General features: G+C 45.5%; 2 protein-coding genes across 2 annotated transcripts; both read left to right on the forward strand.

Moving 5' to 3' along the window:
• Window positions 1-19,926: 19,926 nt before the first annotated feature.
• LOC119400812 (uncharacterized) lies at window positions 19,927-32,538 on the forward strand. The gene is made up of 5 exons (XM_037667749.2): window positions 19,927-20,169; window positions 22,740-22,781; window positions 27,577-27,695; window positions 29,241-29,339; window positions 32,380-32,538. The coding sequence occupies exons 1-5, from the start codon at window positions 20,130-20,132 to the stop codon at window positions 32,515-32,517; spliced, it is 438 nt and encodes a 145-aa protein (XP_037523677.1). The 5' UTR covers window positions 19,927-20,129; the 3' UTR covers window positions 32,518-32,538.
• Window positions 32,539-42,458: 9,920 nt separating this feature from the next.
• Window positions 42,459-59,025, forward strand: LOC119400813 (uncharacterized). Its single transcript, XM_037667750.1, has 9 exons — window positions 42,459-42,589; window positions 43,418-43,467; window positions 46,261-46,299; window positions 49,702-49,737; window positions 51,591-51,684; window positions 54,087-54,256; window positions 55,915-55,962; window positions 57,621-57,656; window positions 58,137-59,025. Exons 1-9 carry the CDS (start codon window positions 42,508-42,510, stop codon window positions 58,311-58,313), a joined length of 732 nt encoding a protein of 243 aa, XP_037523678.1. The 5' UTR covers window positions 42,459-42,507; the 3' UTR covers window positions 58,314-59,025.
• Window positions 59,026-72,089: the final 13,064 nt, after the last annotated feature.

The raw sequence follows: 72,089 nt of genomic DNA on the forward strand, positions 1-72,089 counted from the left end.
TACTGCGAAGAAATAGAAACCATTGGATATTATTTTTGTCACGTCGCAGGTATACATTACCATGGAAAATGCTTCTCATTATTCCACTTTCAAAGAGATGCTTAAACTTAATTGCAGAAATGAAACTAAACTTCGGTGCTTCCATTTTGGATATTGCCACAGAGATGTCTCTCATGCAGCTTGAAACATAATTGAAGATACTAGGCGTATACTATTTTAATCTCTAACAAATATTCCTACAGTAATAAAAGGGTATGCTAAAATTTAACATATATATTCAAACATTTCTCGTCACGCCAGCACAGCTGTCTGCTCTGCTTGCAGATCGCACAGTAATTGCAGTATTTATTTGATATATCATCGATTATTTATCTTTTATTTTACTTTTTAATTATTATGCATCCTTCAAATTATGATCTAAATGTTAAGACACGAAATCTTGGCCAATCCTCCAGAGGGGGTATGTGCTACTGTTGAGAAATCAAACCTTACAATGACTACTAGGCTTCCTAATGCCGGGCGGACCCGGTGCCAGAGATCCCGTTCGGGGTAGTGCTCGCCCTGCGAGCCAGCAGTCTTTTGTCATAGTGGCCTAGCGCAGTCATTAGTGACTGGTACCAGGAGCTACGTGCCTGCCAACCACATGGACGATGTGTTCGAGAAGCCAGTGGCTGTGTAGCCAGTGGACTGTTTGCTGCATTGACCTGGTGTTCTGCCGACCTGCTGCGTCCTCCTGCTGCAACGTCACATTCGTGGGTGGCCTGGGTATGATGGCATAGTACGTGACCGTCGCTTGCAAACATCGCTAGCTGTGCTGAAGACCTCTGAGAACTGAATGATGCAGCCAAAACACAAAACCGCCACAGCCATCGTGATGTCGAGATATACGAGGGAGGAAAATAGTACAAGTGTGCTAGCTGCGTTATTTTTTAGATCGACATATATCACATAGGCCCACCCCCACCCCCAACGCTCCCCCTGGCTACGTCAGAGGTTAGACCACAGCTGCGTCCTGGCGTTTTGCTAAGTACTGTGCACTACGCATATCAATTTGCATCGGTCTACCGCCGGTACAGCAGACGGTCAAGAGCTCAACTCAACGTCCGTATGATTTAAAGTAGGGGCCACATTTCTCGGTGACAAAATGTACGTCCGCAGCGTAAACAATAAAGACAATCCACCAGGCTAATATATCGATTGAATAAAATCATTCTCTTTTACCAAATATATTCTACGAATATTCAGTTGCAACTGCTGTCAACATCCTTTTCTTTGGAAAAACATCATTCGCTTTCGTGTTTGTGATCTGGATGCTCAGCGGCCTCATATTTAGTATCCACAATGTATCCTGCTTGCTGTCCGAGGTGGCTCGAGGGGATTGCAGCAAATAGGTCGAGAAAAAGGCATGATATAATTCGTGATTTCTTGGCAATGCACATAAAACACTGAAGCAATAAGCATGAAACGAGCACAAGCGATTAATAATACCCTCCAAATGAAAGCATTCACATATGTTAGAACTATATTACACTTCACTGGTAGTTTCTGCTTAGCTTCAAGCGAATACTTACATTTCAGAAGCTAATATATTGTGGGCTTCTAAAATGATAGATTATAAGTGGGCATTTTTGCAGTGCAATATACGTTAGAATGCTACGGAGACTCTCGAATGCTGGACAGCCCGAATTGGAACAGGACAAAGAAGGAACACAAATGCCCAGGACAAGTGCTAGTAGCAGCTAAGCTTTATTCCGAAATTTTCCCTACATCCGCGTTAGCACACGCAGCTGCAGTGCACGTTGGAGTCACACAACGATCATCAAGACAAGAAGATCAAGACAAATACAGATCATATCCATCTTTCTAATAACTGTTCTTTTTTTTTTGGTGCGCCGCACATCAGACGTGTAACTGATACAGATCCTCTCATTCTTTCTAATAATTGCTCTTTCTTTCCTTGTGCTGCACAGCAAAGAAAGAAGGTTCTTACAAAGATGGTTATACAATAATTGATCTCTTTCTTTCATTGCTGTGCTGCTCAGAAAAGAACAACGGTTCATAGAAAGATGGCTATGATTCATAACCATCTTTTTAGGAAACGTTTTTCTTTACTGCGCAGCACAACAAGGAAAGAAATACAGCAATTATTATAAAGAAATAGAGCACCTGTATCAGTGACACGTCTGATGTGCTGCGCACTAAAGAAAAACAGTTCTTAGAAAGATGGTTATGATTTGTCGTTGTCTTAATCTTCCGATCTTGATGATGGTTTTGTGACTCTAATGTGAAGTGCCCCTACGCATGGTAACGCGGCCGTAGGGAAGCGTTTCGGAATAAGGCTTACCTGCGAGTAGCGCTTGTCCTGTGCGTCTGTGTTCCTTCTTTGTCCTGTTCGAATACGCGCTATCCAATATTCAATATTATGAACCAACTAGCCCAGCAACGAATTTTCTTAAGAAGATTCATTTTTAAAGCTAACATCAAAATTTCGCCAGATCCCACGCATTATGAAAATTGGTTTATGCGAAGCAGTCGGCGAGTAGCAAGCAGCCTTTGCAGGATTTCTCGCTTCGAGTAAAGCGTTACAAAGTGGATCGCCTTTTTTGTTTAAATTTAGTAGCTATGCGCATATGCTCGCCAGACGCGTCCACTACACTGGCGTGTAAGGGTAGCTGATGGTCCGACGTAACGTCAGCATCACGTTAAGATGAAGTTAGTATTATCACAACTAAATGAAATCAACGGTTCGATGATATGCATATCTTAAATATGGTCATCGGCTTATTCCAGCAACGCTTCACTACAGCTCTCGGAATCAATGTCGATCCACCTCGCATCGCTTCACTCAGAAACAGAAATCTTGCGCAGGCTGCTTCTCGCCGACTGCTTCGCATGAAATCGATTCCCACAATGTATGGGACCAAGAGGCGTTTTTATGTTACTCTTCTGAAGGAGTCTTAGCATCCTAACGCTTATAGGACCCTCCGCCGTGTTCTAGCCGTTATGGTGCTCGAGTGCGGACCACGAGGTCGTGTATCAAATCCCGGCAGCGGTGACCGCATTTCAGTGAAGGTGTACTTTGATTTAGCTGCACGGGAAAGAAGCCTAGGTGCCCAAAATTTCCGCAACCCTCCAATATGGCGTCCGTGATAATTATATCGTGGTTTTGGGGCGTAAAACCAATGTTTCGTACATTCTTTTACAGTGCTACAAGAACAAGAAAAAAGCAGAGGCGCACACACGGCGGGACACGGCGCTGACTGTCAACAGATCTTTTTATTCAAGAAACGCGTTAATAAAGCGAAGACCAAACTTGCTCGCCGGGGATCTTGTCTATATTAACACGTTTCTTGAATTAAAAAAACATCAGTTTATAGTGAGAGCTGTGCCCCGTCGTGTGTGTGCTTTAGCTTTTTCCTCGTTGTTGCAGCGTTGTCACACAACGCACAAGCACCAACTAGCCCATTTCACTGTACACCCAATGTTTAGTGCATTATGGTGAAAGCCGACGCTGCAACTGAATTGGCGTTGCCCCGACGTGGCGCTTCTAAATGGTCTTTTCACTGCGGATCAGTTTAAGAAAACGCCCTGTCGTGGTCTCATAGTTCACGTTGGCGTCACTCAGGTCCCACGTATGATGCACATAAGCCGAGCTGGCGGCACGTTTAGAACGCCAGCGTCGCCAAAGGGCTATTTCGTCTGTCCGAGCAAGCAGAGCGATAGCAAAATGCAAGCGTCGGGAGCTAGACACGGATCTATGGAAGAGAGAAGCGGAGAAAGAAACGCCAGCGCAGGGAGTTGGACGCACCCCGTTCGGATCAGCATACAGCATGAAACCGTAGAAAGGCGATCATACGACAAAAAATAGGTAATTGCAAAACAAGTAAGATAATCACAAGAAAAAAACATAAAAGGATAGAAAATATCACATAATCACACAAAAATAACAGACAAAAGCACAAACGTCCAAATAAACTTAAGATAAGAACACGAAATAGCAGATAAACACACGGGAAACACAGGCGTATCAATGTTTCTCAGTTCCTACACTGTAAACCTTTTCGCATCCATAAGGGTGTTTCAATCACTGAAACACCCATGGTACACCCTTATTTCTGACATTTTTTTTCAGAGGCTGCAAATACGACAAAAACGCCCTTTGCACACCCTTATTTGAAATAAGTGCGCATGAAGGGCATATGTTCAAACCTAACACCCTAATAACTGGTAGGGTGTGGGGACGTTTCTTGGAATTTTACACCTATCCATTTTTGTGACGAAGTTTCGCTACGTTACCCTGTCGAATGTTTTAAGCTGTTAAGCCTCAGTTACATTTACAGCTGCGAGCAGCTACATTTCGGTTTTTTTCTCTCGATTCTGCTCGTTGTGCGCACACATCCACTGCTACAACATTTTACGATATAGCATGCACGCACGAAATAAGCACAGTTGCATTTCGTATTTTACCAGAGTGGGTGGTGCACTCAAAAAAAAAGGGAGCAGAATGGAGCGACGGGTTGCGTTGCTCCTTCAGAGCAGCAGTTCTCTCCTTTGCGGACGCTTTAGCTGTCGCGCCCTCTTGCGGCAAGCGCCAGAGGAGAAACGTTTCTCCTTAACCACGTGGTATTGCGGGCACACGCATGCGCACGCCTAGTTACGTCGTGATTCAATGCCGCGGGGAGCTGCTGCCATCTGCGCTGCGGGTGTTAGGTATATACCGCATCCTTTCGTGATGCACCGCTTTATTTATACTTTTGAAAGCTACCCGCCACGTTAGCCTAGTAGTTATGGTGCTCGACTGCTGACCCGCAGGTCGCGGGATCGAATCCCGGCCGCGGGGGCCGCATTTTCGATGGAGGCTAAAATTCTTGAGGAACGTGTACTTAGGTTTATGTGCACGCTAAAGAACCCCAGGTGGTCGACATTTCTGGAGTCCTCCACTACGGGGTCTCTCATAATCATATCGTGGTTTTGGGACGTTAGACCCCAACAATTATTATGTATTTTTGAAAAGGTGTTAGGGCGTATGTTTGCGTAAACACCAAATTCCACTAATGCCATAAGGGTGTAGTTTTCATATTACACCCCTGAAAATTGATGCATAAAGGGTTTAAGTTTGTGAAGTGTGCCCACGAGAAGGGTGTAATCATGCTTGTCACACCTTTTCCGTGGGAAGTATGGGTGTGACTTACAGACGCCAAAAAACACCTATATGGGTGTAGTATGGTTTACAGTGTATGGTTGGTGAACAGCGGGCTTTCACTTTTTTCATAAACAGTATGAAGCACGGGCGCAGCTCATACAGAATGCCAGGGTTTGATCGCGGCTCGAGCCGTGATTTGTATTCTTGGCTTTCATCGAGATTTTTCACTCATCGGCAACGCCTTCGACGACCATGCCAGATTTTTTGCAACACGGACTCCTTAACATCGTATTACCAAAGTCTTTTCTTGCTTTCCATGGGTTCATATAGTGTCAATCGCCAGTGGCGCATACCCGCAAAACACGGGCCGTATTTGCGGGGATGTGCCTAATGTGACTCGTGTAAAGGGTCTCATGACGCACGTGACAGGCTAGTTAAGTTATTCATATTATTACCTGTGAATGATATTCGACGTACACTCATCCCCTCCTATGCCAAAATTGGCTTGCACGAAACTAAGGAGCTAACAACGAAAGCGTCCAGACGTAGCGGCGATATAGAGCGATGGATAGAAACGGTCAAAGTGCACTTCTTTCGCTAAGAAATGCTTCGCATTTAATACTAGATGGCGCTTTGTTTTCAATCAGCCGCACCATCAGCTTGGACTTATAGGGCGCCTCAACATTTTGTCTTGCTACGTCTTGTGATGCTGGAAAGCGAGAGAGGATGCCTTTATTTAGACCTCTAGTTGTGTAGGGCCATTGTGCAGTGCCCTAGTAGATCACCATCAGGTAAAGCCTACTGGCGACCACATAGGCGAGGATTCGGTCTTGCATTTCCACGTCCGATTGGCGCCGCAGGGTCTTCTAAGCGGCTGGAGGAAGTATTTCTCTTAATTCTAGAGGTAATGGTCTTTCTTCCAACCGCGAAGTATATCGTTGCGGGTAGCTCCCTAAGAGCGTAGTATACATGCGGCAGAAAATTGCGAATGAAGCATATCAGAGAAAACTACATGATTATGGAAGGAGTGTGTTTGGAGCCTTGTTCAGGCTATTCCAACGCGATAGCGTTAAAGAGCTCGTTTCGCAGAAATTCCGGTGTTGGCGGCGTCGCAGTGGAGGATGTATGCGGGGTGGCGCAATGCGTTAAGCCGCTCGGCCACCCCACATACATCAATTCCTATAAAAACGGCGAGCTATTTATACACACCATTTAGCGTTGGTGGTACGCACCTCTCGAACGTTCTTCAGCGGCTTGACAGAAAACCCGCGAGATGGCGCAAAGGGCCCGCGGGTGCGCTTTCCATGTTCTGTCGCGCCCCATGCGTGAAGATGGGAGATTGCGCGCGTCCTCACTTTTGCTTTCCTTGCGGCACGGTTTAGGTGTCATCCGAAAAGCGAAGCCAGGCTAACGATTGAGAAGGAGATACGAACACGGTCCGATTACGCTGTTGCGTTCTACTCTTGAAAGCAAAGCTCAAGCGTCCTTCAAGGTTTTCTATCTTTATATTGAGATTCTTGTGTAGAGGCGGAAACCTTCTTCATCCAAAACGAAAGTGGTGGGTAAAATAACGACATGAAATCCGGCTATTTTGATAATTGGGATCTCTACAACGCTGCGGGGCTCACCGCCCACCCTACTAAACATGGGGTTTTCCGATGGGCCGTCTTGTTTCGAGGGTTGCAAAAATGGACGAGTGGCAAGTAATTTAATGTTTATCTAGAAAAGACTTTCTAATGTGTTTCTCTAATGTTTCTCTAGGAATTGAGCAACTCTACCCCGGGGAAAATTGTGTTTGGAAGTCACACACTATCTGACTGTGAATTTGTAATGGTGGAAGTGATGGCCGCCTCCTCACCTATTGCGGATATGACAGCGACGTGCGACCCTTAATCCCCACCACTGCGAATGCTCTGTTCGAGCCTGTATATTTTACCGCTTTGAGACACCCGCTTGCTGTTTAAATGCCCTCAGGAGAGTGAGAGCACTAGCCGTTCTCCTACCTTTGTAGTGTATGGGATGCTTATTTTTGGGAAAGGATTTATTGGTGACCCGTTTCCCGACTGTTTCGGGTAGATCTTGTGGTCCATGTTTCCATTGTTCTAGGTTTTCGTCTAGTATGGCCAGGATACTTCTGCGTGCTGTACTTTTAGTGAGTAGCGTCGACTGTCTTGTAAGAAAGGCACAGAACAGTCCTCTGAGTATTATGAATACCCATCTTATTAGATTCTTCGGCAGATGCGTAGTGAGGTATCCCCGCGGCCGTTTTCAATGTTTGTCTCATTAGGCACTCAAGCTTCATATTTTCTATGGCGTAAAAACGTTGGTAGGGGCGATGCTGCAAAACGTGCCACTCCAAGAACTCACTTACAAAACACCTGAGTGCTGTATGTGTTTAACAAAATTCGCATTCCATGCACTGACGCTTCCAAAAGTCAGAGTACAGTGCCATGTACTCACAATAAAGCAATCTAAGAAAAATGTATTCTTGGAATCAGTTGATGAAGTTTGTGAAGTTTCTGTGAAGTTGGATTTCACAGAATATCTGGCAGAAGAAAAATGCTTCTCGAAAGGATATCTCAATCAATCATGTCCCAGTGCAACAGAATTGTTTATTTGAAATGAAAGAACTGTCAGACTTGTCAATCAGTCAACACCTTCAGATTGTTATCTTCAAGATAATGACGTTCACAACTATTCTGCAACAGACTACATTATGATCGCATACATCTTCCAGAAAATTCAGCCTGTTTTTCAAGCAAAGAAACAAGCAAATTACATCATTATATTAGCAAAAATTTCATTTTCATTATGTGAAAAACAGTCACCGCAAATATTTGTCTAATCCGTGAAATAAAGTAAATAATTCCACTTTGTGGCTCAGCTATGTAGGCGAACGTTATAGACCAAAGCAAACACAATGCACAACCTTTTCAACGTGATCAAAAGAAATTGTAGAAGTATTTTTTTAATTGATGCACATCTCCCAACACCTACACAGGAGGATCTGGGAGGCAAGGCAGGCGCGTGGTCAGTGGCGTATCGCCTAGTTCTCGAGTGTACGGCACAGCTTCCCACTGGTATATATATATATATATATATATATATATATATATATATATATATATATATATATATATATATATATATATAGCACTACCGCGTGTTAGGCGACAGTCACGGGGCAATCTTTTAAACTCGCGCCCTGTAAATGAGGTCTGGAAAGGGTGAAATAGAGAAGTTATCTTAGCATACATGAAAAAAATAGCCGTGTTTTTGAACAAGCGCAACAACTTTTATATTGAATATTTTTCGCTAGCTTTACTACTTAAATGTTATTTCAGCAATATTTGTTAAGTACCCAACTTGACATAAGGAAATAAATACCTTGATGTGCTCCATATGGCACGGAACAATCGTGTGCCGATTCGACACGCGTATGGGCTATGTGTGTTTTTAATAGTGGGCGCAAGTTAACTTAAACACCTTATACAAGCACGCTTGGGGTAATAGTGTTCTTTCAGTAGTTAATTGAGGGAGTCATTTAATTCATTTCTCTATTGTGTTAAATTTGCTTTGCATTGTGTTTAGTAATGGGACGCTGACGAAAACTCTAGCATTTATTTTCAACAAATAATCAACATGCTTTTTTTTTTACTTGCCAGTGTTCAGCTTTTCATGAACAAACTATACTTTGTCTTGCTCACTTTTATTCCAGCTAGTATGTCTAGAACGTTAAAAATGTTAAGTTATTATTTACTAGCCCAAGCCTATATCTTCTGCACAACGTGTGAATATGGATCACATCAACTGCAATAATTTTAGGTTCATTATAAGAAGTTCACTGGTGTGAAATAAAATGAAACTCTACTTATTACGCGGACAACGCGCTTTTCCGATCCTTGAAGTGAGGAAAACAAAAATTATAGTTGGAAAAAATAGTGCCTGGCAAAGAAGCGCTTCGACAAATATAGAAGAAACCATAGGCGTGCGCAGGCATCTCCATCAGGGGGGGGGGGGGGGCGAAGGTTCATTGCAGCGCCCCCCCCCCCCACTCTACTATGTCAATGTACGGGGCAGACTTTGCGCCCCGCCTGTATTTTAGGGGACTAGAAGGGTCAAGGTACGGGGCAGATTTTGCGCCCCCCTCTTAGGTGATTAGAGGGGGCGGCCGCCCCTCTGCCCCCCCCCCCCCCCCCCCTGTGCGCACGCCTATGGAAGAAACGCACTTAAGAAGTCTTGCATATAACATCATTCGTTATACAGAGTTAAATAATCATATCGGTGACATAATCATGAAATGTCCTGTCTTTTCCGAGGTAGATTGATCATGTTCTATTGGTCAATAGTACAAGGTATTCTACGTCACTTAGTTTTTTTGGCTCAGGATTGCTGCTTCGTTGTCCAAATAATACCGTCTTTGCTTTAGTAATATAACTTTCTTAGTGCTTTTGATTAACACAATAATTTACTCTAGTTAGGACTTGATTAGCTGTTGTCAGTCTGTGCCCACATTTCCCCCCACAAAATAATCGGTGCCGTTTGCATAGATTATAAATCTAATTCTTTTTCTCGCTTTCTGTGGTGTGAATAATGTAAAGTACAAACAGCTAAGGTCGCAAAATGCTCTTGTACGGGAAGCCATATATAAAAAAACTTACATTTTTCATTTCAGCATTCTCATTCAACAATTACAATCTCAGTTCAATGTTGCAAATGCACCGATATGAAGAAAATTGCTATGCCTGTAAGAACCTTTCCAAATTTCTTAAGCAAACATCGTACTTGACGAGTTAAGAATGCCCTGGAGACGCCTAAAGATAAGCCGACTACAGCTTTCACACTTACAAGGTTTTCTTACCTCCTTAGAGAGAAGAGAAAAGTTCTGTCGATATGAATTTACGTAAACCGTATTGAACGGGATTTGTAACATTGCAAGCTGGTACGAATGGTACCAGTATCCCTTTGTGTAACAAATTGACCACCTACTTCTGACCGCGGAAGAAGGAAGGCAGTTGTGCATTTGCCACCCCCCTCCCTTTCAATAAATGTGCTCATATAAGCGTTAGAAGCGCGGAAGTGTTTCCGTGGGACCTCGGTTGGCATAACAAATAGAGCTTTCTGTTTCAAGGCAAAATTGTCATATGCCTGATACTAAAAAAATTTCGGTGTGATCAAGAAACTTTACGTAAAATATCGCGTGAGATCTCACGAAGGAGCTGCGCGTTTACTGCGTCGTTGGGGCACTCTCGTAACTAAGAAGAATTAAAAAGAAACTGTCTTCCTTTCAAGCGTGGCTGGAGGCACGCGGGCTGCGCGTTCGCTTCGAGTTTCCGGCATTCGCGTGATTAAAATATTTTAAAAAACTTGTGTAGTGTTCGATGTAGTTCTAAATCCTGCGCTAAACGCAGCTCCACTATTATTAAACCTAAAGAATCGCGCAGTGCGGGCACCCAGCGATTTCCGTGCGTGGTGTTACCACCGCTCCGTTTACCAAACCGTCGATGACGTCAATCTTTGAGATAAGCATGTGGGGTTTCCTCGGCATGAGTAGAACCTTGTGAGGGATATTCGCAAACTCGGTGTGGGACATACGTGCTAATTTTCGCTGTGCTATATCGACTTCCTGCTTGTTACTGCAGTTGATATACATGTCTTTTGCAGCGAGTTCCGCCAGGTTGTTTCCCCTTCAAATGTAGCAACGAAGGCGCCGGAGAAGCGCTTGTGGGAGGAGCAATCGCGCCCTTTCTTGCACGCCGCGCCTGTCAGCCGCACGTTGCCGAAGCGTTTTAGGGATATCGTGCTAATTACTGCGATTACTTCTTGGTTATTTCTCCTGAATATATTATTTTAGACCTTGCTCGTTTATTTAAAACCGCTGTGGAGCATCACTAGCCTTGTGTTAGGCCAGTATTGAGCACTTTATTGTGAGCGTGATCACGCTCCCTGAGATATACGGACAAGCCGAGCCCCTATAGTGCTAGCCACTTAAAAAGCGCTGTTTACCTGACATAAATTTAACGTTAAGATAGCGACATTTGATGGCTTTCACCTTTGAGTGGTCTTAGGCGAATTCGTAATGGATCCTGTTAGTTTTGGTTTCTTTTCCATATCAGCTATGAGCTGCTTATGATTGGTCGAAATCTTCCTGCCCACAGATTGTGTTCATAAAGAGGCGTGTTTTCTTGGGGCGTGAACTCTTTCGCTATCGTGCTGAAACATATAGCCGCCTGGTGACGACCCTCATTTCATTTTGATGAGGCTGCACACTGTGCCCATGCACGGAAAAACACACTTAACAGTCGGCACATATTTTTCGTATGAAATGGCTCTAGGTCTAGCGGTGCTTTATTGTTCCTGTAAATGCTCCCACAGAAGCACAGTGATTGCTTTCGTTATATAATGGTTTATTCGACAGGGTGGAAGTGATCGTCTCCTCGCAAATTTCATGCTCGGCCTGCTCGCATGATCAATGTATTCTCTCTGCCGTCTTTGCCTATCAGCAGCCTGTCAGCTTCACGGGACCGCCTACGTGACCTGCATCACCGGGATAAGGAAGGCTTCATGCGTAGGCCTCCCTCGCGGACTTTCCACGTGCGCAGGAGGGGCTAATCGGCAAATTCCATGCCACAGTAGCTTCTGGGTGTCACAGCGTTACAATATTAGATAACGACGCATCGCATAATCTCTTTCTCAATTTTACGAACTTCCCAATTTAACGAAACAATTCGAGCACGGTCATAGATCCATCGCACAACAACGAGTCGCCACACGATAACGCGACGCGAAAGGCAAAGCACGTCACTTAAAGTCTAGGGAGCCGGCTCAATGCCAGCGCGGCCGGAGTTCCTTCGCTGGCATCGAGGAGCCCAAACTGCGTCGTCATCGAATACCTCCCATATCAGCGCTCATTAGTCTCATGACGCAGTACTTCACTTCACCGCTGACAAACAGCGACGCCACCTCGCAAACCAAGATCACCGCGCGCGAGAGAGAATGTGTTAGAGGTATGAGGTGCATTTCTGGAGCATCGTACATGTGTGTCGGTAACGCAGTGGGTACAGCGCCCAGCGCCTTCGTCTCGGGCCGAAAGGTCGTGGGTTGGATTCCCAGGCGATCCGCGTCAATGAAACTTTGTTTTCTAGTTTGTTTTGGTCATCCGTTACTGTGCATTTTACCAACGTCATATTCGTGACGTAAATACGTTAGTGAAGTTTTGGTGGACCTCGTCATAAAACACTTTAATATTCAATGTATATGAGAATAATCACCGATAAGCGTAAACTTGGGCAATGTAGTTGTGTCTTCAGGGGGATGTTATCGCTGCAGACGCTTGGATCCTGGCGATCACCGGGTAGCGAGAACTGGACGCTCATTTCCCCTACCCGCTGAAGCAACTCCGCTCGCTGGTTGCCTTACGTGCCTTACACGATGTCGCAGCCTTACAAGTCACCAGTCACTAAATTTGCAGTACACAACGCAGTTAGGGCAATTCATGGTCACCGAGAGAACAAACCTTCAGATAAACATTCTCGCGCATGTCACGCCAACACGAAGCACGTTGTAACACAGGCAGACCATATGCTCGCTGTCCACCGGAGGTTCAGTGAAGTAGACGAGACATATTCAATAAGAGCGGTAGCCGGTGCTGCTCATAAAGGAACAATCCTACGTAGAATGTAGCGGGAAGTTTAACACTTGTTCGGCTTCGCTACCTCAGTCTGCAGCGATTCACCTGTTTACAGTCTTAATTGTAATGTATTACGATCTTGACGCAGAGAGCCTAAATCAATCTGCGAATGATCCTTGGGAATTGCTTCACTGGTTCAACGCGTTTGTACAAAATCGTCAAAACCGCTTCATGGTCCCTTTAAAGAAAGGCGTACACGTGGCGAGTCAAGACTCGCCAAAAGAAGCCCAAGTACTCTTTTTTTTGCTTAGAGTGTAGTCATGAGATGGTAACCATGCAGACAACTCAGTTTTAATGATGCAAGTTTTCAGGTGGCCTTGATAGTGAGGTGACTTATTTTTTTATTGCACAACCTACTTTACGAACTCCTCGATGACTGTCTGAAATCCCCTTAAAAAATAACTGGTGCCAGTTGCACTTATTTATATACATAGATTCTCTTTTTTGCTCATATTATTCTTTTTTTTTTGCTCATTTATACGTAATGTACCATTATTATAGATTGTTGGAATATCAATATAGACTGCGAAAATAAAAATGCTCCCGAAAAACATCCGTGAGGGAAACCACATTTGACCAGTTTCTTATCGTATCGTTTTCCTGGACCCATTACGAGAACATTACTTTTATCTTGTAAAACAAATGACATTAAATAGCTTGTTAAACCATAAAATCCTCGCTTTCTTAACAAAGTGCTATGATGAACAAGGCCAGACACCTTGACGAAATCTATAAAATTATGTCGAGTACTATTTTCTGAGGCTCGAATTTCTTCAATATGAACTCCTTTTGAGCAACCTTCTTGCCGGCGTACAAGATATTGCGGGTTAAGTGCCAGAATTTTTTGAAATCTAGACAAATACTCGAGTATCTACCAAAAAAAAAATCGGCAGATCCCACGCAGCGTGGGAATCGATGTAATGCGAAGCAGCCAGCATAGAGCTGCATACATCGCCTAGTTTGTCATTGAGGCTAATGAAGTCATTCATGTCGTGACATCTAGTTCGCTATATATCGCGAGATTGTCATACATGCATGCGTGTAAAATCTGGTATGTGCCACGCAAATGAAACATTTATTCTGCAACATATATACGATGCGTGACCTGCTATTTATGTTCGTCACGTACTCCTGCGATGCCATACCAATTTAGGTATATATCCTATTAACAAAATGGCCCCGAGTGCACCATGAGCGTGGCGTTCCAATCATACCCTACACACTCTAAGAAAAAAAAGAGTATACGTGACTCTTTTCGCAGAGTTCTGACTTGCCACGTATAGGACTCTCTTTAAATAGTCACGGTGACTCTCTTGGTGGGTCAGGGTCGGCTCGCTCTAGGAGAGTCCCCTGATCATCTAGGAAGAGTGGAAAGACTCTCATCGGGAGGATCACGTTACCACTTATAGGGAGTCAGACGACTCTTGCCGGTAACGCTTCTAGGGGGGTCAAGGGACCCACACCGAAGCATCAAGCGACTCCACAAGTATTTTAAGCTACTCATTTGATCCTTGCTCTACTTTTGCGTGACTACTAGCTGTTGAAAATAGTGGAGTATTCATTTTAAGCAAGTCCAATAATACTTGCCGTTCTGCCCAGCGACTGTAAAAAAGGAATAGTTCAGTTTTAGCATTATTTTAATAAAACTCGTCAAAACAACACATATTTTCCAGCAAAGTTAAGAAAGCGCGAAAAAATGGTCTGTGATTTCCATTTAAAAAGTTTGGGTATTGCTCATTTACATGCTTCTATGAGTATAGCCAACTAAAATGTGTGACTGTGATGTGCACAGTGTCATATGGTGCTAAATGAACAGCAGAAATCGCCATCATGTTTCCATATTTATTCCTTGTGATTAAAAATAAATCAAAAAGTGGTGACGGCTTGAGGCATCAGACTTGTGGCTTGCCAGGTTGTCGCTCCTGTCCAGCGTGAGCACCATGAAAAACGGTATCTGAAAAGCAGAACGTGATATTATGATGAGAAAATGAAATTGCAGTAAAGGTTTGCAAAACCTACACAATAAGTGGTTCACACAGACATAATAAAGGCTAACAACAAAACAACAAAGCACATCCTCCGGCAGCCAGGGGCATGCCGTGAGCGGTTATTGACCGCATGTTTTACAAACGTAAACCATCCTTAAATACTCAGATAAACAGATGCGAGTACTAGGGCCCGAACGACACCCAGCGCGTGCGTACGCCGTCTACGTCGAGATCAGACATGTCGTATGCTAGAATTAGCGCACATAACTCCCCCAATCACGTACACTCACTCGATTCTGTTATAGCGCCCAACGTCATCGCAATGCAAACCACGAAAACAGCAAACAGAAACGAGGGAAAAGAGTGCACGCCGGCGGCCGCAACAACGTGCGCCGTCGAAAGTCTAGAGATTTTCACTTTACCGACGAGGCGTGTCCAACTTGAATGACTACCGCGTACGTTCTGGAAGCCACCGTACTATATCTGCACCTCAAACTACCGTCTTTAAGCCAACAAAAACCATTACATATAGTGCGTCTGAGCGTTCTGTACACAGGCTTTTTTTCTTCACGTTCCCACGCGTGGAAGCACGCTGCACACTCAAGGTCGATGGAAACGTTATTATGAAGTAGACTAAAGTGCGTCTCAAAACGACATCTTGCACCTTCAGTAGTGCAGACACGACGTGCGATCAGCAAGAAATGACCCTCGATTATTGTTTCCATCGCTCACTTTATGGGAGCTTGTACAGCAACGCGCATAACGGTGGCAACTCGTTAACTGACAGCTTTAGTTGGGCATCCGCAACAGCCCCGCGGATACAGGCTACTGTTGGAAATGGCTGGCAGGTTCCGCAGAGCTGCTGCAGACGCCCAGCTAAAGCTGTATAATTAGTACCTACGAAAGCAGTACACTCACCGTTAACTGGCGCCCGTTGTCGTCCGCAGCTCCATGAATATTCCGCCCTCCAAGCGTCACTTTGTGCACGGCTCGAGCCGGCGTCAACACCACCGAAGACGCGCAACCTACGCAACCACGCAATGCATTCCAATAGACTGAGACGACTGAGAGAGGAGAGCGGCGCGCCACCGCGGCACCAACCCCATCTGCGTGGCCGAGCAACGCGCCACAACGGCGCCAAAGGGCAAGCGCGCGATATGTATGGCGTATACGGCGGCTCTTCCGTATACCGAATCCAATCGAAACGCGCTTCAGGAGGGTCCAGTGACTCCTTCCCAAATGCGAACTCTTTTTCTCTGCCTGTACCTTCCAAAAGGGGTCAGAGGGACACCCGAAGGGAGTCACGGTTCCATGACCCTCTTTTGACTCTCTTTTTTCTTAGAGTGCATGACGCGCATTTCATGATTTTCGTGTTACCACCTGTTAATTATGTTCGTCACACAGTCACGTTGCGCAATACCAATTTTGATGTATATCAAGCTAGCGAAACGGACGCCAGACACCATGAGCGTGGCACGTAAGTCGTGCTGTACATGACATGCGTGTCATGATTTTCATGTTAACTCCTGCTATTTGTATTCGTCACACAGTCACGTCGCGAGGTACCAATTTTGGTGTATATCAAGCTAGTGAAACGGCCTCCAGCGCACCATGAGCGTGGCACGTAAGTCATGCTGTATATGACATGTGTGTCATGATTTTCATGTTACCACCAGTGATTTGTGTTCGTCACACGGTCACGTCGCGAGATATCAATTTTGGTCTATATCAAGCTAGCGAAACGGCAGCCAGCGCACCATGAGCGTGGCACGTAAGTGATGCTGTACATGACATGCGTGTCATGATTTCCACGTTACGACCTGTCACTTATGTTCGTCATACACTCTTGTCACGCCATACCAATTTTGGTATATATCAAACTAACGAAACGGCCGCCAGCGCACCATGAGCGTGGCACGTAAGTCATGCTGTACATGACATGCGTGTCATGAGTTTCATGTTACCAGCTGTTATTTTTGTTCGTCACGCAATCACGTCACGCGATACCAATTTTGGTGTATATCAAGCTAACGCAACGACCGCCAGCTCACCATGAGCGTGGCACGTAAGTCGTGCTGCACATGACATGCGTGTCACGATTTTGATGTTAACTCCTGTTATTTGTATTCGTCACACAGTCACGTCACGAGCTACCAATTTTGGTGTATATCAAGCTAGCGAAACGGCCGCCAGCGCACCATAAGCGTGGCACGTAAGTCATGCTGTATATGACATGTGTGTCATGATTTTCATGTTACCACCAGTTATTTATATTCGTCACAAAGTCACATCGTGCAATACAAATTTTGGTGTATATCAAGCTAGCAAAACGGCCGCCAGCGCACCATGAGCGTGGCACGTAAGTCATGCTGTGCATGACATGCGTGTCATGATTTGCACGTTAGGACCTGTCACTTATGTTCGTCACACACTCTTGTCACGCCATACCAATTTCGGTATATATCAAACTAACGAAACGGCCGCAAGAGCACCAAAACTGTGGCATGTAAATCATGTCGTTCATGACATGGATATCATGATTGTCATGTTATGACCTGTCATTTATGTCCGTCACAAGATCATGTTATGCCATACCAATTTTGGTGTACATCCCATTAACGAAACGGCCAGGAGAGCACAAAGTCGTAGGCGGCCAGATAGATAGATACGCTCAAAGTCGCAGAAGTTCGCTAAGAAATGCTTCGCATTTAAAACAATGCAATGCAATGATGCGCCATCCCAGATGGCAAATTCTACGCCATCTTGACAAATCTCAGCACTCTATTTGCGGCAATCTTCCAAGCATGGAAATTGAATCCTTCGATCGTTATCAAAGTGTACTTTAGTCGTACAAATTGGTTGATCAAATATTCGTTCTTAATCTACTGTTTTTTATTTGTAATCCTTTCCACATACTTTAACGCCATGGGGGCCTCACGGTTATTTGTTTTCTTTAATGCTTCATCTAAGTGTCAGGTTTGGTTAATTCGGTAGAGCAATTGTTTTGTCATTCATGTTTTTTGCAATTTTGAACGTCTTTTAGAAAGTTTGAGAATGGTAAGCTTCCAGGAATACAAGAACCATCAAGGTTACAAGAACCAGTATCAAGGTTATTATTGTTGCGCATTACCCAAGGTAACACTGCCGCGTGGTTGTGATGGTGAAGAAGGCGGCAGTCAGACTAATAAAGACGAAACTCTTTAGTGGGCAAACCTGTGCCCAGAAATCAACACTCACTGCACATTTGAGTAACATTCAGGATACAGGATTCAGGATACAACAATAACCACAAGCGCAGCTAGCCGTTGGGCGTTGATGTTCTGATCGTCCGCGAAACGCGTCAGCTTTTGTGCATGCCTGATCAAACCTTCGAGCGTTATGAAGCCGTATTTAGGGTGTTGCCCATATTAGTGAAGATAGCACAAAATGATATTATTTGCCGAAAACTGTTTTTACTCATGTACTCATGCAAAATGAATACCTGCTCTAATAATGGACCCAAATACTTGTGCTCACCCGGTGTCACTAGGAATCCTGAAGAACCTTTGCAGAACTGGAAATCCCTTGGTTAGCACACCGCAGAGCCGCGCAAAACATGTGATGCCCCGATTTAGCCATCTTCGTCTAATGCATGGTCGACGTTGCTCACTGCAGCTTCCGTTCGCTACGCGCCACATGAAATGTCTTATCTTTCCCGTATTCGTACTTGGCAAACCAACCGAGCGAGATAATCGAGCGCGATCCAACCTGTGATATCGCTAAGCGAGTGGCAGGGGTAAGCAGAGGCAAACGCTACGAACACATGTCCACCGGTTCCCGCGCTTTGTCCGATTTAAAATTCACAAAATAAGAAATCAAAAAGACACATAAACAAAAAATATTTATTTACAGTTCAATCAAGTTTGTTTATTTGTAAAAACTCGTCAGAGAAAATGAATGCGAACATCCACACCAACCTCACTTCGTTCAACCAGATCTCAGGATCTTGAAACCGAAACTGGCACTCGGTTTCCGGGACCTGCTGTAAGAAGAAATCCAGATCTAAAGAAACACTCCATTAGCTAGCGTATCATAGTGTAACAGCGCAAAAAAAGAAAAAACAGACGGGAACATGAAAGAGGAGAAGAAAGCACAAACAGCGCTTTCTTCAGCTCTCATGTTCTCGTTTTTTCTTTGTTTGCACTGTTACACCATCAACCAGTTCCAACTGGTCCAACTTACCACGCTAGCTACAGTATTTGGATACACGTAAATGTTCTGGTCAGATGCAGCGCGTTCGTGTAGCTAATAGAGCGTTTTAGAAAGTTACGGTAATACCGTGCCGCTCCTTGTCTCTCGCTTGTGATGTTGCCGATCCTGATTCCAGTGAAAGTACGCCAACACCCCAAATGCCTTTGTGAGAAGTTGCTATGGGGTTGTCGGGCCTCATTGGTGCCTCTATGCCTACGAATGGTGAACGAAGAACCTGTCGTTCGGGAGACACACTGTCACTGTAACTGAGAGCGGCGAAAGCGCAACGAGCGAGAAAAAAGGAGCGGTACGCTAATACCATACCGTGTACGGCACGGTATTACCACAACTAGCTGAAAGACTCTAATACCGCTACAGAACCGTTGTGAGTGCGCCGCACTATATGCCACTACGTCAGAAAAGAAGCACTGTGCTCTATTATCTATTACGCGGATACAGAATCTAAGAATTCTGTCTTGGAAGACGAGCAAATCTCGCCTTGGCACAGGCGGCAAAGTCTTTCATGGTACCAGCAATTGATTCTCAGTATGCGAATTCATCAGCTACTGAGCTTCCTATTCTTTTAGTCCGAAAGTGAGACGGGAAATCACCTGCCGACTGTACTCTAATATATCAATATGTCAAGCTGTACACTTGGGGGCAAAATTTCCTTCGCTGTCTAAACTTCGGTGTAAGCTCCGATGAACAAAACAAACTGTTCATTTAATCAAACAACACTTAACATTCCAAAGATGATACAGATGCGATGTCCTTGTGCTACAATTGATGTTTGTTTCTTCTTTTCCTTGTTTTTATACTTCTAGTTCTGCAGAACTACACCAAGGTTTTGGCTGCATCCTTTCCCTTCTGTTGCCTAAAACATCTACCTGGTGCGGTCTATTCGACACGACTCCTAAAATAAACAAAAGAAACATCCACTTCATCATCATCAGTCACCGATGTACTTGGACTTCGCCTCCTAAATGAAAATGAGCTCGGCTTACAGTATAAAAGGTGTGGCTTCTGCAGGTGATAGTGTGCCTGCCTTCTGCGCTTCAGATCGAACCAGAGTCAAACAATGCGTGCAGTCGTCGTCATAGTCTTCGCAACGCTCTCAGGTGAGTCTACTTTATTAATAGTAACGACTAATACACATTCACTCACACATACGAAGCATTGTATGTTTATGCTGTATCTATATAGCAGGCTTCACAATGACTTGGTGACTGCGCCATTCCGGCATTTCGTAAATAGCAACCGCGGGGCTGCACATCGACTTCGTCGACCCTGGCAGTCTAACATAGCAGTGAAGAGGACGATGCCAGGGTGTAAAGCATATGAACGGATAATATTGGAGCATATTTATAACAACTTTAAAAATTACGACTATTTGTTAAGCAACAATCAATAGGCGCACTAGAAGACGACATAATTACATAATAGTGAAATATAAGACGGTACTTTCCTGAAGGGGATTTATTATGCAAGATGTGCGTCGCATTAGGTTGTTCTGCTTGATTCTGCTACTCTTACGGCGGTTTTGAAGACGTGTGATACAAGTGATGCGCGTAATCAGTGCGGTATTAGTGGTGACGTATAAATCAATATATTTCCCATTCCGACCTCCACCCCTGCGCATACTCTGGCCTTTAATTGCGAATTCTGCCCCTATCTTTTGGAACATTATACATACTGTAACGGGAGTCGGCCCGGTATTGCACTATATTTAAGATCTGTTCACATTATTGGATCATGGAAGATCGTACATAGACGAGCGGACGCACACGTAATTTGCCGAAGAACTCGCAACATAACTGTATATGTTAAATATACGTCTATGTCTGCGGGCAGTTGACACCATTGTTTACATTAGGCCAGGAAGTGAACCTTGACAAATACGCATTAGCGTAATGTGTGCCGATGGCAGGAAATTCACATCAAGTATCGCTGGTTTTACTTCTTTTCCTAAGAACAAATCTTAAGGCGCATAGTTGAGCCGGTTGTCGCAAAATAGAGATCATTCGAGTTCTTGGGTGCATACGTTACGATCAGCGAGTGGGGCGCAGATGTGATGCCTTCATTACGCATGTTAAGCGCATCTGTCAATGTTTACAAGAAAAAAAAAACGCTACAGAGACAACACTGCAATGTATGTTTAGTGCAACTGTGTCGAAGCCGCTCTGAGGTGTCGTGAGCAAATGTTTCATTTGCCCTCAATTCCTGGGCATTCATTGGCCTTATCTTCATAGAAGAACGTGGCTGTCTCTCTGCAGCAGTGTTACAGCCCCCCCCCCCCCAGAAAAAATAGGAATGCTAACTGAGGCCCTACGGGGGATTTCACTTACATTTCCTTGCTTCATTTGGGAAAGCATATAATGCTACGCGCGCTTATGCCTTTATTTTTTATGTGATCGGATTTCACCAAAAAAAAAAAAAATACTGCTACCACCGCTCGCCGCAGGCCGCGCCGCAATGTTTAGAAACATCGCTATTGTTTGACGCTGTCTTGTTCAGGTTACACGCAGGACACGAGTAACGGAATTTATTCTAGAACTAACGAGAGCATAAGCGATAACGCTGGAGGGTCCGATAAGGCGCGCATAAAAGCAGACGCAATTTACAGATAAACAAATTACCAACGATCGACGACTGTCATCGCTGCTATTAGTGTACAGCATGCATTGCTTGTACGTTGACCTTTCATTTCCGGCGCTCAAGTGACTCCCCCCCCCCTCCCCAAGAAGATTGCTTCGTCTTTAACACTGCCGCCGTCTTCCCCGTGACGACCACGTGACAATATAAAACGACTGCAGTTATCGCAATAGTCCGTGCGAAAAAAAAAAAGCAGAATAGCACACGTGCCAGGAAAGCTAAGAATAACATACAAAGAGAGAGTAGACCACTTAAAGTCTGGCAAAATAGAAACATGATTTTAAGTCCTAAAAAAACTAAGGAAAACAGTGCAGGTTCCGCAAGTAATTAGACCATCGTAAAACCTGGTAAAGGATGCAACACGGAAAACACGGCGTTTGTTTTGTCCATTTCCCTTCTCTTGTGCCCTTGTTTGAACGCCTTATATTTTTCTAACTCAACTTTATATCTTTCTACTACACCATACCATTGGCAAACAAAAGCAGTGGGTAATCGGTACTGGTACAGCGATTTATCATGCCATACAGTCGCCAACGAAAGTGAGCACGGTGCTGCTGTTTTTCAGGTGTTATGGGTGATTTCAAATTAACAATTGCACCATTTCATAATACTAATTTTTGACACAGTTTCTCAATAAATTGCAAGATGAATGGGCATTGTTTTTAAAAACGTCGCTGAAAGCGAATGGAACCGACTTGGCTTAATTCGTAATGATCACCCGAATTTAAAGTGGCCGTTTTTCATTCGAAGGTTTTGCACACTCGCATATATGAAATCTTAAAGCTACTTCGATCTCATTTTCCAGCTTACATCACGCGCGGTTTAGTTTCTACGTACACCGAAAAAAGAATCATGCGCTCCGCAGTAAGCAAAAGCAACCCAGTGGAAAGTTTCATATTTTTAGCGATGCCCTGAAAGCTACAATTATTTTGGCACACATGTAAATTCATATTGTCTATTACGTATTTTCCTCAAGCTGGACATTAAACTTTCTGCGTACATATTTCCCCAAGGCAACCTATTTTTTGCATTTCAGTGTGCTGTTACACGCTTGCGAATCCAGTTCCTCAAAACAAAGGTAAGAGTGCCCCTATATCACCCTTGATACAAATGTGCACGCTGTTTTCTAAGCGGAAACCAATGAAGAAACAAAGAGGCGAGACGCAAGTCTCACCAGGACAAATTAATACTTAAATCACTTTGTTGGGCCCCCACACTGCATTTTCAACATTGTGTTTCACATCTGCATTTTAAATCTCAGTTTTTTCTAAACTCCTCAAAAACTTGTTCCCCACCGTTTGCGATACTTTAACGTGAAAGCCATAGCCAATGACTCAATCACATTTCAATGAAAGAAATGCGACCTCGAGTTTTCAAACAACTTTTCTTGTGCAAACTACAAAAATTGCTGAAAATAGCGAAGAAAGACACATACAGAACGAATCAGCGCAAACTATCAGCTATTTCATGCGGTGATGAACATGAGATATGTGCAGAGACTACAAGCATGCACAGAGATGCCCTAATTACAGACGCCATCTATCCTCGTTGATCTGTTTGTGTTTTGGCTTTTATGTGCCATTTCACATACCTAAAATTCTGCCACGTCTCCTTATTCGCTAGAAACGAATCAGGTGCTAAAACATGCATCATATGCCAACATCAATGATATTGATATGGCAAACAACATATAAAAGCCAACAGCCAAACGTGAAATTGCTGGACCAAATTCGTCACTCTTGTGCATGAAGTACCGAAGTAAAGCCAACCATCGCAATGTTGTCACGGTAATGAGAGGAGAACAAGTAGCAGCCCGGAATACAGCGGAACAGCTCCGATCGAGCAGCACCTCTTCGTCTTTCTCAACCACCAGGGATTCCTCCGCCGCTCACAAATAATGAGGAAAGTAGCCACGCAACAGCCAGATACCCATTGAATGCACGTGTCATTACTTCCCCTCTCCGAAAGCATGGACGCGATGCTTTCGAACTTGTAAAGGTCAGCAAGTATTCAACGTGAGTAATATGGCTTCATCCTAGCCACGTGCACGATGCCCGGTTTTGCTGCACGTCGGGAGGATCGCGCCTGATTGCGGGAGGACGGGAGTATCGAGGCGTTGAAGAACCCGGTAAGGCCCGAAGAAACGGCGCTGCAGTTTCTCCGACCTGCCTCCTTGGCGGACGGGACTCCAGGTCCATACTTTGTCTCCGGGGTGGTAGGCGACCTCTGTGTGGCGAAGGTTGTATCGGTGAGCGTCGCAGCGTTGCTGAGAACGAATGCGCAAGCGGGCTGGCTGGCGAGTTTTTCAGCGTACTGAGCGTACTGGGCAGCATATTGGGTGGTGTTCGCCAAGGCGTCAGGTAAAAGCACGACGTCTCACAACGTAGTAACCTCGCGGCCATGAAGCAAGCGAAAAGGGGTAAGTCTTGTAGTCTCCTGCACGGCGGTGTTACATGCGAAATTTGCAGAAGGAAGGACGCTGTCTTACTTTTTATGATCCAGGATATACATGGAAATCACGTTGGTGATGGCCTTATTGCGCCGTTCTGCCACAGTCGTACACCACGTTGACCATTACACTAGAACGGGGCGCTAAGGTCACTGAATCACCGGATACACGCAACGCCATCATGCGTGGTTCGTATTCTTGTGAGTTCGCATTACGTGAAAATGTTACCAGCAGCTCTCGCAGATTTACAATAGCCGCATATTCTCTAAGAAAGTCTATTCCCTAGACAACCTGCCTGGAGCCTTTTCGCAGCACGACAAAAGCTCCGATAAAGGTATAGCAGCCAATATGCACTCGGGCAGTGCACCTCCCAACCGGCGTCACTAGATGACTGTCAGCCATACGGAGCTGGGAACCGTTCCATGGTGTGATCACCTTTCGGAGAGCAGCCGCTAATTCACCACTCATAACGGAGCAATCGGCTCCGGTATCCACAAGAGCAGTGGCCTGGTGATTGTCGACGGTTACGGAAATATCGGCAGAAAGTACTGCGTCCTTGTCAAAGGATGGCGTACCGGAGAATTCTGCGTCGTTAACGTGTCTTGTTGGAGGATGTTTGTCAGGGCAATAAATAGCGGCCCGACCCCCGGGTGTCGCTGTCCTCAGTTTTCGTGGCGCGGGCAAACACTTGGGGAACTGTTGCAAACATCTTGGAGCATTCCAGGAGCATCATGGAGCATTCCAGAATGTGGCGTAACGACTTGGCGAGCTGAGGCGCCGAGGAGAAGGTGAACGGGACAGGCGGCCTTGTACTGGAGGAAACGGCTGCTGAGGTGCCACCTACTGTTCAATTTCACGTGGGTGCTCCCCGTTGCTTGGTCGATGCGCGTTAAGGTGAAATTACTGAAGGCCCATCCTGCGACACGGACACTGGCGGTGCAGATGACCCGCTTCGCCGCAGGGATAGCGAAGTAGCCTGCTGACAAAGGTGCGCCACACGTTTGATTTCCGGGTGACTTCGCGCGGGACGTCGTGCTCGTAGGTGTTCACTTAGGCATTTGCAGCAGCGAATTGACGTGGCAGTGCTGGAAGAGTAGAGGGCGGACGGCGTCCCGTAGAAGCTTGAGGACTCCGTAATGATTCATCGTAAGTCATAACAGGAGCTTACGCACGCATTGGGAGCGATGGTTGAGTCACACTGCTGATGTCATCACGAATGTCACCCAGAACTGTCGCACTCGGCTGAGTAGTAGTTGGGCGAACTTTCTCAAGCTCCTCGCGGACAACGCTGCCCACAAGCACTCGGAGTGCTGCTACGCCGTCTCCACAGGTGAAAGATGACACCCAGGCGACAGTAGTTTGGCAGTCGTACTGCAGCGAGCGTTGCTGAAGTGCTCGCTCCATTGCCGTCGCTTCAGTGATTAACTCATCGACGGCAGATTGGGGCTTGCGCATGAGTCCAGCAGAAAGTTGTTCCTTCCCATCCCGCATTAGGTGACGAACTTTCCTTGTCTCAGCCATTCCTGCGTCAGCGCGCCTGAACAAGCGTGACATGTTCCCAACGAACGTAGCCCCACTTTCGTTTGAATTCTGAACTCGGCTCTGCAGAACCTGCTCGGCATTCTGTTTTCTTTCGAGATTTCGGAACTTCTCACGTAGCTGTCCTTGGAATTCTTGCCAGTTGGTAATAGACGGCTCATGGTTCGCATGACACGTGCGAGCGTAGTATTCAAGTGCAAAATAGACGCAGCGCAGTTTCTTAGTTTTATTCCATTCGTTGACTGTTGCGACCCGGTCAAAGTGGTCTAGCCAGTCACCTACGTCTTCGAACACATCGCCATGAAACGACTTCGGGATGCATGTATCTCAGTCTTTAGACATATTAAAATGTCTGCAGCTACAGAAGAAGTGATTGTGAAGGCATCGAACAGATATCGCATTTCCGTGATTTTTGAGGATTTTGGACACATTTCTTGAAACAACCTTTATAGACAGGAGTCGTGTTCGACAGAATACAGCGCCTCTGTCAATGCACGCAAAACATATGCCGTTGAGGCGCAATGTCTACGTACCTGGATAAAACTTGTGTTTTGGCAGATGTTTAAAATAGTGGCCAAGAAAGACCAAGATACGTCGCGGATAGCATGCATTGAACCTTCCAATCATTAAATAAGTCGACTTATCCCCAATGTCCTGCATATCACTATAGCCAATCGCTTTCACGTAGGCACTACGATGTTCAACCGATCTTTTAACGTGCTGCGTTCCGGGACTAGCGTCGAGTTCTTTTTTTATTTTTCTTTGCTCGGGATGGACACGCCCAAAAAGAAATCGCATATGCAGTTTGAGTCTACAATTTGGTTCTTTTTATGCAAAAGTGGATCATGACTGATAGTTGAATAATTAAATACATAATTATACGCATATTGCGAATAATTACTCAAACTCACTCAAAGCAGCATACCATTTCATTTTCATTGTGGAACGTAATATCGAGCGTCTTAGAATTACGTTATGTGATTTTTACATAAGTGCAGAAAGTTTATCATAATTCGAGCTTCTAGGGGATATTTACAGTACACAGGCAATATACAGGATATTTCAGCTAGCTCAGGTAAAGCTTTAAGCAATCGACACACTTTTACCAGTATGCGACCAATTTAGTACTGTTAACTGCCCACTTCAGTAACTCGGAGTACATATACATAAATCTTTATAAATAATGAAAAATATTTAGCCATATCTAAATTATTCTCTCAACGCAAAAATGTAACGTGGAAGTTGGCCAGTCTATCGATTATTGTCTAAACAACTTGTTTTTTTGGCGACTACACATCCCGTGTTTTTAAGTTTTCGTGGCTGCAAAGAAAGCGTATCAGATTTTAAAATGTTTCCTGTGACGGGGCACATACATGTAGCGACAACAGTGCGCTTAAACATGCTCTTAAAGGAACACTCCATCCTGCCCGTGGAAAGACGATATAAACCGATCGCGAAGGACTACATTAGGTGGTGGGCATGCCCCACTTCTTCAATACATCGCTATCCTCCGATTAAACGTCCCTGGCCTCTGCGCTGTCTGTAGCAAGAAAGCCCACAAAGCTTCAAGCCTCTCATGGCTTCATTCGCTTCATTGTCTCAACAGACAACGCATCTTGGTAGAATTGGATTTGTACGTGACACACCCTGTCTGTGTTCGTCCTGTCTGCTTCTATTCTGGTGCTTCGCCCCAAGCGCAGTTTAAGTTCACGTAATAATACGTCTCGGTTGCGTGCTCAAGGGGCCCGCCCTTAGAACGAAGAAAATATTCGAGCTTCAGACATTTAGTATACCTTGGTGTAACTTTTACATGCCCCAATTGAGTCTTTTTAACTTATATGGTGAAATGCTCCTATGTCTTACGTTGTTTTTATTGCTGTTCTAGATGCGGTGACGGAAAATGAAAAACAAGAAAAAGGTGTACAGTTGGCAAAATCTCCAGCTACCGCAAATGACACGCATCCTCATGACATCGCTCATGGCTGTGAAGATGCCAAACGTGCAGTAAGTGAAACCTTAAATCGAATTTTTCACAGCACATTCTAATGCATTCTGTTCGTCTTTAGCGACACTGAGAATGGAAATAAGATGCATATCATATTTCTTGCTATGCTATAAGGTTTTGTAGCACATAATGCTCAAAGCTTTCACCGCTTATGTACGCCTGCTCCGAACCTTTAGTCTCCCAAAGTGTATGCACACTCACTTCAGCGAAAATTACAGCGTATACGTATCATTTGTGAGTTGCCAGCAGTTCTATGCTAAATACGTAATTTTGAACCAAGCTAGCAGCAGGGGATTAGTGGCTGCTACCCTTTTCCCAGCAATACCCAAATATGAACCTGAACAATATTAGAATGAAAGAGAAGCGGAATGCACATTTTGTGAAACCCATGCTACTTTCTATCTACTGCAAGTATGACATTGTGCAAAGATCTTTGAGTGCATTATTTGCGCTACCGATTACGTTGAGAAGGAAAATTTTGCTTTTAAAAGCAGATCTACCTTGACAGGAAGTTGGTGAAACGTCGGTGAGCCGTTTTCAATTAGAGAACTATGGTATTACTACACATTGATTATTCAGCTGATTTTATTACGGCCTCTTTTGAAAATGAAATGCGGTGGTAAAAATTCGCTTTTCATGTCAGAAACTGAGATAGAAATAGGGGGCTTTATTAGATTCCGCTGTAAGAGGGTAGGCACAAAATGACGGAACATGAAAATGTGGCAACCAAGTGAGTGTAATCCACAGTGTAAATACGCGAACAAGCCTACGTCTTCATAAATAACGAGAAAGAAGAAGAGACGTTAAATTGTATATCGTGATGGGAACCAAAGGGAAACGGGTGGATATTCACAAACACTACACAAAACCAGGTGACTTCCACAAATTCAGAAATGTGAGCGGGTTGGTAGGGATGCATCATGAAAGAAAGGAAGGCTTGTGAACACGGACACATGAAAAAAAGGAGAACCAGAAAAAACAAGGGCTTCGGTTTGGATATCTTGCGTCCATGCGTTACGCGTTACCTTCTTTCATGCTAATTAATAGCAAAACTTATTGTTCAAACCGTGATAGATCTCGATAACAGGCATAAAGGCACACATACATGTCCACGCTGTTCCAGAAGAAATAGAAAAAGAAGGAAAGTCATGCGATGTGTCCAGGTGAAAAAATACGTAGCATATCATGTAGGGCAATGTCTCGCTACTGACTACCATTCGAGAGAAAATTACCATTACCAGAAGAAATAACTGCAACAGAATGAGGCATGAGTACGTTTCACAAAAAAAGGCCGCAAAATTCTCAGTACACCTAAGCGGATGCGATGACATTTCGTTATTTACAACAATACAATATGTTGCTTACTGTGCTCACTATCTTCGCTGCGAGAACAACGTTATTTATACCTATTATATCCAAGGCATAATGTAGCCGCGTAACAGTTACGGATGATGCACAGTAATTTGACAGTTTTAAGCAGCGTTGTCTCTTCCTGTCCTGACTAGTATTAAAAGGCGTGCCTTCTCTATGCCATAATTTTTCAGGAAGTGGGCCTTGCAGGTTGCATTTATTACTGCAAATATGTATCTCAAAACAACACTTGGCTCTACGGGCATTATATACCCTATGGCATAGACTGCTGGGTAAGCGTTTCTCGGAGTTTTATATTAAAGATTTATTGGCTCGCACTCGAGATGTTTCACGTGCGTGAATAACATATCAGGCCGAATGTGAAACTTTAGCGATCATAAACAGCGCGACAAAGCACGGGAACGAAAAGCGGACACACTGGACAAGCGCTGGCTTCCAACTGATCATCTCATTGACATGAATACATTATATATGTATGTGTGGGAACAGTTAGAAAACAATCGCGCTTACAATGAAATAGCAAGACAACATGACCCCGTGTTTTTCGCGCTGTTTATCATCAGGATGCACAACAAAGTAGCCCAGTCAGCTACCTTACTGTGCAAAACTTTAGGAGCTGGGATACAATGTAGCAAAGTAGCATTACAACGTGGTTCCCAAATGAACGGCACTAATCAAATGGTAAGTACATATCCGTACCGCTTAGTTGTAGATCACTAAACAAACGCTGAATATATTTGAGGGTGGAATCGAACAAGCGTTCTCAGACTCAATGACCATTTCTTTCACTAATTATACAAGATGCGCAAACACGCATAGCGGTGAGTACGTTAGTAAGTGCGCGTGTTTTAGTTAGCAAATATGTCCTGTAATGTGATTCTACGTATAAGAAACATCGAGAGCTGCTGAACACTATGAAAATTCCCACGTGTGGCCCTCAGTTTTTGCTATACGTGAAAGGTGAATGTTTACGTCGCAACAGTTCTACCCAAGCTTGGGAAACTCGCTTCACACTTGAAAGTGGGATCTTTTCGCATCATTCTCCAACACATCAGGTATGCGAAATCTGTTGATAGAGGCATAGGCGTGCTCACAGGGGGGCAGGGGGGGCGGCCGCCCCCCTAGTTACCTAAGAGGGGGGCGCGAAATCTGCCACGTACATTGACCCTTCTAGTCACCTAAGAGGGAGGGGGGGGGCGCAAAATATTCCCCATGCATTGACTTAGTAGGGTGGGTTGTGGCGCTGCGACGAACCTTTGCCCCCCTAATGGAGAACCCTGCGCACGCCTATGGATAGAGGGAAATTTTTTTACAGTGAGAAACCTGAAGAACCGTTTAAAGAACAACGCACAGACACGTCAACCCCTTCATAGACCTCAAGAACGCAAAAATCGAAGAACTGAACACCCTCGTCCGAAGCGCCATAAATATTGCCGTAGGGGTTTCAGAGCGTGCCTCCGCACAACGCCTACTCCACTCAGGTCTCCACAACAGCTGAAACGTGCTCGTCCAAGCAAAACAATGGCAGCGAACTCGAACTTGTGAAACCTACTAAAGTACGTCACCAGTTCGAAGATTACGATACACTGAAGCTATGCAAATGCGTCACGAGCAAAGACCATTTCAGAGGGCATCCCTGTTGACCCCATTTCAAGCAACATGCATCGAGCTCACCATATAGTAAGAACAAAAGCCAGAATAACGAAGCTTCGCGATACCTATGGTACACATCCTGACGCATGATACACCAATGAGGCGAAATACTCAGAGATTCCAGCCCATGTTAACAGCGTCGTTGACAACGAGGACAAAGACCGAACGATAGCTGGCCTCTTAACAAAAAAAATAAATATGGCAGAGGAACCAGCAATAGCCCTGGCCAACCCAGCCTCCGGGGAGAAAGCCATAATACTAAGTAGTTCCCAAGCATGCTACCGAACGCTTCAAAAAGGAGAATTTCCAGGCAGGCACTACAAATCCTCAAAGGAACGGCAAAGAAGCAGTTAGGGCATACACACATCACCTGCACTCCAGGTCATGAGTCGTACCAGAGAAATAAGGCTCTCGGTGCTTCCACCCGAGCTGATCTTACCTGGGCCTTTCCACTGCACTCGATATGGTGAAAGGACCATGTTCCCACCAAATCTCAGCAATACTTTGCTATACCCGAGGCTAGACAAAACTTACCGCCACCTCACCCAAGCCGAACTAAGGAAGAACCAGTAACCCTCGGGTACTTGCAAATGATTGCCTGCGTTCATGGCATCTTACAGCACCGCATTTCATCCACTGAGCACTCCCACAATGGCAGGTACTGTAAGTCCCGGACACCGTATGCCATATGTTATGGGGAATGCACAAAAAAGTCACAGTTTCGCCGCAAGGGCAAAGCAATGAATGCGTTCGCAACGAATTAGAACGTCATACGAAGTCACGCTAGCAGCTAACCCCTTTTTGCATCACAGCTGGCGGAACTCACCATAACGCTGGCTTAAGGAAACGCGGCTGCTTCAGTGAGCGAAGAGACCTCCGTGCAGTTTATCGCTTCAATGCAAACTTAGCTGTGAGAACACGGCACGTACAAAGGTACGAGCCATCTGTATCTTCCTCTCCACACAGTGCGGCCGTGCCCGGCCATTCAAAGTAGGGATTTGCTGCCAGAGCCACTAAGCCCCGCCTCCGGGACCTCCTACGGGCCTTTCGCCCCAGAAAAAAAAAGGCCCACGCGTTTCGTATTCGCCTGACCCGCGACCGCCGGCTGCGCTCGCACGCTTTCACTCGCACATAGATCATACCGCGCGAGGGGGTGATGTTATCCTTGAACTTAATACGGAACCTCATGGCGATGGCGACGGGCAAATTGTGCCTGGTCTGTCCATATAATTGCTATCCCAATAAAGCTTGCCACCTTAGACACCCTGACACTATTTGAAAAGCAGTGGGAGGCCACCTGTGAGACCCAGATGCGAACAATTCAGCGCAGCCGGATTGAACGGGCACGAGAGATGCCCACGCTATGCGACTACCTGCAGGAAGGAGGACGCCCGAATATTGCGCTCATTTAGTGCACGACTGCTGAGCGATTGGCGCTTATTTCAGATCTCCCGAAAAAGGAAGGGGGGCGCTTGCTCGGCATTTAACGGTAATACCAAAATGATAGCGCGAACATACAAATAGTTTTTATATTTGCGATAAAACAACAATAAAGTGATTTGATGAAGTAGTGGATCAGATAGGGTGATTTCTACTCTTTAGAAATATTTTTTTCCTAGACCTGAATAACTAAGCGCATTTTATTTCGTTGTATTCCAGGCAGATGACGTTGATAGTGAAACGGATAAAGATGGTGTACCTGGAAGATGCTACAATGGGTTATGCTACCCTGATGACCATGACGCCATAAAGCACCTTCCACCAAGGACAGAAAGTCCATCAGAAGCAGATAATTGAATAATAAAAGTCGCTTGATATATTGAATGCGCTATTATGTGGCGAATATCTTCATTAGCAGTATGCATACAATCTTCTTCTAATACATACTTAACTCGCGGCACTTGTTGTTGTTGACAGGTTTGTTATGTAACTTGTCAAGGCACTCCACAATACTTTCGTGTGGACCAGCTTTGTGATGATTGCTAAATTATGCGCCAGAAAGAAAAATAGACTGGGTTCTTCAATAATTACAATATTTCAAGGTCACCTCGTTACCGACGTCTGCTGGTCGCACACCACCAGTTTTCTGCAAAGGGCTTGTCCTTCCAACTGTGTGCCGAATAAGCGCAAGCAGCACTGGATATATCAAGGCAACTCACAAGGAATTCAGCGACCAGGCCTAAACCAAACTCGATTCACACGCTGCGCGAGATAATGCCCGTCGATAGCGTCAGAGTTACGTAGTCAGTCTAGAGAAAACTGCTCCAAATGTAGAACACGGCTTAAGCGATGCAACTGTCGGACACAATGATTGCTAAGATGAATGCAATAGCTGAAAGATGGCTGCAAAATTAACACATCTATTCGGACGACAAGCTCATGGTTGAGGACAACGTAGGACCAGAGCATCTCCCTACGGCACCTGACGCAACAAGGGTGATTTCGTACCAGGAGCACATTAAAGTGAAATAGGCAGAACTGATGTGCATGAGCAGCTACTCTCCGGGGATGAACTCTCATGTTGCATCACTGATCTACCCAACAATATTTCACCCTGAGTAAAGTGAAATAACCATAGCTTTCGTGCATGAGCACCTACCCTCCGGGGATGACATCTCATGCTCCATCACTGATTTCCTCAGCAATATTTTACCCTGCGCGGGGTTTTTTTTCGACGACTGTATGTTTCATGTACCAATTAACAGCATTTATGATCATCTTATTCTTCAAGAGGACCCTCCGCTTCTTACCAATTGGTGCGAAGCCTGGCAAGTGAGCCTTTACTCATCTAAAGCAAGATGACGACATTCGCGCTTAAAAAGTCTTAAACCACAGCTTTGCTTACTTACAGGTATTCAAATGGTACCTCAGGCGTCAGTATATAAATATGTAGGCGTTAGCCTTGCACAATGCCCTTCTAGGCCTTTCATGTCACACTGATACGCGCCAACACTTGCATGTCTATTCAGTATTGAGTACAGTCGTCGCTAATTACCTACCTGCCCGTTGTGATGAGTAAGGAATTACTCAGTGGGCCTGGTGATCGGACACATTCAAGATAGCCTAATAAATACGAAGACTCTGTTTGTATTGGACGAGGACAACATCAAATACGAAAGAACAGCAGAACAATCCGTGGTTACAGAGAGAAAATGTATACAAGGTTCCTGTCATATAAGAGAAAAAGTCTAAGACTTATTAGTCAACGCACTCCGCTCCCGATTTACCAAGTCTCAAAGACCACACTAACGCACACTGTTGTTGTGATAACCGTAGCACCAGGCAACGTGGCGTCGAGTACATCGTGGTGACGTTCACTGTGTGCACACGCCTTGTCGTGTGGCTTGCTGGTTTGAGCTTGTAGGTGCTGTGCCTCATCATGACATCTTGCTTGCGGCCAGGTCACGCTCGACTGGGGCGAGCTAGCTGGGCACAGGGTCCGAAGCCCTGACAGCAGTCGAAGCCGGCAGCGCACGGCTTCACGATACAGTTCTTTTTCTCTTCTCCCAGTGGAGCGCCCAAGCTTTTTCTTCTATGGCGCTGTCATAGAAGGTTGCACCCATTTAGGCTGGTAGTCTGGTACTGTTCAAGAAGTCCACACAGCGTGGCACTTCACGAGCACCGTGCAGAAATCAGTTTGATCGATGCAGAAGAATTCGCAATGCCCACGAACTATAGGTGGCGCGCCGTGCTTTTCAAGATGGCGCCAGAAGGAGGGTCAACCCGTTTGTTGGCATAGGAACAGATAGGACGACGGACGTAAGGCCCGTGCCACTTTCACCGGATGAAGGCATGAGCTGTGCTGAAATGTATATGAGACTAAAATATTTTCCCAAACCATGGAAAGTGCTAAGTACTCGCCAATTAATTATTTGCTGCGGTGTGAAAGGTTATATTTCAGCTCCGTTACCGTACATAACGATGCTTTGCGAAATCCTGTGCGTGATACATACAACTGCATGAACTAGAATTGATGTATGAGCTCAACGGCACTCCGAGGTAGTACGTACCGAGCCTGCCTGACGGATTTGCCGCAGTAGTAGGCCGCCAGCGAGTAGCGCCATCGCTGCTGCACGGGATCGCACGTTTAACGTGGTGATGGTTTCCAAACATATTACGCCGTCGTCATTACTTGCACAGCCGGGAACCCGGAGTTACGTCTTCAGCGGAACACAAGCATTCAACATCACATTCAGTAGCGCTTGCATCACAGCGATGTCGAGACTGTAGCAGTGTGCAATTAACTTCACTCGCATGTTGCAGGTTCGATCAGCACGATCAAAACATGAATATCGAAAAGAATGTACACGTATGCTTTTCGCAACGTCGAAGAAGTTAGCCGAGAGGCGTCGATTGTGGCCGTGACTGCACGTTCCATCGCTCTAACCATTTCGCTTCGCTGGTCGAGCTCGAGCGTGTTGGCGGCATGCGGCGCTCCATAATATCCACAATAAATGTGAGACATGCAGTGTACAAGAGGAACTATGCTTTTATTTTGATCTCGCTCAAGGATATTCTATATTAAATACAATCAAAGTGACTTACGAGCGTGAAAGAACATTAACTCACGAGGGAACGTGAAGTGCAACTCGCTCCTCCTGAGTTAGCAGTTGTGGCTCATCGTCGCTGTCACTCTCGGTGCTTTCACAGTCTTCTACTTCCAGTGAAAAATCCTCGTCGTCAAGATGGTTTCCTTCAACATCACTGCTGAAAGCAATCTGAAGAATTTCCTCCGCCAAACGACTTCGACCACTCCGCGTCACCACGTTTACAATTAGAGAGACATCTGCGCGCGAACATTTTGCTCTCAAACCGGTCAACAAGCAAATCGCTTGCAGTGTGCTGCCACCTATCAACAAACGTACAACAACAAGCGGCGCAGCGGTGGCTATGAAACCCAACACTACCAACACACTGGCGAAGGACGGCGTGGATGGAAAGCGTTCGCGACACGAAAGGCGTCGAGCAGACGCGTCCTCGAATTATTGAAACGTCGCTTGCACGATTCGTAACAGCGCTTTGCTGACAAAGGATAGAGGTTCTATTTTAATGTGTCGCCAACTTGAGATCGCTCAGTTATACAAGAGCACACCGCGAGCCCGCGCGACCGCCCGAGTACAGTGTTATGGGACTCAAGCACTACAAGAAACACTGACCAATGCTATATGCAAGTAAAACAGGGTGAGCTTCAACTGAATATGTCAGACGATAACATTTAACTGACCTATGTGGCTACAGAAAGCCTCGCGAAGCTGATAGTATGTGTACGCTCTGGGCTAGCATTGAAAGCGCGAGTTAATTTGCCACGTATTTTCACGAAAACTTCGCGTCTCGCAAGAACGAATCAGATTTTTCGTGTCACGGAGGGCCCGGTTTGTTCACTGATGCAGGGAACATGCAAAGTCGTAATGTTCCTTTCTTGCCAACGCGTTAACACTGAGGCTAGCACAGCCGAACAAGGGAGCGACTGCGTAGTGCTGCCATTTTGTCGTCTACTAACCCTCCTCGAGAGGACGCTCCTGAATTCCGCTTTGCGGCGCGACAGTCTATGGGCATTGCGAATATTCAGGAGCTTCGCACCTTTGCTAGGTCTATGCGTCCTATGCGAAGTCCATTGCCGTATCACAGTCCACAAGCACAAGGAAGTTGCAACAGCACGGAAGACAGGAATGTACAACTATCTCACCGACACTTAAACAGTACGCGCGTAGTTAGTGTAAGCTTTACAGCATTACACTGGTGCAATAGCACTGCACCGCTAACACTAGCACTGCTGTGTTCTCAGCGTTCGGTCTGCTATTACCTTGACTCTTCTATGTTTCAATTAGAAGCTTGTAATATACGGCAATTTCATGAGCCCAGAAGTCAAGTGTGTCTGACATAACTCGTCTGTTGTCAGCGTCGTAACATGTTGCTATAACAGTTGGACGCGCGACTAGGCATCAGAGAAGTATGTATACAATGAGAGCACGTCAGGCAGGCACCGAGGAACAAGATTTATGGCTGATTTTTCTTCTTCCGTGTACTAGCGCAGAACCAGCGTTCCTCTTTCCTATCAGCTTCTTTGTACCGCTGTGGCTTGTCGATATTGCCGAGATACAAGAACCGGTATTCAGCCAAAAAAAAATCTGTGCCTGAACGCCGAGCTCGGTAGCCCACAACATGCAGCAACGTTTGAGTGTCTCCATGCTTATTCCTTTCTGAACGGTACGAGCTTCCATACTTCCGGCTCATCAAATTGATATCAGTGCCAGTGTTTGGGAGTTCATGCCCCTCTTGCCCAACCCTCCTCATTCTGGCTCTGCTTCAGGATTGTTCATTGCCACTTGCTTTGCGGTGGGCTCTGGGTAATCGCGACATATGGCAAGACACTTGTCTGACTTGCATCTTGCACGCCTTGTACGGATAGGCTGTCCCGGAATACCGAAGCTTCCAGCAAGTGACCATTACAATGGTTAGACGAGCCGGTATCATGCTCATCAACAACGTTAACTTGGTTACTATGCGGCTATGACGCCACAGTCACATATACGCATCTTATGATCTTAGTTTTGCCGAGAGGTTCTAATTCAAAAATGCAGAGACCGAGCTGCTCCCTACCGCTGCCAACTCCACTGCCATCACATGCCTGCTTAGCACATTTAGGTGCACAATGTGCATCCAGAAGGACCTCTTCACGTTCTCCAACATACTTTTCGTATGTGACTAAGAGATTTTTGTCAAAATCCGAGATATCTAACTCGTTTGTGACGTTTAACTCTGTCCTCTTCATTAGCCTCGCTAAGCACTGCCTTACATCTTGCAATCTCTCGGATTTCTGTAATAGCCATGCGTAAATCTAACAGGAGCTTTTTTCCTTCCCGTTGCACACGTTCATTATCATTTTCACAAATAAACTGAAGTTCAATATCGATTCTGTCTCGTTCCGACTAATGATCCTATAGCAACATCCGATCTATTTCTGAGCAAGACCACCCGATCTCCTCTCCAATACAAAGTAGTCTCTGCGCACTACCAGGCATCTTGCATGCGACCGATTATCGGCTGGAAGATGTTAAGTGCCGATCCTGGCAGGCTCGCCAAGTGTGATGAGTAAGGGGTTACCCGTGGACCCAGGCGATTTGACACATTCACGACAGCCTGATAAATACGAAAACATTGTTTATATCGGACGAGGACAACATAACTGTCAAGAGGCTAGTAAATTAATACACTCTCGTGTACGTTCGTGTAAACATTCAACCGATGACATAAGCGTCATCAATAAACGAGGCGAGACCATTTGTGCACACACGAAACCAAGCACTCAATATATTTGCACAGTACAAATAAAGATAGCGAGGGAGAGATAAAAGTACAGAAAATGCAAGCGCAAAAGATGTTAACAAGAGTAGGAAAATGTTAAAGGGCGCGAACCGTTCACAGAATATATGTACAAGAGAAAAAAAATCGCAGCGTATCCACGGAGTGAATGATGATGAGTGGGCGAAGCTGCGGAGGTTCATCGGTAAACCGTGAATCTTCCGTGAATTCTGCCCAGTACATCATCACCGACGTGAGATCGGGCGCGTTTATACTAAAGGTTCGATGAGAGTTATGACGACTTGCAGCTCACTTTAATTTTACATGTACGCTGTAAATTTTCATTGTTTAGAAACCCATTGCTTTTGAAAACTTCTGGCATCTTTCGTTAAGCAGCTGGCGTCTTTTCGTTTTGCTTTAGAAACATCTGGCGTTCTTTCGTTTTGCTTTTAGAAAACATCTGGCGTCTTTCGTTCGTTTATTTCATCAATCAACGGCGTTTTGAACAAAATTTTTATTGTTTAATCACGCACAGGAGACATCTCACCAGGCACTACCTTGGAGGTAAACAATGGCTGCTAATGGGAATGAGAGACAGAAGAAGTCGGCTTTTAGCTAACACCTACACTTCTACTTCTATTAACGTTTCCTACTGGAACATGCCAATGGCTGCTAATGGGGAATGAGATACAGAAGAATTCGGCTTTTAGTTAACACGCACGCTGCGAATTTTTTATTGTTCAACAACGCACAGGAAAAATCTCCCGCCGGCACCACCTTGGAGGTCAAGATCTGGTACTAGCGTTACGACTGGTTACGCACTACGACTTCTACGACTACGAGGGACGAACGGGTGCCGCCTTAAGGAGCTTCGCCCCTAAAAGGCAGTGTCACCGTTAATCAAGACGCGGAGCTTGTAGCGGAGACTGAAGAAAAGGCACAGACGCACTCACGCAGACGGCGACGGCTGGACATGCAGCGAGACGCTCACTCGGATGGACAGAAGTGTAGCGCAAATCGAGGTCAACGGCCGGACGCCCTTTCGCGGACTGGAGTTGAGACGGGACACGCCGGTCTTGCCTGGCCAACGCCAGATGATGGGAAGCGTGTATCTGGCCAACGCCAGACGATTGAAAGCTGTGTACACGCCCAGGTGGGAGGCCGCAGCGGCCGGCCGCACTCCCGCTCCCCGGACGCCTTCTTTACTCGGTCACGTCCCGGCCACGTCTCCTCACTCTGCCCTTCAGCATCCGTGGCTTTTCTTCTCCATCCTCGTGGAGGCTCTTCATTGGACCAAAAATCGCTCCCGCTCACGTGCTACGATCGCGAGTCATGGTCGTCGTCTTCATCGGTTTGTGTTTCCGTCGCGCCGTTTTCAAACGCGCATTTGAACATTACAATGACACACGGCAGAATGTCACAACGATACTCGGTTACAGTTATACAGAGTCAACAGAAATGCTTTTTTCGCGTGAAACGAAAGTCTAAGTCTTAAGAGTCGAGTCGAGTCGAAAAAACTTTATTGCAAGGGAATTCAGGACCTCCCAGGCCCCCTGGGTCCCCGCGCGACCCCACCACACTCAAACGTTCATGTCTAATAAGTCCATGACGCTGGCAGCCCGGCGGGCGGCGATCTTCTGCCTTGCCGGGTCCGTGGAGCGTAGCGAGGTCTCCCAGTCCTCCCAGGTTTTGAGTGGCACCGACCCGCCGGGAGGAGGAGAAGACGGACAGGCCAGGAGAATGTGGGTTAGGTTTGCCCTCGGTGCATTGCACAGAGGGCAGGAAGGTGGGATGGGTCGGTAGTGGGAGAGGAGGGAGGGGGTAGGTAAAGTCCGCGTTTGCAGACGGCGCCATAGGTGCTGTTCCCTGGTAGTAAGGGAAGTGTGGGGGGGTGGGTATATTTGCCTTTCAGCACGAGCATTCGCAGTGAGCTCAGCAAAGGTACACGCACGCTCCTTCGAGAAACCCTCCATGAGATCCACCTGTGCCCGGTTTCTCGACCCTCGGGCTAAAGAATCGGCGGCCTCATTGCCAGGGTTTCCCGAATGCGCAGGCACCCAGATGAGCTCAGCGCTGCGGGAGGAAGGGGGGTTCTGGGTCAGCATGTGGAAAGTCACAGCGCTTAACTCCCGCTCCACCAAGTTGTCGCCGACAGCGCTCACGCGCACCGTCGCTGCGGTCACCATAGCACCGAACAACGTGGCGTCGAGTCCATCGTGGTGGAGCCCATGGTGTGAACACGCCTTGTCGTGTGGCGCGCTAGCCCGAGCTAGAAGATTCTGTGCCGCACCGTGACGTCTTGCTGGCGGCCAGGTCACGCTCGACGGGGCAAGCGGTGGGGACCTCGGCACGTAGTCCAAAGCCGCGACGACAATCGAAGCCGGCAGCGCACGGCTCCACGATCCAGTCCTCCTCTTTCTCTTCTCCCAGTTGCGTGCCCAAGGTTTTCCTCGTATGGCACTGTCATCACAATCATCTCACCGTCAAGCGTCCGCAAATCAGCATTCCTGGCATTTGTACACCCACACATTCACCTCGCATCCACTACATTGTCTCCTTGTCATGAGTATTTCATAGCCATACTAGAAGCCACCCACAATTGAGCCAGGCAGTTCATTTCGCGTCATTAAAACCATCAGTCAAGCATAACTCAAAAGAAAGTCAACCTTCCCATTCAGACACAAAGTAGCCGACATGGCACTGCACCCATGTCCTTGCTCCGTGGATACGTTCACTAAATGAAGCTATCATGCTTACCACTAGAGCACGCGTCTTGCACGTCACCACGAATTTAGAAAAATTTCAGCTTCACCTGTATCTGTAGGAACACTAATCCATATAATTTCGGGGCTTTACCACTAGATAATCGCTAATGTGTTCTGTATATATCGTTCCTTGCTGTTTCCAGTTCTTTTTTTGTAGATTGCACCAGGAATGTTCATCCTGTTTAACCAACTAGCACATTATCAAGGTTTTCCTGAGATATTCGGTTACTGAGTTCTCTTGCAGACAACACCACTGTCGCGCAAACGAACGAAGGCAGATTTCGGCAAATATTGAAGCTGCTGTTGTTATCATACATTTTATGTTCACCTATGTTTATTTCATGTCAGATTTCGAGTTATAACGTGTCATGTAAAGACGTTTTATGTCTACCAACAATGTGCCCTTTCTATTTTTTTTTCCTCGCGCTTTCTTTTCCTTCCAAGCGAGCAATACGCCGGGGTTTCTTTTTGTTTGTTTGTTTGTTTTTTTTATTCTGTGCGCTGTTCTCCTTTTTTTCATGCGCGAGTGGTGCGCCGTTTTTTATACAACCATGAACTGCATTTCATGCTCTGCTGAATATTCTTAGTATTGCTTTCTCACTTTGATGTTTTTGTAACACCGTTTTCCAAGCAAGCTGCTTTTGTAAGCATCCTTGGCTCTAATGTGTCGGTTTTCTGTTGTCATTTGGTCTACAATAAGCCTGTAACTTAATGCGCCCTGCAAGGTACCTTGAAATAAGTAAATAAGGACTGAAAAAATCTATTTTACTATGTCATAGAGAGAAAAATGTATCTTGCCAATGATGAAACCAAGAGTCAAGGTGGGCCACCACACGGCCGCTAGCGGCAGCTTCTGCGCACTGCAGCGAGAACAGCAGCAAAGAACATGTTTGATAGCTTTATGGCTGCCGCAGTGATTGCAGGCAGCACGATCATGCTACATTCTCTAAGAGAATAATGGTGCGCGAAAGCGGCCTCAGGTATGGTAAGTTGCGAATGAACCACTACACGATAACTATGACTCATTGCTCGTGGTTTGAAGATTTCACCTGTTCCTGCTGCGTTATCTGCATGAAAAGATGCGTATGATGACTACGTAATATTTTATCTCCGCGTGATACCGCAAGGCCGCCGGTGCCAATAGCACAAAAATATACCATTTTCCATCCAAATAATTCATACATCCTAATAATGGATAGCGACTGTCCAACATATCGTCAACGCTGCAACACACCTTCCGGAAGTGTTACAATCCAGTATTTACAAAAATATAAATGAATGATATAAAGCTAAGGAAAGCAACATCCCTATATGAAAAATCGTGCCCTATTCCCTTAGCGCACATACAAGGACATTGAAGACCGTTCTAGTGCGTCACCAGAAGCGCGTGCAGCGATGTACAAAACAAGAAATAAAATAGAGCAACGAATCATCGTCACTACTGCTTTAATGAGCTACAAAAAAAAGGTCCCCATCTGGGCACGATTTCGAAAATATCGCTACTAGGTTCTTGCTCCAGGGACACAACTGTTCTAACGGAAGTCCGCCGCAAGCGTCTAAAAAATATTTTTGAAGCGTTTCTTTTACGTGCGACGCGCGATGCTGCCGAGAAATACAAATATAGTCGCCTAATTGGCGTATTCGCGCGCACGCGTACATTCAATCCAGCATAAAATCCTGTGGAACAGAGCACCAGACGTAGCAACTGATTGCACGGTTCATGAAGGCAGTCGGGATGATTTGTTACGCGTTGCTTTTCGCAGCAATGGCTGCATTTCCGACTGCCGTATTTGGTGCAGCTGGTAAGATCTACCGCGCTTTTCTGGCCGCCTTTTTCGGCGACTTTTATGGCATGAAAACCTATGTGAAAATGCTCAGAAATACGTTTCACAAATATGTCGCTATTCAATTTTTAGTGAATTGAATGGTAAATTGCCATCACGTACCACGGCCAGTACCGTTGCCGTGCCTGATGCAGCCAGTGAGATCTCATTTTATTTGCTGGCCACAATGTTAACAACTTTTATGGTATAAAAACGTATATGTAAGTACTGACCAGAACCCTTCGCAAATGTCCCTGCATTAATTTCTTCGTTTTCTGTATTATCTTCACTAACCATGGTCAGCAGCTCTGTTGTATGTTGTGCAGCTGCCAGGATTTCGTTTTCTTTGCTGGCCACTAAGATGGTAACATTTATAGGATGAAGGTCGCTATTTAAGTGCTGGAAAATACCCCTCACAAATGTGTCTTTAATCGTTTACCCGAAATGCCGTCCTACTTTACCGTTATCATCCATGGCTGCTCTGATATTCGCGCTGGCGAACAGCCCAGAGCTACTGCAAAAAACAGTGACGCACAATGCAAGACACTGGCTAACTCATGCCCCGTAATAGGCTGAGCATAGGACACAAGTTCACAGCGCAGAGCTTGGGACAAAATTCTGGACATCTGTACTTTATTTGTCTATTTCATTTTACATGTCGTTTAGAAAATCGTGTTACATCGAAGGGACAATGTTATATGGAGATACATTTACTGGGCCTCCTGGTACCTTTCTCATTTTCGAATAAACAAACCATTGTTGCATCGCGCCCTGTGAAGAAAACCTTGCTTCTCGTTTCTCTTATAGCCTCTGATTGCGCAAGCTTCAGCCTTCCGAACATTTTGGACATCGGCGAGGTATGTTCGAAAAAAATCTCATAATTTTAAAGCCAAACTGTGTAATGGTAACATTTCATGTAGTTTTGCGTAAAAGATGACAGCTTCGCTGCTTCAATAAATTTGTTTTGTATCTGGGGTGTCATTACCTAGTTCCACTGCGTATTCCGCACTAATTCGTATTCCGTACGCGCTTCGTGCTCACCATTCGGCAACCCTCTGATATTTTCAGCACTGCACAACTGTGCCGCCACACTTGAGTGTCAAGGTGTGATTTGGTCAGGCTTACTGCGAAAGTCATTTCGCTCAAGATAACTATTTCGCGTATTTTCTTTGCTTTCCTATTCGGGTCGTGAGACAGGCTTCATGCAACTAAGACAGTCATACAGAGAATGCATTTAGCTTCAATAAACTATTTGAGAGATGAAGGTAGTTGAGAAACAAAGAAAAACATCTGAGCAATTAAGATTCTGAACTGGCATCGTCTCTTTAGTGACCCTCGAAATTGTTTTGCAACAGGTCACTGAGAGCCTCAATCAATGAAATGCGACAATAGTTTTAGATAACAAATAATACGCGGAAGAAGTAGGGCGCATCCAAATGTAAGGCAAGAGCGCGATAATTTGCGACAGGCACTCAGTCTGTAGAATGTATGCACGAGTACACTTCTCTAGGTCAAATATGCGCACCAGTCATGAGGGCGATATACAGTAAATGGCATAGAGATGGTTTTTAGCGCATATTGCAGGCTTTACCAAATCATGACATGCAGCCCAAAATAGTCATCGCAATAAATGTATACAAGTATTGCTGTATAGTGGTTCAAACACATGAGAGCAGAGCCTCAAGAAAGGGTTAGTTATTAACGAAACAGCGACTGATGAAACAAAAGATGTTCTGCATAACGATAAGAGATAGGGTGACAGCGGTGTAGTCTAGAAAGCAAGCAAGGAGTAGACAATATTGCAGCCAAAAAAAGAGAAAATAAGAAGGACAGGTCATCTAATGTCCAAACGTGATTACAGTTGGCCTATTAGAGTGACGAAACAGGTCTCCAGGAAAGATAAGTGCATTTGAGCACGGCAGAGAAGTAGGTAGCGCGATCTTCCCGATATACGATTGAAGCAGCTGGCAAGACTCTTGTAAATGGGGATCTCTGGGAGTGCTTTTATTTCTGCAGTAGATATATAACAGCCTAATGATGACGATAATAATAATCAGAACGACGACGACAATATACATTTACGCAACTGCGCGAAACGTAAGGATCACCTTTTCAAAGTTTCTACAGAAGAGGTCGTCTGCAGAGCAGCACATTTCGGTTTATTCAGTAACGGCAATGAAAATATATTTTTTACACTTTAGCTTCAAAACTGCGTGGTAAACTTTCGCTCTGCGTACGCAGCCCTCAGAGTGCGACACTCTATAGACTATTTTACGTAAGACATGTGCGCGCCGCCACCTTGGGCTGTTCAACGAGTGTTCTCTTACTTTTATTTCGCGACACGAATTGATAAGGTCAGGAAACGTCGAATGCACCAACCCAACGGCTATCATTTGTATACGTCAACCGTTGCACTGTTGCTTTATATGCTAAATACAGGAAACGGTAAAGTTAACAGCCCAATATGGTGACACCGAAACCCATCCGTAAAGTAGTCTATAACAAGCAAGAATAATAATGGCTGATTCTTAGTTTCTGGGCCTCTGTGAAATGTAACGTATTACATAAGGAGCTCCTGATAACGTGAAAGTGTCTTAACCCACGACGTACGTGGTATGGCGTGTTTAGCGCTACTTGGCTGAACAGAAATAGCATTATAAGCTCCTCAGTGAATCCGTACTCTGGTGTTCTGATGCCGTGTACTTCACAACCACACTGATTGGACGATTGGGCGAGTTGGTGATTCACGATCTTGGTATATTGTGCGCACGAAAACAGGGCCGTCTTTTTTCGTCCTTCCTATTTTCTCCTGCGCATCATACCAGGACCACCACGAAACAAATAAAGTCATAAGACGGAATGTCATCCAAGCATGCAAGTGTGCGAAATTGGTCTTAGTCACGCTCATGGCCTAATAAGCGATGACGTCAAGAACAGGCCAACAGGCCACCCAACAGTGCATAAGAGCAACCGGTCAACACGTGTTTTTACACTGCAGTGCTTTTTGATTAACTACCGTGGCATAGGGCAACTAATATGCCAGGATGTTTTTTAAAGGACAGTCTAATTATTCAGTCCCTACCCCTCTTGGAACTTGCGCTGTCAAATGCATATACTTCAGCTGTCGCGCCCCTGAAATACCATCATTTCTCTAACCACCATGTCTGCTAATATACGTGTCTGTATCACACTGACTTCTACGTCGGCTTCTGCCTTCAATGGGGATGGCACGCCGAAGCACTCTTAATTGTCTGTGCGGCAACAGCGAACGCAAAGGCAGACTGTAGTCATAATTCTAATGTAGTAAAGAAAGTATCGGCTACCCGCGCACAATCCATATGTTGCACATTGGCCCATATACATTTGACACTTCACTGTTTCCGTGAAAGGCTTGATAGATAGACAGATTTGAGTGACCAGGTATTCTAACTCCCATTTTGTATTTTGGAAAGCACATCACGTCCTCTAACAAGCAATAAAGTAAATGTGAGCAGGTAAATGTATAAAAATTTTAAAAACACCATAAAGCAGTAACAAACACTACTACGTAATTAAGTCATTTCTTTTGAAGCTTAGAACACTTCACGCAAGTAAATTTTTGTCAGTTTGAAAGTCTTATTTGCGTATTCAATGTCGCATGTTCTTTCTAGTGCCTAGGTGCATCTGGGGACCTATGCAGCGCCGACACTGTAAGTGAATTGATTGATCAATGTTTTCTGTAGTGTTGACATAGCGCTGCTTCGCCTTTGGTATCAAAATGCTTAAATTTATGTTCACTGCATCCGCATAAAACAAATCTGCATATCGCGAAAATAAATGCTGCATTATTCCACGGCCACAAGACCATAATTCTAGAATACCATTGTGCTGCCATTCGAAATGTCGCGAAAATCATGTAATTATCTATAGACATCGTGTACTCAATGAATATTTCCATGAAAGCATATTTAAGTATGCCAAAAGGTAGCCTTAAGTTCATTAATGTTCATTGTAACACGCATTTAATGTTTTAACCCAATGCTTAAGCTGAATGCGGCGACATAGCAATACTGTTTTCGCAAACCAAGATGCGGGGCCTAAGTAGGTGGCAGGTGCCCAAATGCGTATATTTTATGCGTATCGCTGTACATATTTTCTTTCTAGCTAACGCCGAAAGAACATGCAGTACTCCACTTTCAATAAATTGTTCTTTGTGAGAAAAGTATGCTTATTGCATTCGGGAGGGTCATATCTGAAAGCACTCTTTCATAGCGCGCTCTTCTGATCTAGACAATGTGGATATGTTCAAACCCATTCCCTTTAGTTTCTAACTTTCTCATTATTATGAGCATATCGTAACTACCAAGAATCCAGTCACTGCAAGATCATGCGATAAAATTTGTCCTAAAATGCTATTTCTTTCAGTAAAATCTATTGTTCCTATAGCATAAATGTTTGCAGCCTGTGCTCGAGGGCTTGATTTTATGAGAATGTTTAACTGCAACGTGGCCGGATTTCCGCAACACCTGTGGCGGGGCACTTTTGGCGGCACGCCGTCCTTATGTCGCCACTAGGTCACATTTGAGGGAGGGAAATGTTATTAATACGCTTGCCCTTTTTAATATTGCTATAACATTTATATGGGTACACCAGGCACATTTATTTTAAACGTCGCTGTCATGCTCCGTATAAAATACAAATGGATAACATCGCCCCGTGCATCGTGTGTTCTACGCGCGAGTGACAGCGAGCGAGGGCAGACAAGAATCGCGGCAACGGCGGAGAGAAGCGCGCCTGCCGTCTTTCGTCGCTCTAAAAGCCCACGGGTGGTCACGGAGAGGGGGCGGCGAGGTTCCTGCAAGAACTGCGTGCCTTGAACGGCCGGGGTTATCGCACGTGCCCTGTCTTGACGGGGATCAGCGGACGTCTCGTAACTTTGTACTTGCTGCACTTTAACACTAAGTTTTGCTTTGAAGGAATCAACGGCACGAATGGTGCAGGGACCGCCTTTCATTGCGCAGCATTTCTTTGAGTTACTTCAGGCTGGATGCCAAGGCAATTAGCTGCTAGCCTTACTTCGTATAGCATTCTAATTCATTGCTATCGCATTTACTTCTTCGTCCTTGCGGCAAAACCGTGACTAATTCTTTACTGCTTAACGTAATTCTTTACTGCTTAACGAAATGAAGGCTACTTCGTGAAATGCATGAACGATCTTAAATAACCCTGTAGGCACACATCACTTCCTAGCATTGCAGAATTTCACAGAAGCTGTGAAAATGTAAAACCGTAATTCTTTACTCCTTAACGAAATGAAGGCTACCTCGTGAAATGCATGAACGATCTTAAATAACCCTGTAGGCACACACCACTTTCTAGCATTGCAGAATTTCACAGAAGCTGTGTCTCTTTTTGAATGAGAGAGGCATGATTCGAATCTGTTTATGTGATTACGTCCAGCATTACTTTTGCTCCCGTGGTTAGTTTGGACTGGACTGAAAGGAACGTGCTATTTTAGCTGCTTCCTACAATGATGTAATGATGAGAGCGGATGTGAACAAGAAATCGAAGGAAGGATGTTCGCAGCAAGGCGCTGAAATTCAATAAAATGTCGACAAAAGAAGGTTTTTACGAATATTCGTTAAAATATTTTGCGGCACACTTCTTGCAAACAATCTGGTTGTGTTGGACGAGAGTCTTTTCATCGAGATTCTTGTGCCATCATCGATCATGACACCCTTGTCTGTGTGCAAAAGTCGTACATATTTGGAATACATTTATTTCAAATATGTATTCATTTCAATTAGGTATTCATTGCCATTACTATCTATTATTATGCGCATCTGAGAAATATGCTTGTCAAGTGGGAACTTCTGCGGCAAATGGGTTCTATCATGCGTTAGTAAGTAAAAGTACAAATGGCCAACATGAGGCGTGAAAAGCACAATTGCAACCTGAATCTAGTATTTTTGGTCCTTTAACAGCGTGTGCAATTTTTCAACCTCTTCTTGCCGTACTTGATGAAGTGGTACATTGTTCATGGCCTTTTTGGAATGACTACTTAGATCGCTGAAATTCCCCGGTATTCACAACACGCGTAAGCGTCCTGTAGTTTTGGGAGACTAAATCAAATTGCTAAAGCGTAGCTAAAGAGATGTGTAAACGCACTGAATGTGCTAAGAAGTATTCGTAATTATCGCGCACTTGCAAAGCACATTCTCACCTCAGTTACCGTTTCTAAGCGCTATTTGCATGGTATTTATTTGGTTTATACATTATTTGAATTCATGCAATTTTATCTGTATTTTCTCCATTTCGTAATTTTTTTGCTAACATCATTTTTGATATTTGATGTCATGTTTACTCACGCCGTCTTGTCTATTCTTACATACTCACGCCGTCCTAGTCTATGATGTCATGCTTACTCAGGCCGTCTTGTCTACACATCAGCACTAAAACTCCTGATCCCGGAAAACTCCAAAAATACAAATTACTCAACTATGTACAAATGAAATGTTTTTCCTGTATTGCAAGCAGGTGGTGTAACGCACGTAGAATCACGTACAGATGAGCAGGTTCCCGTGCGATATCACCTCCAATATTTTGCGCTACATACCACATGGATGTGTCATGGTATTGCTGTATTACACTATTGTCGTATTAGGTTACGGTACTTTCTGGTGGTTTCTCAATTTCGTTCCCTATTTACAACGTGCGGCCGTGCGACGTTGCATCCAATATTAACGGAACAAAAACAGAGTTGCGGCAGTAAAATATATTGCTTGGAATACTGTGAGCAAACAGTGTTATGATCATTCGCAACGCCGTCGACACGTACCCAGCCTCCTAATAATGAACCTGCTCCTAATTCACAGCTGACACGCACAGATTAGTTAGATTACCTAGACGCTCTTAGAATGAGGTTCAAAATAACTGCTTCAGTCTTTGATTAAAGAAAGCTGTCCTTGAACTTCTGTCATCTTTTATTCTGCACTTGTCGAACAAATAATTCATGCCTCCATTTCGCAAACCTTGTGCCTTCATATTGCTTTGTGTTCACAAAAATCACGCACTAAAAGACGTCTCATTTTTTCTATGTCTTGAGCACACAGGAAGGCATCGGAGTTTTTCTCGGCAAACTTCTAGAGGTAAGGCAATAATTGAATTTACATCCTGCATGTATATTTGAAATGCAGCCTTGCTTGACAAAGTTCTGAGCCCATCATTTTATTTCAAAGTAGGCATTGCTCTGCGATGAATAAGGTCATTCAGGTATATATACTCAAAATATGAAGACCTATCAAAAGCGTAAACACTAGCGTGCCGCGCTGTTTAAAAGCTATTGTTATTAATTATCAGCAGTCTTTTCCTCATTTAAATGACATTGCAGGAAAATCCACCTTAATCTTTTCAAAACTAATCACAAATCCGAAGCATAGGTTATTATGAATGGACATGCTAAGCATGATATAACAACCTTATCGGAAAACAATTCTACGGAAGGTATAAAATGAAGAAACCGCTCGGGCTTCACAGTCGTGTCCTTTACTTCTATAAAGCTGCAATGCAGCACTGCACTTAGTATTTTCACATTCCATAACGAAAATAGCCTAAGACAAAATGCCAATTGCCTTACATGAGTGCTCCTTTAAACCCTCAACTAAATTTCTTTAAACATTCTTTTTATAACTTATTCAGTTTTGAACTGTACAACACCAACGCGGTATCATGTGCCGCAGCCTCTTCAGACATTTCGCCGAGCTAGTACAACTGAAGAAATATGTCATATTTTACAGCTGAAAAAAAATGCTTGAAGTTCTTTTCGACGTCGTTTTCTTACGCCGTCACCATACTATAAATGAATGGCATTGATAAAAGGCGACACACTAAATGCAACACAGCGCCTCAATAATTCTATGACACAGTAGTAAGGGAAATATCTGTAGTACAGGGTGGGCCTCACGGAATAATAAGCGAATTGGCTCATGCTTATTCCTAATGACAATATTCCTCTTCCGGCGTAGCTGACTGACATGTGTTCATCAATACTGGGAATGACGCCGAAATATTTAAGGGACGCACAGGAACTAAATAATGAGAATACTGCACTTCTACAATACTCTGGATGTATACTTTTCATAATTTTTAGCTATTCTGCTTGATATAGGCAGAAAAAGGATTTTGCAAAATAATTGTCGTTTACATGTCTAAATGAGAGAAGAGCTTACAACGTATATGATTGAAGCTTAATCTTCAATGGCTCTTAGCTTGATTAACATTGCAACAATTACGCTCGTTTTCCGTGACAACATGAAAAGAATTCTTCTTGCCTTCGTCAATGCAAGTCTTCACTGCAATACAAGAATAATGGGGAACAACAAACCCTGTTTTTTCGCCTTAAGTTATGGTTTCCTAATGCGAATCCTGTTTCAAATGTGGAGATAGTCGCGCCTTCTATTTCCGGTTTCTTCATTAGGGCTGCTTTCCAAATGACACTTGTGTATTAGTAAAATGCTCTCGGATTATGCAAAACAGCAAGAAAACATTTTCGCACTTAACCTTTGGAATCTTTTTCGTTAACAACAATCGCTTTCATGTTGTCCAAACTGGGCTAATCAAAGCAAAGAATGTCCCAGCTGTACTTATAAAGAACCCGAAGGCTTTTTGTGTATAGTTTACTTAAAGCAGCATCTTTTCGCGGCGCGAGGTATGTACGTTAGAACAACTGCAACGGCGGGTTCTTTAACATGCCCTTCACGGGAATCCTCATAGGGAATGTGCAATATCTAGCCACAAGCATGATAACAACCTAATCTTGAAAGTCGGCAACCTCCTTCCGCACGACTAAGTGCGGACTAAGTGTATGAGTTAATAAGCGCTTGGTGTCTTCATCTCACTATAAGGTAAAGAAGGTCCAACTCTCATGGTATACGTTCATTATGCAAGTTGCTGTGTTCTTATGTACAAACGAAATCGAATACTTGATTCTTGTTAATTTCAGTGCACTTTTCAAAGCCTTGGAACTCTCGATCTGCGGTCACAGCTTTACTTGATAATTGAGTTTCTAAAGTATCTCCTGGCAAGGAATGACTTCGGTAAGCGTCACATCAATTTACGTATTGCATTCAGAAGAACTTTACACAGGATGTCGCAAGAGCGCTCTGCTTTATATTTTATTTTAGGCAACACTTTGTAAGTTAAAAAATAATGTAAATTTAAACACTGTATTAAAGGCAGTCTTCACAAAAAATGATCGCTCTGGCGCTTAAAGAAACTCTAGTGCTTGGAACAAAATGTTATCACATTTCGAGCGTTGAGAGACGTCGCTGAGATATTATGGAGCGGCGTTTTCATTGAATAAGAATTTCCTTTGAATGCGTCAAGTCTTGCCATTCTCCTGAAACGTGTACGCGTTTTTGGTTTAGTTCTTAAACATTGTAAATACCACATTGTCATTGTGTAATTATAAAGCGACACAAATGTCAAAAAGTCAGAACTGATGCAAGTACTTCGAAATAAGCCAGAAAAATACTGCTTATTTTGAGAGTTAAAATCGAAATTATTGACCGTACCAGGGAAGTAGCGTTGGTTGTATGCAGCCTTTCAACGCCTGTGATGTTAAAATAAGGACTTCGTAACATAGTAGGCAGTACACTCTAAGCCAAACTTGGACCTAAAAGAGTATATTGAAGGGCCACTTGGTACATGATACGGTGTAAAAACAGTGCAAGAACGGGACTGAGTAGAAGAAACACACTACACAAGCGATGACGAAGAAGTGGCGCTAGTGTGTTGCATCGAAAAACATATACCAATAATAAAAACTATAAAGAAACAACAACATTAACTTCCACTTGGTCACAGCGTTCGTTTCTTATTTTTAGTTCTTACTTTTTGTGTATATTTTCCGATGGCATAAGCTTGCGCCAGTTGTTCGTCAGTGCGTGTGTTGTGTGTCCCCTCTGCTTAGTCCCGTTTGTGCGCTGTTTCCCCGCGGCTTTAAAAGGGTGCCTGATTCACTCTTATCCATGACTAACGAAGCTACCTCATTCATTGACACCAACCGATAACTATTCACATCAACGACACCTAGTTTAACATTAGTCTCCACGCAGTTACTCTTCAGCCAACTGCTAGTTCTTAAAGTCGGGACTCTACAGACTAGTATTTCGTCTTCGCATTAGCGCGTTACCTGAGGAATTGTTAGTCGCCACAGCTGCACCTCACCAACTAAGCAGTTAGTTCATGAAGATACACCTAAGTATGATTTGTTTACCGGCACGGTGTTCCGAAGTTATTCGGCACAAGGCTGTTATTAAGCATAAAATGCTTCTAGTACCCATTCTGGCGTCCTTGAGGTAACCTTGAGCGAAACGCCAGAGCCGTTATCCGGGCACTCAGACGAGACATCTGGTTATCGTAGCGAGAACACAACGTGAATGAACGGGCACTCAGCTAACAGCAATAAATCTAGACGGAACGGTTTTGTAGCGTTAGCTACACTTGCCTAGCCGGAGCCGATTTCGCGTGGTGGGGCATGAGCCGTGCTGTGCATACGCGAGGATCAGTAATGTCACACAGCTGGGTCACCGGAGCTGGCATCTCACGCGCTCTCCGACACCATCGTGCGCGCCTCGCCGCTGCTGGTCTGCGCGTTCGGGAGGAGTGGCGTCGTAGCCGCGGCAGACACACTGGCGCCGGCGCGCGCGCAGCTATTCGCCTTCACTGTGCACTCGCCGCCTGACACTGCGCTGGAGCCGCTTGATAGCGCCTCTTTTGGCGTTTGCATGTGGGTAACGCCATGGAGAAGGAGAGCGCGAATGCTGCTCAACGGCGCAGAAGAGCCGAGAAGCTTATCTCATCGGATCCCGATGTAGTTGCCTGGAAATTAGCGGTTCAGCGTACGAAGAATGAACAGAATAAGGCTAATAATCGTAGACAATCTGGAAAGCTGAGAATAATCAGCTGAACCTTTGCTAACGCTACGTATATCCTGGCATAGCCGAGCTAAGTCACTGCAATTTTTTTTCAAAGCAAACCGTTCCGTCTCTGATTCGTCGTGGCGCCGGCGGAGCGCCGGTTGCCATGGCTTCAAAACGCTACGCTCACATGCGGCTAAACGCAACGCTATAGCGGCTGGAGCAGGCGGGCGTGCGTTACGAAGGATTCCAGCGTTTCGCCAGACCCACTGATAACTACAGACTGAACGACTGTTTACCGGAGGCTACACGCTCTCGACCTCACCCGCAGCAACCACGCACTCTCAGCATCGCATTTCAATTGCCGAGTACTGCACTTGCAAGTCTCTTGCACGTTGAAGAACACCAGATGTCAAAATTTCCGGAGCCCTCCTTTACGGCGCGATTCATAGTCATATTGTGGTTTCGGCACGCAAAACAACCTATATTGTTATTAGATTTCTTTAGTTCTACCGCATTTTCGTTCAATATGCAAAGTGACTAATTGAATTGTTTATGCTTCTCGTTTATTCCACAAGATATTTTGTTGCCATTTCTGACTGGTGCCTGCAAAGGTATTGGTGGTTTTCTTGGTCCCCTTACCGGTGGAATCCTAACACTCTCCTGTAACGAGCTCTATTTCGATGAAAATGCGGTGTGCGGTGAGCCCATCCTGATAAGCCTGCAGGCCACCGCCCCGTTTACAACGGTGAGAAGTTTTCAGTCTCGTACGTATATATTGGTTTCAGTGCAACATGGAGCAGGCGTCTAGCTAAATCTATATATTCCTTTTCTTCGCCGCTGACGCACGCCAATCCTTTGCCCTAGGACTTATTTCTCAAGATCAACAAGGGACGACGGCTGTAATGACTGAACTGGCATCCACATTTGCGTCAATGTTGTGACAAGCCCAGTACCAGTGGCAGCGCTGTTGATATGCTGTACAGCAACATTTGTTACGCGTGCTGCATCTCGTCATGTTGCGCCCGGGATTTGTTAAAATTCAGTGCGAGTAAAAGCGCTGCGCCAAGTCTTGCTTGCGCTTTTAATACGTAATATTTGTGGTAGAACTCAATTTTTTAACTCGAAGGTGTTTTATGCCGAGGTTCACCTGAAGTTATTTCTGTCATGGTAGTTACATTGATCTAATGCACGCAAACAGGTGACAAAAAAAAACAAGAAGGACAAGTTTAACTGATTTGAATAGCCTGGGAGTCGAACCCACGACCTCTCGGTCGGCGATTATAGGTGCCGGGCGCTCTACCCACTGCGCTACCAACGCACATGCACGAGGCTTAATATCTTTTACACCTTCTCTCTCTCACAGTGATCTTGGTTGGCGGTTACGGTGTCGCCGTCCGAGGGCACTGAAGCGAAGTATTGTATTATGACACTAACGAGTGCCGACAGGAAGCGCTTCGATAGTACCAGCGACACGGAGGCTTTCGGTGCATTTTTGTAGGAAGCTGTACCGTCAGTGCAATCAATGTGCCCTATGCGGTGACTTCGTTCGGTGACGACACAGTACGTCCTTTGCCTTTCATGTTGTGTTGCAAGAGTAGTGCAGCTTCCACACGCACCAATGGAATCATAACACTCCGCCCCCATTCCACTTATTCCACCGTATCTACTCCGTCACCTACTGTTTCGAGTTCGGTGGCACCGACTGATAAAACTACTGCAATAAGGGGCATAGAAAGCCAACGACGTCGACGAGTGAATGTCGCGCAGTAAATGATTTGGTGAAGTGAGAGACACGCGAACGGGAAACGGAACGCCTTCCCGCGTTCATGGTTTAAGCTATGAGCTCTGCCTCTCGCGTTGCTGAAGCGCTGTGCATGATCATAGGCGTCGGTTACCCTATTACTGGACGGCACACACCTTGGCATTTCTCTCGTCAAAATACGACGCTTTCAATGAGTGCATATCGAGTACCAGTGTTTATTATGTGCTTGTAGATGCCATCGTTGCACGAAAGTCACCGTATACTGTGTAAAGCTGTACGTTAACTACTTCAGCTACCGCAAGGCTTAAATGGTAATCACCATGGACATTAGTCGCCAGGATGTAGATGAGCCACTAGGTGTCAACGTGTGTGCATCCACGTCAAACGGTGATATAGCTGCCGAACACCAATATAGATTATGTAAGCTCTCATACATCAATGTGCATTAAGCATTCAACTACTTTTGTGAAACCCAGTTCACTTTCTTGTTATAAATGTTCCTATGACGGAGGGATCAACCATGTTGTTTTTTTGCACTTTCAGCTAACGTAATTTTTTAAGAGTTCAGCTTGCAGCGACATTTACAATGCAGCAACGTTGCGCCTGTTTAAATAGCGCTTTCCTCTGTGCTTCTCTCACAGTGCCTGAATACAACTGGCCTCACGTGCGCTGCGGACACACCGGTGGACGTGAGTACCCTCTGTTCATGGTTTGATATAACAAACAGCATTTATGTCGTACTCCAGTCTGATGTATACCGCGTTGGCTACTCTTGTAGAATGGTACAAATGTGCTATTATTTATAGAAGAGTCGATGTCAGTGTTTTACGGCCTCCCCTAAGTGTACTCAAATGAAGTAATAAGCCAAATCCCAAGGAGGTCATCGCGAGATCTCATTTATTTTTAAAAACCTCTGATATAACAAATCGGCCTATATTGCGAAAAGTTCGAAATTTTAGATATGATAGCAATATCTTGATTTATATTAAAGCTTATAAAAGCTAGGTCGCCGCCACAGTTTGCTTGGGCTAGACACCTTAGTACATGTTTACCATTTCAAAAACGGCCGCTATTCACCTGGCAAATTATTTCTGCATATTCTATCTTTTACTTTCCAAACTGCAGGCGGTCAGTTCTGATGACATGTCGCACAAGAATGAATTCTGAGGGTAACGCAACGTTTCAGAGGTTCACTCCCACTCTGTGCGACGAAATACGCGAGCGTACCAGTTAATTTCTGCTTCAGTGCACAAAGCGTCGGTTCTTAAAGCAAGTAACCAGAAAACCAATGCCCTTTCATCACAGTTTAATGGCGAATATCTCGAAATTCCGCGCCACCTTCAGATTTGTTCCTATGTATATATGCCTTCCAAGCTCACTGGCTGCAGTTCGTAAGGTCAGACATGTACCGTAGAGCACTTCATCGAAACTTAACTTAAAGGTTTACCTAATCATTCATATACACGTATCAGCTTCTGGTGCTAGTAATGCCAGACGCTCGGTGTAATGAAGCTCAAGGACTACAAGCAGACTATCCCTAACACTCAATTTCTAAAAGATCTATATTTTATATAACGTATTATTATCGAACATAACATGAAGGTCCCCAAAGCAATAAAGAATTGAGCTGAAGGCAATTAACTTGGTATAACGTCGCGTTCTAGTAAACCTCATCAACCAGTCCAAAAACGATGCTTTCACTTGTACCAAACTCGCAGACAACATCAAATAACACCTCATTTTATTATATATCCGGACACGTAAAGAAACAATAATTCTATAGATACAGACACAGCGCCAACACTTCACCATACAACACACATGCATGCGTAACAGTTCGATATTTGCTTTTTTTCGACAAATAAGTGAAGCCGCCAACGCAATTTACTCTCATAAAATTTTCTTCATTAAGCAAGCAAGTGTCACGGTGTTGTCATTTCTTCTAAAGCAAGCATCAAAATAGTTATTACTAAACAGGACAGTTGTACTTAAGTGTTCATCATTGCACATAACAATGTGAATTTGAAGTAACTGTAAACCCCATGTAGATTCAGCGTTGAGCTTCGGTAGTATAATCAGTGTGAATGATTGCATCCGTCTCTTGAGCTCCGCCGTTAAGCACGAGGGCGCCGCTTTGTTTGCCGACCACTGGGGCCACATTTTCATGGAGCCAAAATTGAAAACGCCAGTGTACTTAGAGATCGGTTCACGTTAAAGAAATCCGGGTGGTGTAAGTTACCACGGGACCTATTACCTCAGTTTCTGCCAACAATGGATTTTCTTTTGCTTTCATACATCCAAATTTTGACATGGTGAGTGACTGCCATGTAACTTTCTTTACTTACAGGAACCGGCCGCAGTTGGATTCTTGAGAGTTCTGGCTGTAAGTATAAATACAACACTGTAGTTGTGTTTTCGGCAATCCGATAGTCAGTGCGTATTTGACAGTCCAATTTACGGTGTTCGCTTTGTAGTAGATATGTTGAGATAGCGAGTGTAGGCGACACTTGCGCCCAGTACACATTACTTTTAGCTGGAGAATTCTTAATGCGCTCAACGCAGGCCCGTAGCCAGGAATTTTTTTCGGGGGGGGGGGGGGGGGGGGGGGGGGACTTGCTGAAAACCTTGACTATTTGAGAAAAACACCTATTTTCATTATTTATTATTTGTAAAACATCTACTTCACCAAAATTTGGGGGGGGGGTCCTAGGATGGGGCAACTAGGCCCCACCCCGCCCTGGCTACGGGCCTGGCTCAACGGTAGCGTATCTTTATGGCTCCCATGTTTACCACACGCTCTTCTGAGTCGCGAGAGCAGTTTCGATATATTGCTCATCTAATTGCACCCGTGTCTTTATTTCAGTGCCTCGTCGGCTACGTTCTCAACACCGCGCCAACAGAAATCGTAGACAAGCTAGGTTGCGGCTTCGTTGGTTCATTGCACTCCCTCCTGGGCAGCGGTGGTGTCTCCTCCCTCACGCCCTTGATCTGCTCTGTGCAAGGATTGCTACGCATAGAGTGCTCTGTTATAAGCTGTTAGAAGACAGCATTCGATTCTTTGATTCGTTTGCAAATTTGAAGCTGTATATGCACCATCCATAGCCAAGCAAATCTGAGAGGATCACGTGACGACTGCTGAAATTCCTCGTTATGCTGTATTTTTTTCCTATATAAATTTAGTCAAGTAAATTAATGCAACACTAGCAAGGCTTTTGTACGAAATCACATTTTACTGGCAAAGGACATAAGAAGGCCTATGTTCAATTGCATTCAAGATTCTTAAGTCAACATCCTCAGTATACGTATCAGCGAAAAAAACTTGTCAAAATGCATGATTCTTCAGGTTCGCTCGCATTCACAAATCACAGAACAATGAATACCGTCACAACTGGTCCCTGTTAAAAATCTTTACACTTACCATAAACTTCTTGAGCTTCAGACAATATGCTTTTATATGTAACCTTAAAAATGAAAAGCTTCTGTTAAGTGATACTGTTTGCAAACGAAATAACCAGGACAATAAGTGATAACGCGACTTCGTAAGTTGCATCCCTTTCATTCAAATTAGCACGTATGGAGAGCTTAGCATTAAAAAATGCTTTTTTTTTGTTTCATTTCACCAGTTGTTGGTGCAAGCTACAACCAATTTTTCAATCTTTGCTTTATGCCTGTGTTCGCCCGTTTTCATTTACGTTATATCATCATCCAGAAGGAAGTGTAAATAAAATTACGCTGCTAAAGGTATGCCTTATGTCGATGTTTTCCGCTTCCCTGTGTGTTGTGAGTCATACGGTCGCATTACTTACACACATGACCAGCTCGGCCGCTACTTAAAGAAGAATCGTAAATTGGTCGTGGGAGGGGTGACTCTCCGAACTGATGGACTCGGGAAGTCAATAGGCGACCAGGCCGGACGAGCCGCAATTGCCAGTTGGGCCCTGGACGAGGGGCTCCACCCACGGCAACCAGTGCGCCTCCTGTTTATTACTTTTTTTATCTCCTTATTATCAAGCTTTAGAAGATAAGAAAGCAATGCGCAGCTAATTCTTTTATATGTAATTACACAAAAGTTATATTAGAAAAACTAGAAGTAAACTTCTACAGTTTCAATGTACATTCACATCTCGAACTTCTGCTTGGAGACCTGAAAACTGAGTACATTATTTGCAGCTTAAGGTATTGATTACTTAGAGTAACAATATTTGTAAAGCTAAAAAATATCATTCTTTATGCTAAAGCCGTCTTCTCTCATTTTTTGTATTACCAGGTTAATGATTACTTCTGCACATATCCGAAGTTTTTTATAAATAAAAACAAAATGTTGATGTCGCGGTGTTGAGATCTTATGGTCCTATTTACAAAAATCTAAGCACCTTCGACAGATTTATCTCTTTAAGTGAAGAAATTCTCGATACTGAAATAGAAACAGCCACAATTTAAGAGGGGCTCATCGTTTCAGGACCTGTTCAGTCCCTCCCTCAGTGGTGGAGCGAAAGCGACGTCGCTTGCTCTGCACAAAGTCGATCAGGGCTGCATGAAAACTTGTGAAAGCAGGCAGACAGACGTCGACGCTGGGTGTCCACAAATTAAATATGAGCTCTGCCCTTCGAGTGTTGTAGAGGTTTTCAGGAGGCGGAGAGCGCAGAATGTCTCTTGCGATGGCGATGACAGCAAGTGGTAAAGCACCGATAACATAGTCGTACTTTGGTGTTAGCGATGTTCCTCGGTGTCGTCGTGAGAGTGGCTCGACGATCAGAAACTCTCAGAAAAAAATTATTCCCTGATAATCTACAGCGCTCACTACACGTGAGACAACATTCTCAAAAGAATTGTTCAGGCTTTGTCTTATCTGTCAAAGTGTCTTACCCCGTGACGCGTGTTGCGTGGCGTGTTAGGTACTTCTTGGCTGAACAGAAGTGGCCTTATTCGCTCTTTAATGAATACATACTCTGCTGTTCTGATGTCATGTAATTACTACCGAACAAATGAAATCATAAAACGGAATGTCATTCAAGCGTGCAAGTGTGCGGAAATGATCTTTCTCACGTGCATGGCCTCATGAGTGACGTCAAGAACAGGTGAACTGGTCATCCAACTGTACGTAGGAGCAACCGCCAAACGCATATATAGGGCATCGCTTTTTGATTAAATATTCTTCATGGGACTAGTTTAGTGTCGGAGAGTCTCGATTCAAATAAGGGAGTCTCATTCATTCAATCTAATTGTACGCATGTTTATGGGCACTGTCGCGCCCATAAAATGCGATAATTTCTTAAGCAAAATGCCTGCTATCGCATCTGTTTTAGTCATGCTGACTTTAACGTCGACTTCTAACCTCAGCGATAAAGCCATACCAAAACACGCTTCGTTGCGGGCAGGCTTGCCCTGATTTAGCAAACGAGGTATCCACAGCCTCCACATAATCTCAATGACTCAAATACAATCGGCTCTTCATTGGTTTCATGAAAGACTTTACGGATAGACAGATTAAAATGTCCAGGTACTCTCTTCTTGTTACTAGAAAATACATTACGTCCTCTGACACGAACCTAAATAAATTCTTCAATTAAATTGAAATAATTTGTTATACACCTACGTGTAAAACAATTTTGAAAATGCCGTACAGTAGTGACATACATTGAGACGTAATGAAATTCCTTCTGGTAACGCTTAGAACATCTCACGATACGCTTTCGTCACTATGAAATTCTTAGTTTCATATTTTACGTCGTATATTCTTTCTAGTGCCTAGGTGCATCTGTGGGATGTAAGCAGCACTGACACTGTAGGTGATCGATGCTTTCTGCAGTTTTTGTATTGCGATGCTTCGCCTATGACATCAACATGCGTAAATTTATGTTCTGTGCAACCGCATAAAACAACTCTTTTCGAGGGCATGTGAAAGAAGAACATGCCGCATTAGACAACCACAACCCCACAATTACGGAATACCGTTGCGGCTGCCATTCGAAATACCGAAAATTATACAATTATATAAACATCTTGTACCTGTTGAAAACATCCTGTAAAGTATATTCATGTATGTGAAAAGTCAGTGTTATGCTCGTTAATGTTCAATGTATTCTTAGCTTAGTGCTTTAACCTAATGCTTGAGTTTTCACAATCAAGATGCGAGACATAAGTGGGTAACAGGTGTCCACATGCGTATATTTTATGTGTACCTCTATATAATAATTGCGAAGCTGTTGCAGCTCGCCGTAATTTATCTGTCGGAAACAGAAATGACAGTCATCATGAACCACCACGCGCTCTCTTCATCCTCTTCGTCATCTTCGTCCTCTTCTGCTTCGCTCCCAGAACACGTGCACCGATTTCTCAGGCCTGGCCTGTAATAACCCTAATGGGTAAGAGAACGAATACAAAGTGGGAAAGAAAGAGAAATAAATGCAGAGAAAGAGAATAATTCCTGGCGAAAAAAAAACTGCTCGGGTGCTATAAAGTTGCGCACCCTCTCCTCGAGGGCGTGATTTTATGAGACCGTTTAATTGCAACGTGACCGGATATCCGCAGCACCTGCGCCGGGGCGCATTTGACGGCGCGCCGTCCTTGTGCCGCACGCACACTTTCGCAGCCGCTGTGAGTTTCCGAATAAAGTCCAAGTCGATAGCATCGCCCCACGAGTTAGCGTGCGAGGGAATCTGACGTTCACGGCAACGGCCGAAAGGAAACGAGCCGGCCTTCTTTCGTCGCGCGAAAGGCCCGCGGGGGGTCGAGGAGAGGGGTATGCGTGGTTTCTGCATGCGGGAACTCCGTACCTCGAGCATGCGGGTGCCGTAGAGCGTACCCTTTCTTGACCGGGATCAGCAGGCGGCTCGCACCTTTGTACTTTGTGCGTTCTCAGCGCACTGAGTTTGCGTTGAAGCAACAAACACGAAGGTCCAGCCGCCACGCTTTCTTACGCACTGAATGTGTTAGGAAGTATGCGTAATCATTGCAAACTCCCAAGGCATACTTTCACTTCTGTTATCGGTCTAAATAAAACTTGCATTGTGTTTAATTTGCTATTCGTTTGAAAATTGCGTAAGTTGAATTCATCCAAATATGTCTCGCAATGTTTGCCCTCATTTCCGCCTTATTTTATGTTGTAAACATTCTCGATGTTAGATGTAGTCCTTGATGACACTGGCTTCTCTACGCTTCCGCACTAAAAGTCCCAATCACCCGGATGAATCCAAAAGTAAAAGTTCGCCTTCTATGTCAAAATAGAATTTTTTTTTCTTTCTGTATTACGAACAGGTGGTGTACCGGACGTATGAATCACGTACACGTAAGCAGCTTCCCGAGTGGTATCAACTCCAACATTTCGCGCTACTTTGTACATGTATGTGTCATAGCAGAATTTCCGACAGTATTGCCGCATTATGCTGCAACCCTATCTCGTCAAATGGCCATTTATTTCACCGTATTGACAATGTGCAGTCATGTGACGTTACGTTCAATACAAACGGAACACAGACAGAATTAAGGTGACAGAACATATTGCTTAGAAGACTGCGAGCAAACAGTACTCAATATCCTTCCCAACACCTCTAAATACCTTCAAGAACACTACTTCTGCCTTTGATGAAAAATCCATCTTGCGCTCAAGTTCATCTCGTCTTGTATTCTGTCTTAGTCAAACAAATAATTCTTGCTTTCATTTCTCAAGCATTGTACGTTCAAATTGCTTTGTATACAGATCCAAAAAACGGCAGGAAGGGAAACATGGAAGATTGCGATGACAAAATTCGGTAAACGGGGTGTGAATGCTCGAGCCGACGTTTCTAATTTTGTTACAAATGTGATCATAGTTTCTTCTGTTCCCTCTCTGTTTACATATTTTATTACAAATGTGAAGATAGCGTCTCCTCTTTCCTGTCTGTTTAATGGGACTACTTTCCGTGATGTCAAATATTGCCACGCTCGAAATAGAGAACGAAGACGATGTGCGCGCAGTCTCGTGAAAAGGGACACTGACCAAAGAAGATGACGTGCATTTGTATATGTCCTTGCTCTTGGCTGCTGCATAAAAACACGCCGTCGGTTCTCGGACTCAACGTCTCGGTGGTCCGCTTACGTTGAACCGCGACACTGGTGGAGGTGCTGGACTGCAAGCCTGCCGATGCTCTACACCCCATCTGGGAGCCGTTCATCAAGTTCCGACACGCAGTCACCTGTTACGACACCAGTGCACCGCTTCAGTCGGCGGTTGCTAGGCCTCTCTCCTGAGCTGACCTCCTTGGACGAACATTCTACCAGGCATTTCTCACCTCTGCCAATGGCCTCCGCCAGCCAGCCACATGTGGTCCAAGGGATACAAGGCAGCCCCGTTTCCAGTCCAGCCCAGGTAACGCTTCTTCAGCCACTTGTGCCTAATCGCTTCAGTGGTGCCCCACATGAAGACGTTGAAGATTGGCTCGAACATTACGAACGCGTTGCCGACATCAACCAGTGGAATGATAAACAGAAGCTCACCCGCACGTACTTCACCCTCGATGACAGCGCTCACACGTGGCTTGAGAATCGAGAAGGCCGTATATCGACATGGGATGAGTTTCGTCAGCAGCTGATTGACACCTTTGCTAGCGTCGACCGTCGAGAGCGGGCTCAGCAGTTGCTTGAGTTAAGACTTCAGAAACCTGACGAAACTGTGGCAATGTTTGCTGAAGACGTGACGCGCCTGTGTCGTCGCGCTGATCCCAGTATGTCTGAGGAAAAGAAGTTGCGCTACCTTATGCGCGGCGTCAAGGAACAACTGTTCGCCGGCCTTGTGCGCAATGCCCCAACTACCGTGGCCGATTTTATAAGAGAAGCCACTGCCATTGAGCGTGCTCTGCACCAAAGATCGAGGCAGTATGACCGCTCGTCCACTACCACCCCAAGCAACGCCGCTTCAGTGACTCTGGACAATCAGGGCTCCCTACGTGACCTGATCAGAGATGTTGTTCGCGAAGAACTTCAGAAGCTTTGGACTCCGCCAGTGGGTACACCAGTGACCGCCGTTGCCGCAGTCGTTCGTGACGAACTTAGGCACGCTTTCTCAGCAGCTGATCTCGGTCGCGAGCAGCGTCAAATGAGTTACGCCGACGCTGTCCGCCGTCCACCACCCGTCCCGCCTATCACGTCATACTACCAGCCACCTACAGCCGCACCTTTGTCGCAACCTTTGCAGGAGGCTTTCAGACGTCGGCCCATGTCTCCGATGTCTTCATGCCACCAGCCATCACTTGCCGCGCCTTACTCACCACCACAAGAGGACATGGGACGCCCACAATTTCGCAGAACGGACGCTTGGCGCACTGTCGATCGGCGCCCCCTCTGCTTCAACTGTGGTGGTGCCGGCCATATAGCTCGCTATTGTTGGTACCGCGACACATTGCTTCGCCCGTCTCGGCCAGGCTACGACGGTCGCCGTGCCAACGCCGACTATACTGTTCGCCATGACGACCCTGGTTTTCGAGGACCTCCAACGACGTGTTCTCCATATCACGAGTCGCTTCCCAATCACCAGCCCAACTCCGCCCACCGGTCACGCTCTCCATCCCCTGCACAGACATCGTCACCGAATCGACGTACTTTTGCTGACCTTCGGGGAACAAGGTCGCCCAGCCCTTACCGGGGAAACTAAAGGCGGCTACCTCTCGGGGTAAGGTCGCAGCCCGACCACAAGACGATAAAAAGTCCCCAGTACTGCCGCTACAGAACGACGCGACGTCGACGAATATTAACAGCGACGAAACGGTGAGCGCCGACCTCAATGTACTTATTGATGGAGAGCAAGTGACGGCTATAGTCGATACGGGTGCTGATTTTTCCATAATAAGTCACAAGCTGGCCGATCGTCTTAGGAAAGTAAAAACGCCGTGGACAGGACCACATATAAGAACAGCGGGTGGTCAATTGCTGCTCCCTTCTGAAAGATGCACAGCAAGAATCAGCATAGGAGATTCCTCTTTCGTCGCGACTTTCATCGTTCTTCCAGAGTGCTGCAAAGATTTAATTATAGGAATGGACTTTCTCAGGGAGCATGGCGCAATAATCAACATCCCGGACCGCGTGGTTTCGTTTTACGAGAGTGCTCGTCTGCCTGATTCTTCATCACCAGAACACAAATCCTCTCGTCTCAAAGACCACGATATAGTTGTGCCGCCTCGATCATGTACCCTCGTTTCAGTAGCATGTGACGCACCGTTCGACGGCGAAGGAGTCTCCGACCAAGTAACCTCGCTGCTTTTCACTCACGGGATTTCAGTAGCACGAGGAATAGTCAATGTCACTGACGGCCGAACGAACTTGCTGTTGACCAATTTCACCTCCGAGCGACGGCACCTTCCAAAAGGCACAACTCTGGCATATTTTGACGAGATAGCAGATGTTTGTGACTGCTTTTCAGCACTCGAAGCAACGCCTACACAGGACCCACATGACCTAGCACCTAACCTTGACGTCAACCCTACTTTAACTCAGCAACAGCGGGAACGCCTCCTTGCGCTGCTAGCCGAGTTCCACGATTGTTTTGCGTCGACCACGAAAGTTGGCCGGACGTCCTTGACCAAGCACCGAATCATCACAGAGGACAGGGCTAGACCAATCCACCAAAATCCGTACCGTGTGGCTTCGAAAGAACGAGAAGCGATAGAACAGCAGGTAACAAAAATGCTTGAAGACGACGTGATTCAACCGTCTAAAAGCCCTTGGGCGTCACCTGTTGTTCTAGTCAAGAAGAAGGACGGCAGCCTGCGTTTCTGTGTGGACTATCGAAAGCTAAATCAGGTGACAAAAAAAGACGTGTACCCGCTTCCCCGCATAGATGATTCGCTCGACAGGCTTCAAAACGCACGTTACTTCTCTTCTATGGACTTAAAGAGTGGATATTGGCAAATTGAAGTCGACCCCAGGGATCGTGAAAAAACCGCTTTCGTGACGCCAGACGGACTGTACGAATTTAAGGTCTTACCATTTGGCTTGTGCTCCGCGCCTGCTACTTTCCAGCGTCTCATGGATACCGTGCTCTCTGGGCTTAAATGGAGAACCTGCCTAGTATACCTTGACGACGTCATTGTGTTTTCTGCAACGTTTGACGAACACCTCGAACGATTGCAGGTGGTCTTGCAGGCCATACGGGCCGCAGGCCTGACGCTCAAGCCGGAGAAGTGTCACTTCTGCTTTGAGGAACTACAGTTTCTTGGCCATGTCGTCAGTTACGCAGGAGTTCGTCCAGATCCCGAGAAAGTTGCCGCTGTCGCACAGTTTCCGACACCATCAGATAAAAAGGCAGTCAGGCGTTTTCTGGGTCTCTGCGCATATTATCGGCGGTTTATTCCAGATTTTGCGCGCATTGCGTCGCCTTTAACTCGCCTCACGAGGGATGACGTTGCATTTGTTTGGGGCGACGATCAGGAAGCTGCTTTCAATGACTTGCGGCAACATCTACACACGACCCCCGTGCTTGCCCATTTTGATGAGACAGCCCCTACAATGCTCCATACTGACGCCAGCAATGTTGGCCTCGGAGCTGTGCTTGTGCAGCGCCAGGACGACGAGGAAAGAGTGATCGCTTACGCAAGCAGAACTCTGTCACGCACAGAAGCAAATTACTCGACAACTGAAAAGGAATGCCTCGCCGTGGTGTGGGCAGTTATGAAATTTCGCCCATACTTGTGCGGCCGCCCATTCAAGGTTATCAGTGACCACCATTCGTTGTGTTGGTTAACAAGTCTGAAAGATCCTTCCGGGCGATTGGCACGCTGGAGCCTTAGACTACAGGAATTTGATATAACGATGGTGTACAAGTCGGGAAAACGACACACGGACGCCGACTGCCTGTCTCGATCACCGATAGAGTCGGCTGCTTCCCTTGAAGAAGAGACGGCATTCCTCGGAATCCTCGACACGTCAACCATCGCAGATCACCAGCATGACGATCCTGAGCTACTTGGCTTGATTAATTATTTAGAAGGACGAAGCCAGAACGCACCCAAAGCCTTTGCAAGAGGACTATCGTCGTTCTGTCTGCGAAACAATGTCCTTTACAAAATGAACTTCTCGTCAGACGGGTCCACCTACCTGCTTGTCGTCCCTGCCGCTCTTCGTTCTGAGGTATTGCAAGCGTACCACAACGAGGTCACAGCTGGACATTTAGGCTACACGCGCACACTGGGCTGAGTTCGGGAGAGGTATTACTGGCCTAGACTCACCGCTGCCGTGAAGCATCATGTTCGGACCTGCCTCGATTGCCAGCGGCGCAAGTCACCTCCGACTAAACCAGCCGGTTTGTTACACCCTGTCCAGATCCCGCCAACGCCATTTGACCAGATCGGAATGGACCTTTTGGGCCCACTTCCCACCTCTAGTGCTGGTAACCGCTGGGTTATAGTGGCGACCGACTACCTTACCCGCTACGCCGAGACAAAAGCCATCCAGAGAGGCACAGCAGAGGAGGTGGCCCGATTCTTCATAGAGAACATTGTGCTGAGACACGGTGCGCCGTCGATCGTTATAACAGATCGCGGAACCGCATTCACGGCCGCGCTTTTAGATCATGTGTTGGTGCTCAGCGGTACTATTCATCGTAAGTCGACAGCCTACCATCCACAAACCAACGGGTTGACCGAGCGGCTCAACAAAACTCTGGAAGACATGCTTTCAATGTATGTGGACATCGAGCACAAAAATTGGGACGAGATTCTCCCTTACATAACGTTTGCCTACAATACTGCTAAACAAGGAACCACACGGATGACCCCATTCAGCCTTGTTCACGGACGAGAAGTAAGGACCATGTTGGACGCGATGCTGCCACACGAATGCGATAACAACGAAACGAGTGCCGACGCGTTCACTCAACGCGCAGAGGAAGCCAGGCAGCTCGCACGTCTGCGAATATACCAACAGCAAGAGTACGACGCAGGACGCTATAATCTACGTCATACACCTGTAACGTACGAAACCGGGGACAGGGTATGGGTGTGGACGCCTGTACGAAGACGGGGACTATCCGAAAAGTTGCTCAGAAGATACTTCGGACCTTATCGAGTGCTGCGACGACTAAGTGACGTTACCTACGAGGTCGTCCCGGATAGCCCAAACTGTACAAGGCGTCGCCAGCACCGACCTGAACTTGTGCACGTAGTGCGCATTAAACCATACGTCAGCGAGTGACTATACGAAGCACCGTCGCTTGTACAAAGTGACTTTATGCGCGAATGACTGTCTCAGCTATAGCATCGGGGCGATGCTCTTTTAAGGGGAGGCAAATGCCACGCTCGAAATAGACAGAGAACGAAGACGATGTGCGCGCAGTCTCGTGAAAAGGGACACTGACCAAAGAAGACGACGTGCATTTGTTTATGTCCTTGCTCTTGGCTGCTGCATAAAAACACGCCGTCGGTTCTCAGACTCAACGTCTCGGTGGTCTGCTTACGTTGAACCGCGACAATATGTATTAGTAATTGCTGTAAAAATCATGGAAAGCAGCAAGGAAACATTTTCAGACTTAGAGTTTCGAATGTTTTCGAATGTTTTCCAACGCGTCTACGTCGTCCAAACGAGGTTAATCAAATCACTCTCCCGACGGCACTTTTAAAGCACGAAATGACTAGCCGTGTCTTGGTTATACAAAGCAGCACTTTGTCGCGCCGTGATGTACGTAATATCGATAACAACGGGTGGTTCATTGAAATGTCCATCGCGTGCATACTCATATGTAATGTCCAATGTCTAACAACAAGCATGATAACAACCTTTTCTTGGAAATCCCGCATTCGGCACCCCTGGGTGGGTGCGTCTGAGGTTATAAGCATTTGTTATATTACCATAGACCATAGATTCTTATGTTACCATAGACCTTAATTTGGTGTATGGTAAAGCGTCTGCACCTCTCCAGGTGTGTTCAATATACGATTTTCTAATTACACTTGAAACCCGCAATAAGGAAATCGGCGGTGAAAGTGCAAAATTTTGCTCTTGCGGGAATTTCGTTGGCGCGAGAATGCGGCAGAAAAGACATGGAATTTACAAAAAAAACACATTTCATTTCCAAAAGTCAGTAAGTTTGCTTTGACGGGCCTTACCATGCAGCAATTTCATGCCTCTCGATCGGGAATCTCGTTTTCCACGGCACAAAGTTCGCCCCATGCGCTGGTCAGTGACGGCGGCACTGCACTGTCACCAGTGCCGTCATCAAGTGCGCCTACAGGCGAACCTTCTTCCGGCTCCGTTGGATGAGCGCAGAATCGTGGACAGCGAGCTGCACGCAACGCCGAATTCTTTGGCGATGTCCATTTTTTTCCTGCCCTTTTCCACCTCACTGACGTTTCCAGCCTTATCTTCCAGCGTGATGAACTTCCGCTTTTTCGTTGGAGGCGGCATCTTCGTAGGCAGCGAAATCGGACGAAGCATTTGCAACGCACAGTTCACGTTGCACCAAGCGACCAAGCAAACGCTCCGCAAATGGATCCACACACGCGACCATGTGCGCGCAAAGCCGACAAAGCCAAGCACAGAGCCAAGACAACGAACGAAACTCCATGAGGAATCTGGATTTGGCTACGTAGTCCGCGATAACGAGCAGGTGTTTCGGCAAGCCATGATCATCATCATTGTCGCCAGCTTTATGTTGTTTTTTTTTAAACAATGATGGCGGCTGCTTCTCAAGTGCGCTGTAGCGATAGTTTTGCACAATTTAAGTGCAGCATGAATGCATTTCAGCAGTTTTCGAATGTAGGTAATGTTGCGAGAGTAGATTATTTGCGCACTCGTGTTTCAGAAATTTCGTTAATGAGGGACTGCGGTATGAATACCTTTCGTAGTCGCGAGTTACGAAATGCATTGACTCCTATGGGCATTCGCCGGTGCTCCGAAAATATTTCGTTGCGGTGAGAATTTCGTTCCCTCGGGATGACGTTATCGCGGGTTTCGACTGTATTAACAAAATCAAATGCTTGATTCCTGATCACTTCAGTGCACCATTCAGGGCCTTGACACTCTTGATTTACGCTTACAGGTTTACTTGATCATTGAGTTTCTGAAGTATCTCCTGTCGAGGAATGACTTCGGTAAGAGCGACGTCAATTCATGTATTGCATTGACAAATTTACATATCACCTCACAAGAACGCTATACATTATATTTTATTTCCGCCAACACAAAACAGCGGCATGTGCACACATGGTGGCGTCTAAGCTGAGAAACAATACGGTAAGTCTAAAGAGCGTATTAGTGGCAGCGTTCTAAGAAACATTACACCATCTCCCGCTAAAGGGGACCATGAGGCGATGCGAAGCCGGAGCACTTGCACGATCGCGTTCCGTTGGCGTTCCTTGGGCATGCTACCGACCTCGCGTCGTGGAACGCGAAGAGGGACGCTACGCGCGTCGTATCTTCCATATTGCCTGGCCGTTAATTCTCACAGGGCGAGCGGGGAACGCGGTCGACAGGCGGGCGAGAGGGGGGCAGCGTGGGAGAGGAGAGAGAAGTGGAGGGGACGCGCATGCGCTCGAGCTCATCGCGGCGTTGCGCAGGAGAGAATTTCGGCATGTCTAGCCCGCGTTTCAGAGGAAGAGTGGAAAGGGGGAGGGGAGAGGGAAAGTGGAGAGGGGAGGGGAGAGCGTGAGTGGAGAGGAGGTGTGTGGAGAGGGTATGCGCTTGCGCAGTAAGGGTGGTCACGCCGCACACCACCACCACCGGATTGAGCTCCGCCTTAACATACTTCGCGTCTAAAAATGATCTTGCCGGCATTGAGAGGAAATGGTGTGTTTGGAACAAAATATTATGAGACATTTCTAGCGTCGAGGGACGTAGGCGAGTGGCGCTTCTAAATGCGGGCTGAATAAGCTGTCCCTTGCCATGCCATGCTTGGACTTGCCATGCTCCACAAATGTGAAGGAATTTTCTGTTGAATTCTTATACCTCCTAAATACAACATTGGAATTGTGTAACTGCAAAGCAGTGTAGATGTCATAGGAAAGTCAGAAGAAATTGATATAAGTAATTGGAAGTAACTCAGAAAAATAGTACCCGCTTTAAGAGTGAAAATTGACATTAGTGATCGTCTCACAATAATCGACGGAGAAAACGTGGCTGCAATGTCCATATACAGTTGTAACCCGCAATAACGAAATCGGCGGGGAAAGCACAGAATTTCGCTCTTGCGGGAATTTCGTTGGCGCGAGAATGCGGCAGAAAAGACATGTAATTTACAAAAAAACATATTTTATTTCCAAAAGCTAGCCAATTTGTCTTTTGCGGCCCTTACCGTGCAGCAATTTCATGCCTCTCGATCGGGAATCTCGTTTGCAGCGGCACACAGTTCGCCCCATGTACTGGTCAGTGACGGCGGCACTGCGGTGTCACCAGAACCGTCGTCAAGTGCGCCTACAGGCGAACCTTCTTTCGGCTCCGCTGGATCAGCGGGGATCAGCGCAGAACCGTGGACAGCGATGTCCATTTGTTTCCTGCCCTTTAATTTCCACCTCACTGATGACTGCAGCCTTATCTTCCAGCGTGATGAACTTCCGCTTTTTCGTTGGAGGCGGCATCTTCGTAGGCAGCGAAATCGGACGAAGCAATCGCAACACACAGTTCACGTTGCACCAAGCGACCAAGCAAACGCTCCACAAATGGCTTCACACATGCGACCATGTGCGCGCAAAGCCGACAAAGCCAAGCACAGAGCCAAGCCAACGAACGAAACTCCATGAGGAATGTGGATTTGGATACGTAGTCCGCGATAACGAGCAGGTGTTTCGGCAAGCCATCATCATCATCATTGTTGCCAGCATTGTTTTTCGTAGACAACGATGGCGGCTGCTTCTCA

Source organism: Rhipicephalus sanguineus, chromosome 7 (assembly GCF_013339695.2).
Source record: "Rhipicephalus sanguineus isolate Rsan-2018 chromosome 7, BIME_Rsan_1.4, whole genome shotgun sequence".
In the NCBI taxonomy this organism is placed as follows: Eukaryota; Metazoa; Arthropoda; class Arachnida; order Ixodida; family Ixodidae; genus Rhipicephalus; species Rhipicephalus sanguineus.

Coding starts and splice junctions, on each gene's coding strand:
- LOC119400813 (XM_037667750.1), top strand. CDS start 42,508: ATGAAGGCAGTCGGGATGATTTGTTACGCGTTGCTTTTCGCAGCAATG. Junction 49,738..51,590: donor TTCTCGGCAAACTTCTAGAG/GTAAGGCAATAA, acceptor TGTTAATTTCAG/TGCACTTTTCAAAGCCTTGG. Junction 51,685..54,086: donor CCTGGCAAGGAATGACTTCG/GTAAGCGTCACA, acceptor TTATTCCACAAG/ATATTTTGTTGCCATTTCTG.
- LOC119400812 (XM_037667749.2), top strand. CDS start 20,130: ATGCGTGCAGTCGTCGTCATAGTCTTCGCAACGCTCTCAG. Junction 22,782..27,576: donor TCCAGTTCCTCAAAACAAAG/GTAAGAGTGCCC, acceptor TTGCTGTTCTAG/ATGCGGTGACGGAAAATGAA. Junction 27,696..29,240: donor GTGAAGATGCCAAACGTGCA/GTAAGTGAAACC, acceptor ATAATTTTTCAG/GAAGTGGGCCTTGCAGGTTG.